Source organism: Cupressus sempervirens, chromosome 7, assembly GCF_028749045.1.
Source record: "Cupressus sempervirens isolate cs-2001-9-10 chromosome 7, ASM2874904v1, whole genome shotgun sequence".
In the NCBI taxonomy this organism is placed as follows: Eukaryota; Viridiplantae; Streptophyta; class Pinopsida; order Cupressales; family Cupressaceae; genus Cupressus; species Cupressus sempervirens.
Window position 1 is genome coordinate 639,086,634 of NC_143124.1, and position 72,089 is coordinate 639,158,722.

Genomic DNA, 72,089 nt, shown 5'->3' on the forward strand with positions numbered 1-72,089 from the left:
TTACTTATCAATGATAAGATCTTGGTAAAAATGAAGTCATTTGAGTGTCATGAACAAGGATGGAAACTTCATTCATGTGTGGATTATACTATAATCATCTACCATAGATTTAATCAACATGAACAATATCATAATCATGATAAATAAATATATCAGAGATATCCATGTTGGTAATTTCTCTCACAGTAGAATCCAATAGTTGTTGCCAACTGGCTAGCAACACCAGAATCATATTTAATTCTATCAATGCATATATTTTACAATCAATTACATGAGCACACTATATCATGGGCCAATAAAAAAATTACAATGATTTTTTAGCTAATGAGAAAATGACACTTGGTATAATGTGATTAACTTTGCTTGAATTGGAATTTTCTGATTGGAGAAGACAACTTGGTGCCACCTCATCATCCTTATCCTATAGGTCCATTTGAGAAGATGTGTTTTGAATGTTGGTTTTTGCAAAGTGGCTATTAAAACTATAAATATTTCTTTGTCAATTATTAGAAAGTAACTCTCAACATGTCTAACTTTGATTAGCTCTTCTGAAACTATCAAATTCTTAAGGATGAATGTGTTGGCCCATGTTCTCAAATTCCTCATCTTGCAAGTCTTCTCTATCTGTTGAGATCTTTCTCATGCCTTGACTTGAATTTGCATCTTGAACTTGTATCTCAATCTAATCTAAACTTGATTTTATTTTAAGATGTCTTTATGTGATTGTACATGGCTTCAACTTGAACCTAAATCACATTTGATGATGTATCTTCCTCTCATTTGGACGTCTTGAAACTTGAAGCACTCCTCATGTAGCTTTATCTCATTCAAAGTCATGGACTTGAGCTTGTAACATCATCTTCATCTTCCACCTCCTAGAACCTACATCTTTGACCTTGCAAAACAAGGAGGGAAAAGAATTGAGTGTATTGAATGATAAGATTTGGATGTTTTCATAAGACTACATTGAATTAGTATCAAAATAGGCCTTGGATCATGGATTGATTCAAGTTTTAAAGAAATGATCATTCCTCCTACAAATCTTGAAATGAACTACATATCAAGCCAAAATAGATTAATCATAGATTTCCTCCAAGTGGAGGTTGGTTTCCTTCATTTCTTGCAAGTCTTGAGACATTAAAATCTAGGAATAAGCAAGTCTTTTAGTTGAAACAAGTTATAGATTTAACTCTATTTATCCTTCCCATCAAAAATTGAAATAAAATTATTTATATTCAATCAGATTTCAATTTCCCTAAGATTTTGACCTCCCTCCAATTATCATCCATGGTGATAGCCCTTATTTTCACTAAGCTAAATTTTCAAAATTTATGGTGAGAATATTTTAAAAAGAGTGTTGTGTTGTTAGGGTTTATGTTTTATTTTATTTTTTTTCCAGAGAATGTCCCTAACATGGTATTTTTTTCGCAACCTAGTATTAAATTCTTTCTCTAGTGTGATAAAATAGTGCCCTAGGATTGTGTTTTCATCTTTCTCACAAAAAAGTTCATAAAAATTAACAATTTGGCCCTTACCCTAGGCTTTATTTCTAAGCGGGAGATTGTAATTTAAATCATCTCTTACAATCTTACAATCAAAGGGGTTGGCGAGTGATTGTAGGGTTAAAATATGAGTCTCTCGATCTTAAGATATGATGTGGTCATAGTATCACAAATGTAAAATTTGAGGTTCCCAATCTTATGATTCCCCTTGTGACGTGTCATCGTAAGTTTTGATGGGAAGGTGTTTAAACCATGGTGTGCAATGTTACGACAAAAAGGCAATCATGGGATTGTATAGGTAGGAAAAAAGGATCACAACCATGTTATAAGTAGTTTATCTTAGGATCGTAGAAGTGTGAAAATACAAGAAAGAAGTTAAAGAGTGTTGATCCTATGATAAAGGAGTGATCAAGGCATCATAACATTCTTTGTCAAGTTTTTTGATGCTATGTTAAGGCCTAGTTGTAGAAAATTTGAGGTGTTCGATGGCACGATAATGAGATGATCATAAGATTGTAGTGTTCGATGGAATGATAATGAGATGATCGTGAGATTGTAGGGATCAGTTGATAAAGCAAGGTGGCAGTTCAGTGTCAAAGAAATGACATGTGTTCTATCTTGATTGGTCAGAACTATAGTGCATGAAAGGTGGATGCCACGTCGGGCTGGTGGGACCAAAAATGTTTCTCCATAAATTTTATGGCAATATGATAGATCTTGTTCTCTAATCTTATGACAAATAGTGTTTCGTAAGATCTCGAGGGTAGCAATAAAGAGTTATGATGCTACAAAATAGTGTATCAGGAGATCATAAAGTTAAAATTTAATGTCAACGATGCTACAATGAAGAAAGGTAACTGTATCTCGTAACATCATAAGGGTGAGAAGGATGAATGCCGAAGTTACAAAATGGTCCAGTAAATTGCGATTGTAGGATCATGAGGCAAAGGAAGGTAAGATAAGATGTTACATTAGTAACTGTAAGTTACCTCTCAAAAGATCATAAAGAATTTCAAGGTAAGCCCTGATGTTGTGGTAACTAGTGTATCATGAGATCCTAAAATCTTTTCTCAAGGTTTATGACAATGCGATAAGGGTTTGATTTCAAAGGATCATAATATCATAGAGAAATTGTTCCCCACCTAAGATGTTATGAAGGGTTTGACTTCTAGGTCAATTGTAAGATCGTAAGCCCTAAGTTTGACATGAAAATTTGCTTTCCATTTTTTTGAGCTAGAAACAACAAAGGACTCTCGACCAATGAGGTTTGAGTAATATAAAAAAAGTGTAACACTAGATAGTAATGACGAAACTCCACCAAGGTGAAAAAAGAAACCAACTTTAAGGTGCCAGCATGTTGAAAATCAATGCAAAGGAACATTGATGTTGTACATTGAATTATAAAGACATTTTTTTGATCTGTTACAATTTACCATTCACAAAGAGAAGAAATTCCAAGCAGTTGTAGAGTTTCCAGTGCATATTGATTATTACTTTTAGTGCCTAAGTATAGTTTTTCCCAGTGTTTTCCAGCATTTTTAACAAGGAAGTTGAATAGATTCAGGTGGCAGACATGGAAATTACAGAGACCTCCTCTTCTAAGGGAGGAAAAATAAGACAAAAAAAAACTAATAGGTTTGTTGAGGAATAGATTAAGCTTTTCCTAGGATCCTCAAATGCTAATGCTATAGATGATCATGCTTTTGTAGACCCATATGCTCTATGCAAAGATGCTACCTATCCTGGAGTTATAGGTTATCAACTTTTCAAATACTTTTACCACAACAGAGAGAAGAAGATCCCTATGTACATCTCGTGGAAGAAGAATTTGGTGAAATTGATCTTTCCAAAGGTTTTCATTGATGTTGATTTGGTAAAGGCCCTAATCAAGTCATACAATCCAGCCACCAAATCATACCATGGGAGAGATGGAACTATTCTATGTACACTAGACCATGCCTCATTCATTGAAGCATTTAGATTGGATAGTGCCATGTGCCAGCCTGTAGACTTGGAGGATCTACAAAAGAAGTTTGAAAGAAACACAAAAGCCTACATAGGGAAGTTTATGATACAACATATTCTTATGGACTTAAAAAATGTGGGTGATTACCCTAAGAAGGTGGAGAAAATGATGTCTTTGGATAAATTTAAGAATTATTTTGTAAAAATAGTGTATGGTGTCCATAAGGTGGTTGGCAAGGATGGAGCATATATGGTGTATGGAGCATAATTTATCATAGCTAGGGATGTGTAAGACTGATACCATGGAGGGGAATATGAGTACATTGAGTATATTATGGAGGTGATGAAGGAAAACATTGCATTGGCTTAGAGTGGAGAGATGAAAGATTTCAAATTCCATCACTACTCATTGTTGATGCACCTGATCCTATACAAGAATGTGGTGTACATAAGACCTGATTTCATTGATCGCACCTCTAATGCAAATGGAAAGCTTCTAGTTCAGTTATGGACACGGGTATGGGATAGTTCATATCTTTTTTTCTAATTCTGTATTTTTTTTCAATAATTTTAGTGTTGTCATTATGAAAATGCTAGACCCAGGTTACTTTAGGGAACTTGAGATTTTGAAGAGTCTTTTAAGACTAGCCTTGCTCCTAGCGAGGAAAATATTAGACCACAATTGGGGGGATATCTTCCTATTTCCAACCCTTTCTTTAATGAGAGCATATGGTTGTCCCCAACCCCCACATATTTTTCCAAAATTCATCCCTCCCAGATTGGCCATTATTGAATTCATGTGGAAGTCTTTTATGGTGAATAGGGAGTACTTAGGGCCTAAGGTTCATAGGGGCACATTTTTGTGTAGATATTTTAGGGTGGGGGACTTTTCAATTGGAAAAAGACCCTAGATCATATTCATTCTTTCCTCCACCACTACGATCTGTCAACAGGTCCATATAGAATGTATGACCCTGATAATTGGATGACGATCACTATCAAAGAAATTAGGAACTATGTGTTGCTTAATACCAAGGAGCTACCCCATGAGGACCTCATTCCCAATATTTTTATAGAGGGGGAGGTTGTTGAAAAGTTGTCCAAACTTGATGATTTGCTGAGAGTAGAGAGGGAGATGAAGAGAGTAGATCCTAGTTTCAAGGGATTTTATATGGATATCCCCTATCCTCATAAGATTAGGAAGATGGTCATGGACCATGTTGAGATTATGGCTCAAATGCTAGAGGGACCCATAGGAGAAGAAGAGAGGGTATGTCTTGATAGCCTTGAACCTAATGTGACTCCAATAATAGAGGAAGAAGAGCCTGATGAGGCATCATGGGTCACCAAGGGGAATAAGAGACAAAAGGTTGTCTGCATCCCTACAGAGGTTAAACAAAGGACACTACAAATCCTACCTGGCAAAAGTCAGTACATTACTAACTTGAGACAGAGCTGCATCCATGATAGGGTTATTGCAGCTGATAATACACTCACTGACCTATAACTAACTACAACAAGGTTGGATGATAGGATCATACAAGCCCAATAGTTTATAGAAGATGACGAACTCATCAAATTAGCAGAGTTCAAAAGTTTCTTGTATAAGGTAAACCAAAGTGAGTTGGTGTTGAAGATGAAACTAGGAGAATCAGATGAACGAAAGCTAGAACTGGTTGAGAAATTACAAGCCTACGATCCTAAGAGTGAATTCATGACTTTTGAGGAGGAAAGAGACCTTGTGTAGAGGAGTGAGATGTTGTTGGTTCCCAGGTGGGATTTGGAGCAAGCATTTATGCTTGATTAGATTAGTAGATAGGAAAATGCAATCTCATATGAGGCATATGGTGCCAGTGGACTATAGAGAGGATCAAGATTCAACATTGACACCATGTCTCTAGGAGTACAGAGCATGAATCCTTCATCAAAAAAACTAAAGTTGATGGGTGTGCAGAGCATAAAACATGGCAATATGGTTGTATGGACTTCACAAGGTACTTTAGGTATAGAGATCTCAAAGGTCATGAAACATTTTTCATTCATGAATGAGGCCAAGGTAGAGGAGATGGAAATAAGACTTGCCAAGTCTATACATGATTACATTGATGTAAGGAAGCTCTATAAGGATGATCTTAGGAAGAGCCATGTCTACAAGGAGAGGATTAAGGAGCTTGAGGCCAAGGTCCAAGTGTTAGAGGTTGAGGTTGCATCTCTCAAAGAGAAACTAGAAAATGTAAAGCAGAAAAAAGAACATGATAGTCAAGAGCATCCATCCAAGGTCACAACAGAGACAACAACAATACAGATAGATGAGCTGGAGCAGGGGATGCAACAGAACCTAGGAGAATGAGCATTGATGCTCCACCAACTCAGCAAGGAGATGAGGTAAGGACATTTGTCCTTAGGTGTATGATTGGTCATAGGGTTGAGATTTTGGAAAGCACATCGCAACAGGCTCATACTTGGTATCCTTTTAAAAATTTGGCTTGAAATAGGATTTAGGTCACTGGTTTAGAATCATCCAACCATTAAAAATAATAGGGGTGCTTCCCCCAAATGACCATTCAATAATTTGGAGGAAAACTATAATGATAAAAGTGGGCTAAATTTAAACTCAAAGTTTGATAATTAATTAGGCTCCATTTAATAATAATAATAAAATCATCGTTTCTAGGTATGTGTACTTTTTTCAATGATTTTCATCAATAATGAAAGATTCGCCAGAATTTTATAGAATTTTCATATGATTGAAAAATGATTGCCAATAAAATTTTAAAAATTCCTACTTAAAAATAAAAATTTATTTATTTTCCTTGAACCAGTGTTCAATTCACCAAAATTTTATACTTTTTTCTAAAGGGGGTTTTCTTAAAGTTATCTCTGGACATACATTTTCACCAAAAAGGAAAGCTTAGAGTGATATGAATGTAGGATTTAGTGAGAATCAACATTGGTGAACCTTTGAAATTTGATTTCAACATGGAGAGATATAGTTTCAATAACTATCCATGAGAATTTACATAGATGTGAATACGAGTAAGAACCAAAAAGTTCAGATTGTACAATAGTACTTGAGGAGCTAAGAGATAAAAAAAATTGAATATAAAGTTGGGCTAACATGTTCTCCTCGAGTGAGCTCAAGTACTCCTCGTGGGCACAATGATTCGTAGAAGACCACTATGTTGTAATGAGATCTCCTTTGTGCCATGCTGACTGTAAACTTATTGTAGATGAATAATTAAATACCAAGGTGATGAGCTTGTTGATTAAAAATTATATAATAAGCATTATATATTGTACAATTAACAAATAGCATTATAAGCAAACAACTTTTCATTGATTCTAATATGGGTGAATTTGAGTGCAGTGACCAAGTTTTTTTTTCAAAACCATATGTACAAATATAAACATTAAGTACAACATGTCCAATATTTTTTTAGATATACACATTAATTAGAACAAATTTTTCTTTCAAAACCATATGTGCAGATATAAACATTAAGTAAAACACGTCCAATATTTTTGCAGAGATACACATTAATTACACCATATTTTTCTTTCAAAACCATATATGCAGATATAAAAATTAAGTACAACATGTCCAATAATTTTGCAAATATATTTTCTTGTGAAGAAAGAGGCTTTTAAATAGGACAAGGTTATTGACAATCAGTTGATTGACATCCAACTCATACTGCAAAAACTTGAGAAAGAAAGACAAAATCGAAAGGATTCTCTAAAAAGGAGAAATGAAATTGTTGTCCAGATAAAATAATTTTCCTATGAAGAAGTTGAGACTGAAGGGTTGTTTGAATCAATCAGTCCAAATGATAAAGCATTTGTAGATCTACTTGAAAAGAACGGACTTTTGAATGAAGAAATAAGAGGATTGAAAAGAGAACATGAAATCCAATCAGTAAGATTATGTGAAGTGTCTGAACAAAATAAGAAAGTTGAAGAAGATAGAACTATGATCGAGGAAGACAAAAGAGTAATGACTACAAGACTCGAAGAAAGGATATCAGATGTGCAAAAGCTCACAAACATTCAATTGGACATGATGAATCAACTGATGCTTGCAAATCTCAAATCATAGAGGAACATATTGAAGAATGAACTGAAAACTAAGAAAGAATCTATGGAAAGATTCAACAAACCTAAAGAGGCAATGAATTACTTTGAAGAAATTATGAAGTTGTCTAGATGTTCTGATGAGTCAGGACATTCATGCATTGAGAAAGCAGAATCATCTAGAAATGGAGAGCCAACAAATGCAAAGTCAAAGGATAAACCAACATGCTACAACTGTGGAAAACTTGGTCATATTGCAGACATTTGTCGAAGCAAACATGGTATGCATAATCCTAAACCTAATTTTATTGGTTACTATTTTTACTTGAAGAAACAAGGTCATCAAATACATGAGTGTATGTCAATAATGAGGAATGCATCTACTACACCTATAGTTAAAGGATATTGTTATAGCTATTAGAAGTATGGGCATAGAGCATATGAATGTAGATCAAAGACAAAACCTTACTAGAAAAATAAAAGGAAGAATCATGTACCTAACAATGCATGTTCCAAATGTCACAAGTTTGGACATCTAAGCAAGAGTTGCAGGACTCAAGTACATTCAGCAAATCAGACAAAAGACAAAGGTAAAGAAAAGTAGACATTGGACAAATTATGAACAAATTAGGAAGGAAATGAATAACAAACAAAAAAAGATAGCAGAAAATGGAAATAGTGAAACAAATGAAGTTGAGGTCACTCAATCCAATGGAGAAGGTGATCATGTCATCTCAAACTAAGCAAGAGAGTTATGTATGGAATTATAGATTCAATTGATATATCATACATCAATTAATTACATGATATGTTCCAAAATTCATATTTGCATATATGAAGATGCATAATCTTCAAACAGTTTTATGGAGGGTTGCTAAGTGTCAGTAAAAATATCTATGTTAACCGAGCATTGCAATATTGACTGAGCACTTCAAAAGAAAAGTGGTAGAGACCAAATAAAATAGTAGAGATCAAGTGAAATGGAAGAAATTGAGTTGTAGAGAAAAGACCTAGTTAAGAGGCAACATTAATATCGACTGAGACAATCGACTTCCACCTACCTGAGTACACAACATTTATGGAGACCCTAAATAGATCAAAAGAAGGTATATATTAAATTTTGAAGACATTATCTCATACCTCGCATACATATTTCAAGAGCACAAAGCAAATTGGTGATTTGAGAAACAAGTAAAAGATCTCAAGAGCAATTTGGATGAGAAGTTTGAACAAGTGAAGATCTGAGCTATGCTGAGTAATTCAAAGAAGAAAGGACTTCAAACCCTAGTAGTGAACATGGAATCTTCATCTACCACTAGAATGAGCCAAGAGCTTAGTAGAATTCAACTAGTGAAGAGTGACACTTGTCCTCCACCAAAGTTTCATGTTATTCTAGAAATTGTGGTGAAAGGAGATTCAATGGGTGTGCTATCCTTGATACTACCCAAAGTTATTATGATACATGATGATAGGAATTGTTACATGTGTAAAATCAGATAAGTAGGAGACTATGAGAACATAGAAGCATATGAGAAGTTATGTAATCAAAGGAATCTTGAAGGATGAATTCAAAGTTGTTGAAAGGAAAGTGTTAACTCATGCCCTAGAATTCCCAAGAATTTTCAAGATAGAATGGATTAAAGTTGTTTTGAGAAGAATCCATGATATGAAGTATTGGTTACTAAATGGACCTGTGGAGATCATGAATAAAATGATTCGTAGGGTTACATGCTATCCAACCCTAGACAAGAAGAAAAGAATGTGATGTTTGAGTCAAGAGGAAATCGAAACAAACACGAGCCAAGTGGAATGGAAGAGGTCTATCCATTGCAAACATTTTTGATCCACTAATCGAATTTGCAATGAGGGTTATAGCTCATAAATTCTACCAATCAAGCAGATTTACTAATGTGCCATGTATGGCAATGGATCAAGCATGGAAGTTAGTGATGAAAGATCATGAGTATGATCTTGCTAAGATGCAAAAACTACAACTAGCAGAGATCTATCATCTATAAGAAAAGTAGAGAATTCAATGTGTGAATTTGGATCCCTCATTTTATACATTTTATTTTATATCTAGAAGTATTTTCCTAGTATTGTGATGCTGTTTGGGAACAAGACAAACCAATGATTGGATAGATTAATGAATACATCACTCAATTAAGAAAATATTTTGAGAATATTATGGATGCTTATTTTGAGGAATTTAAGCAAAGAATGAAGATGAGGATACTTAAAGAGTTGGTCACAATGTATTATAGTGACATGTTTTCTTGTAAATTAAAATAACACATTTGTGTAGGAAGTGAAGCCGAGGAAGGCTTGATTATAAAATTTTGACTATGAAATTGATAGTGATTTAGTGAGTGTAAACATTGTTCCATCATTGAAGGAAGAAATTGACTCTAAGGTTGAACCTTTTGGGAAATATGAGGAAGCTAAAGAAACAATAATTATAAATATCAAGATAGCTTCTGTGGAATGGAAGAGGTCTATCCATTGCAAACATTTCTGATCCACTAATCGAATTTGCAGTGAGGGTTATAGCTCATAAATTCTACCAATCAAGCAAATTTACCAATGTTCCATGTATGGAAATGGATCAAGAATGGAAGTTAGTGATGACAGATCATGAGTATGATCTTGCTAAGCTGCAAAAACTACAACTAGCAGAGATCTATCATCTATAAGAAAAGTAGAGAATTCAATGTGTGAATTTGGATCCCTCATTGTATACATTTTATTTTATATCTAGAAGTATTTTCCTAGTATTGTGATGTTGTTTCGGAACAAGACAAACCAATGATTGGATGTCATGTCCCCTATTCAAATAATTAAAAAAAAAAAAAAACTTTGTTAAGGCAGGCAGGCTCCAAAAAGGTGAAATTTCGAAAAAAGGGGCTAATCTTTGGAAACCAATGGACTAATAAATAAAAATTATTATTAAATTATATTTTATTAACCCCTCTTGGATGTGAGTTAGGGTTATGCCCTCTTTAAAAGGGGTTTGGAGGCATTTTTGGGCTCATTCTACATCTTGATTCTTGCTAATTTTCTTGTTGTTCTTCAGAGGCTGCCAAACCTGTGGAGAAGGAGGCCCAAGAACGAGAGTTTGCAGGTTTCTAGGAAGGCTAAGGATGGGAGTTTGAAGCCATTCCATGTGCATGCTCATACAGAGTTTTCCTTTGTGCTGAATAGTGCCGATTTGGGTGTTTTCGGGGTTGTTTTTGGTTTGAGTTTGGGTTTTCAGTTGAGTGTTTCATATCAGTTTGGTTTGCTGCTGTATTTCAGACTTTATGATGTTAATATAGAGCTGAATATATGTATTGGGTCATGATTAAACCTCTGAGATAGTTTATGAGTGTTTTGTGGTGTTTCCGGGCATTTTTGTGTTAATTTCGGGAGCCCGATTGAGCATAGTTTTGCCCTACATTTGTGAGTTGTTGTGTAAAGGCTATACAAATCTGGAAATGTCATTTTGTAGGCTGTTATGCTGCTGAAAGTTCTGTAAAAATGTCCATTTTCAGATTTATTAATAATTTGTGAAGTTGTGAAGTTTTTGGCACTAATTTGGACATACCCGATTTGGGTTTTATTGGGAAATTGGCAGATCTTTGTAATATTGGTTGTTTGATTTTAAAGTTCTGATTTGAGGCTGGAAATATCATAAAAAATCAGTAAAGGGACATTACAGTGGTATCAGAGCCGTGATCTTGCCAGCCTGAGGGTTTGTAGAAGTTGCATGTCAGTTTTAACAACTACCCAGATCTTGCATGTCAAGTTTTGATAACTACCCAGATCTTGCATGTCATATTTTATGATTGCATGCAACTAAGTGAAAGAGAAAAAAGATATTTGCAGTGAGAAAAGAATAAAGAAATTTTGATCAAACCCCCAGTTGAAAGCAAAAGTACAAAATCCAAGGAAGAAAAAAGTATGGCTGATCCAGATGAGATGGCAAAGAAATTCTTCCAAGACATCCAAAATACTCAGAAGCAAACAGTGGATGGTTTGGCGAAAACTAGAGAGGCTTTGCGAATATTGACAAAAAAATTACAAGGAATTGCATCTATTAATGAAAAAGGGAGCACTTCAGAGGAGCCAAGAAATGGGAGATCCACACCATCTAAATCAACCAAATCTATTTTCTTGCCTGCAGATGAGCCACCAGTACCAAATCCAGCCATTAATCCAATGGAAGAGGTTACAGGTAATTTGATTACATTAAGAGCTACTTACAATGGCTTAGATGATGACTTTCGTAGTTCAGTTCCTTTTAGAGAATATGTGGATATGATGAACGCTTTGATGCCCAAGAAAGAGAACAGGAGGGAGCATGACACAAGTGGAAGAGAGCTCAAAAATAAAATAAGCAAGTTTACAGCACCTACTTTTGATGGAACAAATAAAATTTCAGCTAGAGCATGGCTACAAAAATTACAAACTTTCTTCACACTTAACCCCATGAAAGAGAGTGATGCTATTCAATTTGCAAGTCTACACTTGGAAGATGCAGCCTATGATTGGTGGTATCATGGAATGACTACTCAAGGTCACGATCAGGTAACTACATTTGAAGATTTCAGTCAAAGGGTGATAGATAGATTTGACCTCAAGGATGATGAAGAGTACTTTAGAGAATTGTCAAAGTTGAAGCAAACCAAATCAGTTAATGAGTATATAGAAGAATTTCAAAAAGTGGTTGTTATGGTACCTGATATGAGTGAAAAGAGGATCGTTTATCTTTTTCTTGATGGTTTAGAAGATTCTGTTAAGGGTTTGGTTGAGGCTTTCTCACCCTCAACCTTACAGGAAGCTATCAAAAGAAGCTTGCAACTTGAAACTTGCGTGCCTATGAAATCAATCACTAATCAAAAACCCCCAAATCTTTGGCAATTCAAGGGAAATTTTCAGAAAAAGACTTTCCCAACACTACCACCAAAAGATGTGACAAATGTGGCAAAAAAAGAAGGTAGATGAAGAGACTAGGAGTGAATTACGAAGGAAAAAGCTTTGTTTTACTTGTAGAGAACCATGGGTTCCAGGACACAGATGTTTGGGGAAAGGTCAAGTGCACTATATTGAAGTTGCTTCAGAATCTGATTCAGATGAGCATGAGGAATTTCATGATACTAAGGAGGAGGTAGAAGAAGAGAAAGTAAAAGAAATCAGCAAGGATGGCACTTTAGCAGCATTATCAGGAGTCCCAAGATACCATCCCTTCCGAATTCGAGGGGTACTAGCAGGGCAAAGGTTGACTGTTCTTCTTGATAGTGGGGCAACTCACAATTTTATTGATGAGGGATTTGTCATGAAAAGAGGGCTTAAAGCAGAAGATTTTGAGGGATTCAATGTTACTGTAGCTGATGGATTCACTATGCCTTGCACACGGGTGGTGAAACAACTCAAGATGACCTTAGGAGATTATGAGTTATGTGATGACTTCTATGTGGTTGGTATTGGGGAGACAGATCTTGTATTGGGTGTTCAATGGTTGCACTCTATCGGAGGCTATTACATGAACCATCAAACTATGGAGTTTAAATTTCATTCCAATGGGAAAGAAGTCATATTGAGAGGGTTATCTAATGGAGCACCTAAGGCGATCTCTGCAAAGAGGATGGAGAGGACTTTTCGAAGAGGACAAGTAACATGGGCAGAAGGAGTCATAATCCAACCAACAAGCTCTCCAAAGAATCAAGGTAATTTCCATTTTGAAATTCAAAATATTCTTGATAAGCATAGTATAGTTTTCAATGATTTGCCTCCAAGATTACCACCAGATAGAGGTTTTGAGCATGTTATAGAGTTAGAACAGGGTGCCAAACCAGTATAACAACCCCATACCGCCATCCAAGAGGTTATAAGGAAGAAATTGAAAAAACTATTAAAGAACTCCTAGACATGGGATTCATAAGGCCTAGCTCTAGTCCATTTGCATCATCTGTGGTACTTGTCAAGAAAAAGGATGGTACAATGAGAATGTGTATAGACTACAGAGCTCTAAACAAGAAGACCATAAAAAATAGGTATCCCATACCACACATAGATGAACTCATTGATGAGTTACATGGTGTTGTATACGTCTCAAAAATTGACTTAAGATCAGGCTACCATCAAATCCGAATGAGGAGTGAAGATGTGGAAAAGACTACTTTCAGATGTCACTATGGGCACTTTGAATTTCTTGTTATGCCATTTGGACTCACTAATGCACCTGCAACATTCCAATCTTGTATGAATAAGGTATTCAGTCAGCATCTTCGAAAATTTGTTTTGGTATTTTTTGATGATATCTTGATATACAGTAAAACATGGGAAGAGCATCTAAAGCACATAGACACTGTTTTGGGAATCTTGGAGCAGCAATCCTTCTATGCTAAGCTATCTAAATGTGAGTTTGGTTTGACAGAGATCCTATATTTGGGACATATTATAAGCTCTAAAGGAGTACAGGTTGATCAACAAAAAATCCAGGCAATTTTGGATTGGCCTCCACCCACTAATCTTACACAGTTGAGAGGTTTCTTCGGGTTGTGTAGCTACTATAGGAGATTTGCCAAGGTATTTTCTCAGCTTGCTGCCCCCTTGACTGATTTGACAAAGAAAGGAGCTTTTGTTTGGACAGAAGAGGCACAAAAAACATTTGATAAGCTTAAGGAGGTAATGAGTTCATGCCCTGTGCTTGCAATTTCAGATTTCTCTTTACCTTTTGTTGTTGAATGTGATACTTCGGGAGAAGGTATAGGGGCTGTCCTAACTCAAAGGGGACATCCAATAGCATTTGAGAGTCAAAAATTAAATCAATTAGAGAAAGGGTACTCCATCTATGATAAGGAAATGTTGGCAATCATGCATGCACTTCATAAGTTTAGACAATATTTGGTATGTGGGAGATTCATTGTAAAGACAGACCATAATAGCCTCAGGTTCTTCTTGAACCAAAGGGATTTAAATGATCGTCAACAAAAGTGGGTAAGAAAATTGCAAGCTTATGATTTTTATATTGAATACATGAAAGGAAAGAATAATGTGGTTGCTGATGCTCTCTCAAGAAAGCCCACTTTGTGTTCCTTATCATCTATCTCTGCTGATTGGAAAGTCTCCATAATTTTAGAGTATGCCAAAGATTCATTTTCCACCAAGATTTTGGATAAGTTAGTGGATGATAACAGGTACAAGGTTGTTGATGAATTGATTTATTACAAGAACAGGATCTTCTTAGTGCCAGGGTCAAAAACTAAGGAGAGGATATTGAGGGCCTTTCATGACACACCTTTGGCTGGTCACCAGGGATACTTCAAGACATACAGGCAAATTCGAGAGCGATTTTCATGGAAGGGTATGAAGGAGGATGTCCTTAAACACATTAAGGAATGTATGGTATGCCAACAAAGCAAGAGTGAGCAAAATTTTCCTGCAGGGTTGTTGCAGCCACTTCCTATTCCCGAACAAAAATGGGAAAGTATTTCCATGGATTTCATCACTGGGTTGCCCAAGGTTCAAGGTAAGGATTGCATATATGTGGTGGTAGATAGACTAACTAAGTATGCACACTTCTTTCCTATCACATCTGATTTTAAGGCATCACAAGTGGCCGAATTGTTCTTCAAGGAAATTTTTATATTACATGGTTTGCCTAGAAACATTGTTAGTGACCGGGACAGTAGATTCCTCAGCTCCTTTTGGAAGGACCTCTTTCATTTGGCAAGAACTGAACTCACTCCCAGTACTAGCTATCACCTTCAAACAGATGGACAAATAGAGATAGTTAATAAATGGATAGAAGGATATTTGAGGAACTATGTTTCAAATCAACAACATGCTTGGGTGAAATGGTTACACCTAGGGGAGTATTGTTACAATACATCTCATCACATGTCTATTGGTATGCCTCCTTTTCATGCTCTTTATGGTTATGATGCCCTTTCCTTTGTTGATCTAATACTTTCTGATAGTAGAGTACCCGCAGCAAGTGATTTCATCAAGCAAAGCCAAGACATAATAAGGTCCCTCAAGGATAATCTACAACATGCACAAAACCAACAAAAGATATATGCTGACAGGAAAAGGATTGAAAGATCTTTTGAGGTGGGAGATTTGGTATTTGTTAGGTTGCAGCCATATAAGCAAAGCACCTTGAAGAGAAGTGGGGCAGAGAAACTCAAGCCAAGGTTCTATGGGCCTTATAAAATCATCAAGAAGGTAGGAGAGGTAGCTTATGAATTGGAGCTCCCACCAAACAGCAAAATACATAATATTTTTCATGTATCTTGCTTAAAGAAGGTTCTAGGCCAGCAAACCATAGTATCTACAGAATTACCACCTCTTGATGATGAAGGGAAATTAGTTTTGATACCAGAAGAGATTTTGGATACAAGAGAGAAAAGATTGAGAAATAGGAGCATCATAGAGCATTTGGTCAAATGGAAAGGATTACCACTAGAGGATGCAACTTGGGAAGGAGCACATATTCTTGAGAATTCCAACCTTCATTGCTTGAGGACAAGTAATATTTGGGAGGGGAGGACTTGTCATGTCCCCTATTCAAATAATTAAAAAAAAAAAAAACTTTGTTAAGGCAGGCAGGCTCCAAAAAGGTGAAATTTCGGAAAAAGGGGCTAATCTTTGGAAACCAATGGACTAATAAATAAAAATTATTATTAAATTATATTTTATTAACCCCTCTTGGACGTGAGTTAGGGTTATGCCCTCTTTAAAAGGGGTTTGGAGGCATTTTTGGGCTCATTCTACATCTTGATTCTTGCTAATTTTCTTGTTGTTCTTCAGAGGCTGCCAAACCTGTGGAGAAGGAGACCCAAGAACGGGAGTTTGCAAGTTTCCAGGAAGGCTAAGGATGGGAGTTTGAAGCCATTCCATGTGCATGCTCATACAGAGTTTGCCTTTGTGCTGAATAGTGCCGATTTAGGTGTTTTCGAGGTTGTTTTTGGTTTGAGTTTGGATTTTCAGTTGAGTGTTTCATATCAGTTTGGTTTGCTGCTGTATTTCAGACTTTATGATGTTAATATAGAGCTGAATATATGTATTGGGTCATGATTAAACCTCTGAGATAGTTTATGAGTGTTTTGTGGTGTTTCCGGGCATTTTTGTGTTAATTTCGGGAGCCCGATTGAGCATAGTTTTGCCCTACATTTGTGAGTTGTTGTGTAAAGGCTATACAAATCTGGAAATGTCATTTTGTAGGCTGTTATGCTGCTGAAAGTTCTGTAAAAATGTCCATTTTCAGATTTATTAATAATTTGTGAAGTTGTGAAGTTTTTGGCACTAATTTGGACATACCCGATTTGGGTTTTATTGGGAAATTGGCAGATCTTTGTAATATTGGTTGTTTGATTTTAATGTTTTGATTTGAGGCTGGAAATATCATAAAAAATCAGTAAAGGGACATTACATTGGATAGATTAATGAATACATCTCTCAATTAGGAAAATATTTTGAGAATATTATGGATGCTTATTTTGAGGAATTTAAGCAAAGAATGAAGATGAGGATACCTAAAGAGTTGGTCACAGGGTATTATAGTGACATGTTTTCTTCTAAATACAAATAACACATTTGTGTAGGAAGTGAAGCCGAGGAAGGCTTGATTATAAAATTTTGACTATGAAATTGATAGTGATTTAGTGAGTGTAAACATTGTTGCACCATTGAAGGAAGAAATTGACTCTAAGGTTGAACCTTTTGGGAAATATGAGGAAGCTAAAGAAACAATAATTATAAATATCAAGATAGCTTATGAGGAGAAGAAAAGAAAAAGAATGATTGAAGACCTAGAAGAAAAACTAGGCACCCTAGGCAAGGGAATGGAACCACTACAATTAACACAAGGTCTTGGAGAGGATGAAGAAAAAGACAGTGGTGATGAGGAGGAGGAAGAAGCAGAAGGAAACAAGGATAAAGCCCTAGTTGTTTTTACTCCACCAAGGAAGAAGGCTCAAGGAACCAAGAAGAATCCAATAGTGACAATCCTCTCTCCTCCACCACCAAACAATCCAAGGACCAAGGCAGTTGCTATTGTCGAGCAGACTACAAAATAGAGAGTAGAAAAGACTACGGAGCCCAATGCCCCTAAAACTAAGAGAAGGAGATTGATTAGAGGACCACCCATAAGGCACACAAATTCCATTGAAGAGGTATTTGCAAATATAAGAAGATCTATAGGATTATCCAGTTTTAGATTTGTAAAATATGATACATTGGATAACAATGATAGAACCAAAGTTGAGGAGGCTATGATAGATAAGATTGTGAATCATAAGTTAGTTCCTAGTGAAATTGAGAAGAAGATACCCATATATTTATTTGAGAGACTAGAAAGTTCCTAGTGAAATTGAGAAGAAGATACCCATATATTTATTTGAGAGACTAGAAAGGAGATGGTAGAAAGAAGAAGAAGAAGACAAGAAAAAGATAAGGACTGACACATTAGTCAAAGTTATGTCTGATCTATTCCATGATCAACAGAACATATTTTTGGAGTAGTATAGGAGCAAATTTGTTCCTAAGTACAAAATGTTTTTAATCTTGCAAAATAAAATGGAAGTTGTAGAACATAATGATGAGTTTCTTTGGAGAATAATTTTTGGTTTATGCACCAAGGGAGCAAAGAAAGACATTGTAAAAATTGAAGATGATTACAACAGTGGAGAAAGTTAAGGTTACTAAGTCCGCAAGGTAGCATGTCACCAGTACATACTGACACCCCTAACACTCTAGAGGTCGATAAATCAAGGCTCATAGATATAAAGGCATGAATTGAGACAAAAGAAACAAGTGTAGATAGTAAGATCATTTCAACACCTCATGTTGAGGAAAACAAAGAAATAAGTAGAGTTGAACCAAATGCAACCATTATTGTCTCAAGCGCCAAAGCACAAACACGACCGATTGGTGAAACTCCTTCACCAACTCTCAAAGAAGTTTTGAGTAGTAGCACTCCTTCACCAAGAAAAAGGAGAACAGTAAAGGATACTTCACTAGATATTGAAGTCAGTCTAGATGAAATAATTGAGATGTCACAATTAGACTTGGCAAATCTCACCTTTGAGCAAACAATTTCGCTACAAGAAGTTTTAGCAAAGAAGAAACAACAAGAAGAGCTAAAGAGAGAGCTAAGGAAAAAGTAGGTACTTTATGATGTAATACATTTTTTGTTGATGCTTTTAAGATACAAAATATTGATCAAGAAGCTCCAATCATTACCCAACTTATAAATACAAATGAACAAGTCATTGCTAGTAATATGGAATCAAATGAGAAATGGATGGATTGGTTTGCAAGAAGATTCGAGAATAAGGTTGTGTTCAAAGTTTCCATAAGCATTGTTGAGTAGAAAGTGCAATTGCAAGAGCGAATACAAATTATGATAGAACTAATATAGAAGGCACAATATTTGTACAACATTTTGTAAGACGTGCCAAGATTCACAAGTGACCTGCAGGCACAAATGAGCTAGATTCAAGCTGATATGAAGAGATCCAACAATATTATTTCATAGTTAGCAAGATCTAGCATTGATCATTACAATAATCTACTGAATGCTCAAGGCACATAGGTCAAGCTTTAGTCAATTGACAATGCCATGAGATCTAAACTAATCTCTATTCAAGGAATGTTGATACCTCATTTCAAGGTCATGCAAAGGGAGTTGTAGTCACCCCATGATCTTATTAAAGAAGATCATAATATTTCAGTGGCTAACAACTTAATTGATCTAGTTGCAAGATTATAGTTACAGAATCACATTTTGGAAGCAACAAGAACTGCATGGGATTATGCACTATCCATGATCACCCAAGTTCACAAGGAATTCATTGACAAATATGGACCACTTCAACCCATTCAACCTCAACAACAGTGACATAAATGTTCAAAAACAAGGGGTTTGAAAGGGGGAAATAAATGTGACATATTCATTTTACATTTTTTATTCATTATTTTTGTTGGCATAAGTCATGAGACTTTGGGGAAGAGCTCATTATCAAATTGTATTGTAAAAATGTAAATATGAAAAAGTATTTTTTCCTTTAATGTCCAAGGGCGAGATTGTTGGTATCTCTAACTATTGTTGTCTATTAGTGTCAAACACTTAGTCATTTACAAGGCAGAGTCAGTCAGTCATCACCACACGAGAGTTACTCTTTATAAGCCAAGTCATGTACACAAGAAAGTATATATTGAGCTCTATAGGAGCCAAGTGAGTGTATGGTCATTGAGCATTTTCTATATGAGCTAAGCTCAACAATGACTGAGCAAGTTTCAAGCATACAAGTGTCGAGTTACATAGTATGTGCCAAGCACTATACATACCAAGCAACAACAATGTTGAGTGTCAAAAAATAGTGAAGATCGAGCAACATAGAGTTTACATAAAAGTCAGGAATGAAATTTTTTTGAGGTAAAAAAATTTTCAAGCCAACTTGGAAAGAACATTTAATATATGTAGAGGTTGTTACAGAGAGTTTTATAGGTGAATGATGTGGGTCACATATCTCTATGTGTTGTGATCAACGATTCAGATGAAGAAGCAAAATATGGAAGTATCTAGAAAACTCTTTATGTAACTCTTTATTGAGAAGATCTTAACCTAGATCGTGTCCTGTGGTATGGAACAAAGAAGAGAAGTGTATGCACACAAACAAGGAGTAATATGTGAATAGTGAAGTGAAGGATCGAGATCAGATTAGAAGCTGGTGAAAAGGTTTTGTTGTCACTTAACAAAGCAAGTGACCTAATCATAGTAGTGAAATGGAAGACAAGTATTATCATATCAGAGGAGAGGATCAGTTAGCAAGGACAAGACTCAAAATTAGCTTATAGAACATACCCAGAGTTAGATACTAAATTAGTTCTAACCAACTTGAACCAAGGTAAATCTCTTAACATATCTTTGTAAATATCCTAATAGGGTCCTTACTTCGTTGTAAGAATTAAATCCTCTAACAATGTGAGACCTAATAGTCTCTTAAGCTTTTAATAGGGCAAACCCCCCATAAGGTAGATCATATTTTATGATCAAATATTGTAACCATAACAGGTTAACTTTATTACTATAGTTGTGAAGATTCGTGAGTGTCATCCCCACCCCAATTTTACGTTCACCTTAAAAGGTTTCGGGGTAATAGACATTATGTATTGTGTTTATTTTCATGCATGTGATAGATCATATTTACATGATACATCAAGATTATTATTACAAGTTTTACATGCACAAGTTGACTGGTGAATGTGTGAATGAATTGGTGAAAACTAAAAGTGCTTAAGATTTTGCTTCACCTCCACCACCCCTCCCCTCCCCCTCTTAGTATCTTGTTATTCTGGTTATACCTCCATTAGTCAAGATCTTGCACATGTCATTGCTTGTTTGGAAGCTTTGTGAACATAAATCAACCAAGAATTCGATGTCATTCATGAAGAAAATGCACAACAACTAAACATCTACAAAATCATTCAGTTAATCCTTCTATGTGAAGGGGGCATGACAATGCACAACAACTGAACATCAACAATTTCATTCACTTACTCTTTCCATTTGAAGATTGCACCCCACCTTACTCATCGCCAATGGATCAACTCTCACCATGCAAACAACAAGGAGCCTCTCCAACCATTTTATCAACAAGAATTATTTGTGTGAGTCAATTTTATTATAAAAAAAAAAGATCCATAGATGATAACTACTATTAAATGGCTTATCTTTGAATACAAATCCCCAAACATATAATTTGAAACTTGTACTATGTAAATCATCATATTATGATTCCAATTTCTAAAAATAAACAACTTGAAAATCAAGACCTTTGAAAATTGAGATACGTTGATGGAAGATTAGTTTTACGATTATATAACAATTATTTTCAATATTGGCACACAAAGATTTGATAGAAAAAAGAGCATTGCACTATGGGAATAATTTATCTTTAAAAATAAAATAAATAAATATCCTCTTACACAATAGTCTTATTTATTTAACAAAAAGCTTGTATATAATGGCAGGTAGAAAGGTTCATTGTTAAAAGCTTTAAACATTGTTTAATGGTTGATGGAAATGATGGTATGTTGTTTAATTGTACCATATTCTTATCCTTATATTGGGTGACTAGATCCTCCATTCATTGTAGTTTAGTTGAAGGACAACTTCTATTTTAGTGCTAAAGAAGATAAGCATGTGTGAGTACTCTCTTGGTGATAGTAACATTGTTTAACAATCTATTTGTTTAATAAAAAGCTTGTAAAAAATAGTAGGTAGAAAATTTCACGAAGTATGATCCGAAACGTTGGCACAAAAAAATAGACACAATCAAATCCAAAAAAAGTTTTACATTCAAATGGATTGTGGATATCTAATAAGACTAAGAAAAATTTACTATTAAAAGCTTTGAAAATAGTTTAGTGGTTGATGACAATGATGGTATGTTGTTTAATTGTATCGTATTGTTATGTTATATTGAGTGATGAGATCCTCTATTCAATTTAGTTTAGTTGAAGGAGAACTTCTATTTTAACACTAAAGAAGATAAACATGTCATGTGAGTACTTTCTCTCCCTAAGAATATTGTTCTTTGACAATCTATGTATTTAATAAAAAGTTTGTACAAAATGATAGGTAGAGAGGTTCATTGTTAAAAGCTTTGAACATAGTTTAATGACTGATGACAATGATGGTATGTTGTTTAATTGTACCATATCCTTACGTTATATTGAGTGACTAGATCCTTTATTCATTGTAGTTTAGTTTAGTTGAAGGAGAACTTCTATTTTAGTGGTAAAGAAGACAATCATGTTATGCGAGTACTTTCTCTTAGTGAGAGTAGTGTTGTTTGACAATCTATTTATTTTAATAAAAAAATTGTACAAAAAGGTAGGTAGAAAAGTTCATTATTAAAAGTTTTGAACATAATTTAATGGTTGATGACAACGATGCTATGATGTTTAATTGTACCATATCCTTATGTTGTATTGAACAACTAGATCTTCTATTCCTTGTAGTTTAATTGAAGAACTCCTACTTCAGCGCTAAAGAAGATAAGCATGTACAAAGAATACTTTTCTTACAAAATAGTATTATTTGACAATCTATTTGTTAAAAATAAAATTAAAAGAACAAAATTTCATTGGGAAAAGAATTGCAATTGCTTGAAGGAGGTTCAAAAAGAATGATGATGATTTCTTACATTTTGTCATACCCCTTACATGATTTTGACTAGCTAATCTCCAATTCATGGTAGCTTGATTGACAGTGTTATTTCCTAGGCTTAAGGTCCCACTAGCTCTTTGTTACATCTACATGCTGATCGTCTTATACCTCCCAGATCAGATTCCCCCGGCCCTCCCAATTCCCTGCCTTCCATTTTCGTTGTTTGCGCCAACACCTTCTTCAGAATTTCTTGTCAGTTGTTACTGCGAAGCCATACCCACAAAGGATGGAATCGTCGAATCCTTCACAGGCTCTCCTTCTTCCCCAGAACCTCTCCAACCCTAGAACTATGAGTGTTTTGAAGCTCTGTTCCGTATGTGCTCTGGTAATCACTGCAGCCTTGGCTCTGGCCTCAAACGCCATAAAATCTCCCGACAGAACTATCCAGGCTGCTGCCGATGATCCGGATCATTACCACAAACTCTTCTTGAACTCGGCAAGCAACGATTCCATAGCAAAGCATCTGAAGAAGCTCACAGCGGAGCCCCATGTGGCCGGCACTCCAGAGAACTTCGCCACTGCAGACTACGTTTACTCTGTTTTCCAGAGCTCTGGATTGGACACCCACTTTGCAGACTATGAAGTTCTTCTGACATACCCTCTCTCAAGATCCCTCACCTTATCTCTTCCTCGGGGGGATACGCTTCATCTGAAGCTACAAGAGCAGCCGTTGGATCCTTACTCCAGCAACCCTAAGGTCATCCCCACCTTCCATGCCTACTCTCCATCAGGGGACGTTTCTTCAAATGTAGTCTTTGCTAACTATGGAAGAGAAGAGGACTATGATACCTTGAGAGAAATGGGTGTGGATCCAAAAGGGGCTATAGTGATTGCCAAGTATGGGGAGATTTATAGAGGGGACATAATCGAATTGGCTGCAAAGGCAGGGGCGGTTGCGGCGATTGTGTATTCAGATCCAGAGGACTATGGGGGAAACAGAACGGAGGGGTATTATCCGAATTCGAAATGGTTGCCCCCTTCTGGAGTTCAGCGCGGCTCGATTTTTTCCGACATTGGAGATCCCCTGACTCCCGGATGGCCCAGTGTTTCTGATGCAGAGCGCTTGTCTGTAGATGATCCTCAGATCAATCTGCCCTTAATTCCATCCATTCCAGTTTCTGCAGAGGATGCGACGCTCATTATGAAATCCCTAAATGGACCGCTTGCTCCTTCTGATTGGCATGGTGCTCTCGACCTGCCGGCTTATCACCTTGGCGGAGAATCGGCCATCCTGAATTTTCATTACAAGGTAACAAATCATTTGAGTTCCATTTCAAATCCCGCGGGATTCTAAGTTTGTTTGCTGTTTTGTGTATTTTACACAGTCGAATCATACCGTTACCCCGATTCGAAATGTGATCGGCCTGATCAAAGGCTCGGAGGAGCCTGATAGGTACTGAATCTCCTGCATGCGAAATCCATTTTTTGATTCGAAAAACTAATTTTCAGGAATTTGGGCATAAGTAGAGTCTATTTTTTCACGAAATTGGGAGTAAGTAGAGTCTGAATTCGACTAACTTTCACAAAATTAGGCATAAGTGGAGTCTAAATTTGACTAATTTTCACGATTTTTGGCATAAGTAAAGTCTGAATTCGACTAATTATCTCAAAATTGGGTATCAATTTGTACCAAACACAGGTATGTTTTGCTGGGCAATCACCGCGATGCATGGACTTTTGGGGCTGGGGATCCAAATGGAGGCACTGCAACCCTTCTTGAAGTAATTTTGATCACATTTGAATTGAACAAGATTTATTTTTAACCCTGAAATACTCTTTGCGACGAAAAAGTTGACTGGTATGCGATGTTTTTCTTTTGGTTGTTAGATAGCTGAGAGATTGGGGAAGCTGGTTAAGGCAGGGTGGAGGCCAAGGAGGAGCATAGTTTTGTGTAGTTGGGATGCAGAAGAATATGCTCTGGTAATAAAACTATTGCTGAAGCTTGGAATCAGAATTGCATGTTCAGTATTTACCCATTTACATTCTTATGCTACAGATTGGATCGACAGAGTGGGTAGAAGAGAACTATGATCTTCTATTTACTTCAGCGGTGGCGTATCTGAATGTTGATGTTGCAGTGATAGGCCCTGGCTTTACCGCCCAAGCGACACCCCAACTTGATGATCTTATTCAAGACATAGCTAAACAGGTTTGTTGATCATTTTTTCCCGGATTAGGACCTAAACTTATATATATATGGGGTAATTGCAGGTTAGAGTTTTAAAAAAAATAAATTATCAGTATATTTTTAAAATGAGCTAGTGTGGTTCTTCAAATGGATATCGATTAGCATACTTATATTTTATAATAGATTTCCTATAGAGGATATTGAAATATATATATTAAAGAAAAGGTATTCATAAAGAATATTAAAAAAAAATAATGGTGGTGTTAGTTACAATTTTCAATATACTAAATGGTTTTGTATTGTGGTACTAAAACATTTGTCCTTTAGAGCATTTGAGAACCTTGTAGGTTTCTATTTAATGAGTGTCGTCATAGAAGTTGTATTAGACTCTACAAAGGAACTAGCACTTAGTTGAAAGTTCTAAGGCAAGGGAAAAGTGAGCCATGCACTAATGTTTCAAGAGTAGATGGGTTTATCATCGTTCTCTTAGAATAGATCATATGGATATTCTTATCTTGGATCAATTGTAAGACAACCTATATACCAATTCTTTTTGTTAGGTCGTGAAGGGGCATGTCGATTCTTAAAAGTTGCTCTTCATATTCTAGGTATACTTGGTGATAGAAAATGGAAATAGGTTGTGGTAGAGCGAACTTCATCTACAATGGAATTAGAAATTTGTTTTCTTTTGGTATGAGTCATTAAATTTGCTATTTGATAAGTTGATTATTCAAACACAATCCATCTTTTAATTTATAAGTGAACAATGTGGGCCAACAATTAACCTTACAAAACATGATGATTTTGTACTACCTCCTTGACTTTCTCGAAACATTGTGCAACTACATATAAATGATGCGAATAAAAAAAATAGAGATAATTAGGTCTCTTGTCAATTATTCCCAAAAGACTCATGGACAAATCAGAAAGTTGATGGCATTTGGAGCATTTATTATTCCTTAATGTGGCTCTTATTATTGGAATATGCACTAGCATGTGAAAAATATGAGTGTCCTTGTGGACCTTGAGAATGTACTTGATGAGTATGTCATATGTATATATTGTAGAACGTAAAGATGTTGCATAACTTTCCACTCTTGGTAAACTTCAAGCAAGGTGCACAAATCGGTGAGCGTATGCTATGATTGGAAGCATCATTGTGTAAAAGAAAGGAAATCCTCCTAAAAGTTTCCTAATATGATCCATGTATAGGAAATAAAGAATATACCTTTTAAATCAAATATTCAAACTATTTGTAGGGTCTTTTGTCTCCTCTACCACATTTATTACAAGAGCTTGATCTTTTTAATGGCTCAGGCCAATGCCCATCCATTAGTTGATGTTGGAGCTTTATGATGGGTGAGCATGGCACCCTCAAACAAAAAACCTCACAGGTTAGTGCCAAAGAATTTTCATGAGGTATGTCTACCAACACCCCTGATATTGTGTTGTATGTTCGAGATTTTGATGATTTTTGTGAATGACTTGAAAAATACACCTTAATAGGTTATTTTGTGTAGAGGGCTCCATTTGAAAGTATGCTACTTGGTTGGGCTTTCAGGTCTTGGGCCCCTAATGAGATCAAACTAGATGGCTTTCAAGACCTGACTAACAATTTATTTCTTTTTTATTTTTCCAACCCTTTTTATGTTGAGGGTACCCTCAAACATAGGCCTTGGTTTGTTTAGTCATCCTTGGTTTTATTTCAACCATGGTCATGATACTTTGCCATCTTTTATGAATTTTTTTTAGGGAATCAATCTAGTTAGAGTTTAATGACTTTCTCTTTCCTTGCTGGTTCTTTTTACAAACTAATGCTCAAACCATTAGCAAATTATTTAGTGTTAAATTGGATAAGTTTTTCCATTTCCATCCCCAAAAGAGCGTGTGTGGAGGTTTATTTGTGTCGATACCTCAAGGAGACTCTTGAAATTCAAGTATGAGGTCAGTGCTACCCTCAACAAGTGCTTTATCTATTTTTTTCTAATAATTGTTATAGATGCTAGCACTTTGAGCATACGATTAAGCATTGTCTCCTAGCCACCTTAAGGGTGAAAATGTTAGGAATAACAATGCACCAAACACAACTGAGAGCAGGGGGAGTAAATCAGTTATGAGCATATTAGAACATTAAATGATCGAAAACATATAAAGAAAACCTAAGAAAATCACACAAGACATAACACTATTATTTTGATCTTGAGGAAAACCTGGCTAAGGGAAAAACTAATGGGGATCAAACCTACGAGATGATGTACTAGCACATATAAAACATTGTTAGATGGAAAATTGGGAATTCACATGCATTCAAGAACTCTCTTGGAGCTCATTTCTATAATGCAATAAGGACAGGAACCCTACTTGGAAAACAATCCAATTACAACAACAAAAATAACCCACATAGTGAACAATAATTCACTGTGGTCAATGATCCATTAACATGAATTGACTAAAAGCATCAATTATTCCAATATAGTTCCTTTGAAGCATAACATTAGGTTCCACTCATACCTCTTCTCAAACCAATATGATCTTTTCTCTAATCCAATACTTGCATCAACAACTACGCACGCACGCACGCGCGCGCTGAATTCACAGATGAATTTACTTACTTATACAACTCTCAAACACATCGTAGGTTGGATCAATATTATAGTTGATACAAAAATGAACTACATCAACCAATGTGATCCCATAAGTTTCATCTACAACACATGCATAATACCTTACAATAATAATCAACATGCTAACACTCAAATAGATAATCCCAATAATCCAAGAAACATGTTTCCTAATTGAATTGGCCAGTATATAAATTCTCGTTGTCTATCTAATGAAAAAATTAACTTCCTCACAAATAATCCTCAAGAAAATTTGTAGAAACATAAGAATATGTCTTCGTAAAATATCCTAAGTTATGGATCGCTAACCTGCTCCACCAAAGCTTTCAAAACCTAGAAGATGATGCAATAACACATATAAAACCTTATTAGATGTACAATGGGGAATTCATATGCATTCAAGCACTCTTTTGGAGCTCATTGTTTGAATACAACAAGGGCAACAACCCTACTTGGAAAAAATCCAATCACAGCAAGGGACACAACCCAAAGAGTGAACAATAATTCACTATGGACAATAATCCACTTACATGAACTAACTTAAAGTATTAACTATGCCAATATAGTTCATTTGAATCATATCATTAGATTCCAATCATACCTCTTCTCAAACCAATCAGGTCTTTACTCTGATCAAATACTCACATCAACAACTTCACATCATCATTATCTCATTAGTACACACACTGAATTTACAAATGAATTCAATTACTTATACAACTCTTAAATGCATAGTACGTTGGCTCAATATAATACCTGATACAAAAATGAATAACATCAACCAATGTAATCCCATAAGTGTCAACTAGAACAAATATATAATACTTTACAATAATAATCAATACACTAACACTCAAATAGGTGATCCCAGTAATCCAAGAAACATGTTTCCTAACTGAATCCGAGAGGATATAAATTCCCTTTATTTGTCTAATGAGAAAATTGACTTCCTAGCAAATAATCATCAATAAAATTCATAGAAACATAAGAATTTATGTCTCCATGAAGTATCTAGAATTGTAGATCGCTAACTTGCTCCATGAAAATTTCTAAACCAAAAACCAAATCACTGTCTAAGACAATTCACCAGTAAATACTAAAATACTAACAGTAACCAATGTGCATCAAATCCTCTATAACTTCAATGAAATGACTCACCAACACATGGAATGGAAAAACTAGCATTTAGACTCTTTGACCATTAATCCATAATGATCACAAGCACAAGTGAACCAAACTATGTCACCATTGAACCATTCTTTGTACTAAACAATGATAGATTCTCTGTCTGATAAGTATATGTGTTGACATCAATGAAAAAACATTAATGCCAAACATAACCAACGATAATTCTAGCAATCCAATAGTCTCAACAATGTCCCCAATAATCACAGTCTCTAACAAAACATTCCTCCTGATCATTTCACTAAATTTTATGTAATTTTTTAAAACTAATCCTAAAAATATTAGATTATTAAATAGAATAATTATTCATTAATTATGTCTATTTATATTTAAATATTGATTATTTTGTTTTATTTAAAATATTATTATTTTGAATGTCTATTTATGATAGGTTGAAGATCCAGACAATGCGGGAAAAACAATCTATGACTCACTAGTTGCTTTAGCCACTGATCCTCTAAATCTGGTATGTGTTATTCAAATTTCTTTTATCATAGAGTTGTTAAATAATAAATAAAATATGTTACTTCTTGTATTAGAAACTATTAATGTAAATGTATCTTTGCTGAAGTTTTTAATGGATTGACAAGCATTTGAACATTAGATTGGAAGATTAGGTGGAGGTGGATCTGATTTTGCTGCATTTGTACAACATAGTGGTATTCCAGCTGCTCAATTTAAGTTTGGAAAAGGTATGTGTTACTAATACTCTTAAATAACTTTATCCATTATTAGATTATCTCATAATAAATTTTAAGTATTATTCACCACATTTATATTTATATAATACTAATATGATATGATTTGTTATACAGGACAATTCCCTGTATATCACTCACTTTATGATGATTATGAGTGGATGGAAAAGTTTGGGGATCCTCTTTTTCATAGGCATACTTCAAGTAAGTATATTAGAACCATGTGAATTTTAAATTATAGGTGACCTTATTTTTCTTTATTTCAACATTTGTTCTAGTTGTTTCAGAAAATATTAAGGCCACACAACATAATATTCTAATTATTTTGTTCATGGATTTTACTTTACTTATTATTGTGATCATATGTATAGTGGCTACTATATGGGGAATGACAACATTGGAGCTTGTAGATGCAAATATTCTCCCTTTCAACTACTCAACATATGCTGATAATCTCCATGTAGGCTTCAAACTAAACTAATTGTAATATGATGTTATAAATATTAATTAGACATAAATCTTAAAAATATATTGTGGGTGTAATGATATGGCAGTCATATGTGAATGTTTTGGAAAAACAATTAGAAGTTGTGGGCGCTCCTTCTCAAGTAACTACAATTCCATTACATAATGCGATTTCAAAACTTGGAAATATTGCATTAAACATAACAAAGGAAAAAAAGGTTTGACATTGTTCCCATTTTCTAATAGTTTTATTCAAATTTGTATTATATTTAAGGTATATGCATTGTATGATATTATTTTTTATGTGTAGAAAATAGAGGGAAACTCAATGCTAAGAAGAAGTTCAAATGATCATCTAGCTCTTGCAGAGCGAGCTTTTATAGATTCCGATGGCCTTCCTGGAAATCCTTGGTATAAGCACTTGGTAATATTGAACCTTTACCTCATTTTTTTAAATTATATTTTTCTTAAGGCATAATGGTTTCAGAATTGATTAATGTATTAAATTTCCAAAATCCGTAATTACACTTCTCATGCTATATGTTTTAAATTATATGCACGCGCACACACGCGCACGCATGCACGCACGCACAATCAATGTTTTAGATCAATCGATATGATATGATCCTTAATCAATAGATGAGACAGATAAGCGAGAAGTACGATGAATCATAGAGTATGGGCTAAAACTTCAATACAAAAAAATTTCATAGTCTTATTTGTAATTTGTATTAATGGTTTTTTTGGCTTAAATGACATGGTGCACTTACATAATATGAGGTGATGTAATAGGTGTATGGACCAACCCAAACTAACAAGTATGGGACAACATCATTTCCTGGTATAAGTGACTCAATCGCAAGTGTATATAATGTCAATTCTAACAAAGTCAATGCAAACACTTGGGATGATGTGCAACATGAAATATGGAGGGTGGCTAGAGCAATCAATCGTGTGGCTCTTGTTCTTCATGGAGAATTCACTTAATCTTTTATATTAATAGGATATGAAATATCTCCTTCAACTTGTAAATGGACTTCTATGTTACAAGATCAATAAAAAAGGTATCTCAATAATATATGGACTTTTGTAACCATATCAACTTATGATAAAAATACATTAATTTATTAATTGTAACATGTTTCAATTAATTATAAGGCCTAATTTTAACTTTTTGAAATTATATTCTAAGACTTTTATTCAATTGTTTTTATACTATATCTATAATAACAAGATAAATATTATGAATGAGAAAGGAAAATGGAAATTTTATAAAGATTGTATAAATTGCATATTAGTGAGATATAATACGTGTTAATTATAATTCAATTAATAAATATAAAGATAAATTAAAAGAGGTTGTCAATTGAACACAATATGGATATATTAGGAATCCATCATGATATTATGTATGGTTTATCTCAAGAAAGATCTAATGTAAAGCTTGCAAAGTATATTCAAATCTAACCACCAAAATGAGTAGTTTGCAATGTATACAGTGTCAATTTAAACATTAACTTAGATTTTAACAATGTATACATCTAAGTTTATACAACATAATAAGGTATGCTCTAATGCAATGCATGCAAGGGGGTCTAGAAACCAAGTTATATTTTAGAATTTTATGAGACGGGTTGACCAAAAATGTATAATGGTAAAAGGGGATATAAGTAAATCACCTCCCTTCTAAACAATTACACATTAGGAAGGAAGAAGGTCCACTAGGTTTAAGTGGAGGCTCAAATGCTTAGTGGAAAATGATTCCTTCACTAATACATATGATTGTGTTAGCATGAATGCTGATGGTATTCCTTTGGGGGAGTATTGCCAGAGCATGTGGGAGATTGTTAAAATTATTGACATGCTGCATTCATGACTGTGTTTGTCATTGATGTCAACATAGCAATGTTTCTGTGAAGACTGGCAGAGTAGCAAATAGAGAACGAGGTCATACAGATGAAGCATTGATGATCAGGTGAAGCACAATTAAGGATTTGATCTACACAATGTCCTAATGAAGTGGTTAAGTGTGTATACAAAGATTCAAAGACATACAAAAGATATGTTTGATTTATAGATAACAGTATATAGACAAAGTACTTGAGAAATTATTTCTAATGTTTGGATTATATCTCCTAATAGAGGTAGAATTGTGATACATGCAATTAGACAGTAATAGTAGAAAGTCTGATGATAAAAATCGGTGATTGTGCAAGGTCTAAGGTCACACGCATGAGAAGTTGTAAAGACTATGAGTTGACAGTATTGTGTAATTTTAAATTAATTAATTATCTTGAAGAGGTCCTATTATAATTAATTGGGAAAGCCTCAAGGCCAACTCAAGGAATTATTTTGAGGACATGGTATAAAGGAAGGTTGTTTTCCTTTTGGTAAAGCATGAATTTAATGTGAGAAAAGTGTGATATGTGAAGTATTTGGTAAATGTGAGTAAGCAATCCAGGGATTATTGGATGAAAAGTTGGTGATCTGGTATCGATATCAATAGAGGAAGTTTGGTTGACAAGATAGAGGAAGTACAAGTAAAATTCATTTCTATTATTTTGCAAGGAATAATATAGAGATTAGTTGGACAATGAGTTCAATGATCTTACCCTTGAAGTTGTTTGGACAACGACTCCATTTTCCTTCTACAACTCCTAACATGATTGGAATCTCCTAACAAGGAGTCAAACTTTCCTAATGGGGATTGATATGTACTGAATGTATTTCATTCACTCCTAATAAATTCCATCCTCTAACAAGGAAGATTTATAGTAGTATATCATTTTGTGGATACCATCCCCGGGTTTCCCTAGTTAACATATCCAGTGTCATTATGTATGAGTATCTTGTTATGGTTGTTGATTATAGTGTCCACATGCTTAAAGGTTAATAAGGTTGATAAGTGTTTTAATAGTTGGATAACTAATTCACCCTCTCCACCCCCCCACCCCACCAGTTATATTGGTGGACTTTACTTTCTAACAATTGGTGTTAGAGCATCAGATCCTTGAAGAGAAAACTTAATAGCTTTGGGAGATCAATGGCAGGTCACTTCAAAAAAGAAAGTCCTAATATGATAAAGCTAATCATGTGATAAAGCTAATTTTGATATTCTGAAGATGGAATTCTTTGGTGAGATATCAAAATTATGTATAGAACAAAATTTTGAGTTTGTAGAAGTAGAATCTTTTTGTTGCATACAAAAGGATAAACCTACTAATAAAAGCACAAGTGAAGGTAGATCTAGATTTGAAGAAGATAAGAAGATCGAAGAAGATATTTCTCTTCTTATGAAAAGAGTTTTGGAAGGTATGATTTTTTTTTCGTTTGTTGGACATGTAAAGAATTTGGTCATTTTTCATCCAGGTTTCGTAAGAGAGTAAGAAAAACTAGAAAGAATTCACTTTATGATGATGATGAAAATTTAAAGAAAGTATGGAAAGATTCTTTAATGATAGTAATGATGAAGATAATGAGCTTGAATTGGTTGAGAAAGAGGAAGTATTAGAAGAAACAACTTTAGTAGCTATTATTGATGATGAAGAAGATAATCCTAGATCTATTAGAGAGAATGTTGAAGTTTTCTTTGAGACTAACAATGATTTGCAGAATGATGTACAAATTATTGAGCAAAGAGAAGAATAGAGATCTGAACCAAGAGAAGAGAGAAGAGTTGAGATAGCAACTCCTACACCTAATAGAAATTTGGCAAAGAATCACCCTGCTAAATAGATTATTGGAACTAAAGAAAAGGAGTGATGACAAGAAACAAAGTACATGAGGAATTATATTTGATTTCTCAAGTTGAACCTAAGAGTGCAGATAAGGCATGAAAAGATGATCATTGGATTCAAATAATGAAGGAAAAACTAGATCATATTGTGAAGGATTGGTTCCTAGACCTAAAGACAAGAATGTTATAGGAACTAAATCAGACTTCAGAAATAAGATGAATGAACAAGGAGAAGGTGTTAGGAATAAAGCTAGATTGGTATGCAAAGGATATTCACAACAAGAAGGTATAGACTATTAAGAAACTTTTGCTCTTATTTCCAAAATGGAAGCAATAAGAATGTTCTTGGCTTATGTAGCAAGTAAGAAGTTTAAAGTACATTAGATTGATATAAAGTCAACATTTCTGAATGGAGAACTTGAAGAAGAAGTCTACATTGAGCATTCTAAAGGATTTCCTTTGATAGAAGAAAATGATATGGTATGCAGATTGCAGAAAGCATTGTATGTCTAAAGAAAGCACCTAGAACTTGGTATGCAAAATTGGATAAATATTTGGCAAAAATTGGATTTGTTAAAGGTATGATAGATAGTACTTTTTATTTGAAAAAAATTGAGAATGAATTATTGAGCATTATGGTATTTGTTGATGACATAATCTTTGGAGGTAATGATGAAGAAAAAGATAAGTTTGATTAAATGAAGAATGAATTTGAGATGAGTATGATTGGTGAGATGAAGTTTTTCTTAGGTTTACAGATTGTGCAAAATAGAGATGGTATTTTCATATCACAAGCTTAGTATTTGAAAGACTTGTTGAAAATATATGGCTTGGAAAGTTGTAAGCCTATTGTTACACCTATGGTAACTAGTCACAAGTTATCTAGCAAAGATAAGACACCTATAGTTGAGAAGAAGTATAGATCTATGATTGGAGGTTTTCAATATCTGACTCACACCAAACCAGATATACCAAATGTAGTTGGGATAGTAACAAGATTTCAAGCTAAGCCTAAGGAATCTCATTATGTAGCAATAAAGAGGATATTCAGATATCTAAAGGGTACACCTAATTTTGGATTATGGTATGATAGATCAAGTGATTTCACTTTGTGTACATGTACTGATGCAAATTGGACAAATAGTATGGATGATAGAACGAGAACTAGTGGTGGAGCATTTTTCTTGGAGGAAGATTGGTCTCTTGGCTAAGCAAGAAACAAGATTGTATTTCATAGAGTACAACTCAAGAAAAGTATGTAGTAGTAGCAGCAAACAATTGTAATTAGATCATGTGGATGAAGTAGATGTTGACGGATATTGGAATAGAGTTTTCAACACCTGTTATCATACATTGTGATAATACAAGTATAGTGAGTATGTCTAAAAATCTTGTGTTGCATTCTAAGACTAAGCATTCATCTATTAAGTATCACATTTTGAGGGAGAAAGTTGTAGAGAAAGAAATTAGATTGGAGAATGTAAGTACTAAAGAGAAGATTGTAGATATCTTTACAAAGCTTTTATCTAAAGACACATTTGAGTATTTGCGAGGCATTCTTTGGGTTATGCCCTTGCCTACTTCTAAGTAGATGATACAAAGAGTGCATCAGTCTAGTGGTATAGAGCACTATTGTTTGAATGGATTGAATGTTGATGCTTCTTGTATGGGGAGTTTCTGAGAGGAGAAAATTCATCAAGGACTCCTAGTAGTTGGTTTAGAATAGTGTCTTTGGACACTTGAGCTGATTGAAGATTTGGAGAAGATGATTGACATAATGAAGCCATTTTTATTTATTTCAATGGTGGAGAGAAGTATGCATGAAAAATATCTCCTAGGAATGAATAGAGAAGTACCATGAATGGGGGAGAAGATTCTTTAATGGGGGAGAGATTGTATGGAATCTTCTATGTAAGTATGGGGGAGAAGTGTTCAATGAGAATGATTGATGTCAATGAGGAGAGACATTGAATTGGGAGAAGTTATGAACAATTGATTTCCATCCATGTAAAATTGTGAAATACAGATGAAGAACTTATTCTTGAGAGTCAGAGTGTGAACAAATGACATCAATCCTAAAGAAGGGAAGTAGGCAAAGCAATGTTCTAGAGGATTTAAGATTTTATTGATGAAGAGAATTTGAAAAGATGAGAACAACAACAATAGAGTTTGATTTCGTGTTCTTGGAACTTAGATGTTTTTCATCTATGTTTCCATCAATGCCAAAAGGGAAGATTGTTAGCATATATGATGATGGTATTCCTTTGGGTGAGTATTTCTAGAGCCTGTGGGAGATTGTTAGTGACATTGACATGTTGCATTCATAACTATGTTTTTCATTGATGTCAACATAGTAGTGTTTCTGTAAAGATTGACAGAGTAGCAAACAAAGAACAAAGTTGTACGGATGAAGTATTGATGGTCAGTTGAAGCACAATTAAGGCCATGATCTACACGATGTCCTGATGAAGTGGTTAAGTGTGCTTATAGAGAGTCAAAGACATGCAAAAGATATGTTTGATTTATAGAGGATAGTATACAGATAGACTATCGGAGAAGCAATTTTTCGTTGTTTGGATTATATCTAAACAAAGATAAAATTGTCATACACATAGTTAGATAGTAACAATAGGCAACCTGATTACTGAGATCACACACGTGAGAAGTTGTAAAGCCTATATGTGGATAGTGTTGTGTAATTGTAAAATAATTAATTATATCACGAAGAGGTCCTATTATAATTAATTGGGAAAGCCTCAAGGCTGACTCAAGGAATTGCTTTAAGGACATGGTATAAAGGAAGGTTGTTTTCCTTTTAGTAAAGTGTGAATTCAATGTGAGAAAAGTTTGATATGTGAAGTATTTGGTAAATACGAGTAAGTGATCCAAGAGATTATTGGATGCCAAGTTAGTGATATGGTATCAAGATCAAAAGAGGAAGTCCAGTTGATAGGATAAAGGACGTAAAAGTGCAACTATTTTCTATTATTCTACAAGGAATAATATGGAGATCAATTGGATAGTGAGTTCAGTGATCTCACCCCTTAAGCTATTTGGACAGTGGGTCCATCTGCCTTCTACAACTCCTAATAGGGTAGCAATCTCCTAACATGGATTCAAATTCTCCTAACAAAGACTGATATGTATTAAATGTATTTCGTTGAGTCCTAATAGAGTCCATCCTCTAATAAGGAACATTTATATTAGTACATCATTTTGTGGGTATGATCCTCATTGGGGTTTTCCCTCTGATCAAGGGTTTCCATAGTTAACATATCTTATTGTTACAAATGTTTAGAATAACTGAGTGGAGGGGTAAATCAATTACTCAAGGTCCATGAGTACCATTTGAACAATTAAACATCAAAATATTCACTATTTTTCTTATCCTTCTATTGCTTGGTTTCTAATGTTTTGATAAAAAAAATCATCGTCCTAATGATAACATACTCTGTTGAATGTAAATTTTATCAAATGTAAAACATACAAAAACATTCAACACAAATTTGATATTAAGATTTTACATGGAAACCCAATTTGGGAAAAACTACCAACAACATGTCACCACTTTTTCACTCTTTCAAAGTGAGCTCTATTAGGAGCCAACCCTATTAAAGGTTACAATGCACATTGTTAAATGTGATCTAGTTAGAGGATTAATCACCCTATTAGGAGTTGCCCTATCAAAGGACTTTGATCATTCTATTTTGAATGTCACCTTGCTAAAGGATTTACATAGACTATTAACTCCTTTGAATGACTCTTAGGTCAACCTCTATTCAAAGAATTTCAATACAAACTATTTACAATGATTAGAAAGAAAATATTAGGGTTTTGATTACAACTCACTTTTGTAGGTTCATATCATTGTTTGCTTCATGTGTTGATTCACTGATAAGATCCCCATTGTCATCTCTGTTCCTTAACTTTCTCAACAACTCTTCAAGCAATCACCCCCTTCACATTAAAACTTAAGCCTTTTGCTCAAATTCACTTATCAACATTAACAACATATGTGCAAGCAATTCCTTTTGCTTTTTCCTCACACTCACACTTGTGTTCACCTTTGTGTGTTTCTGTTCTTTGTGTGCATAATCTCTTTTCTTCTCACTAGTACATTTGAGGCCATCTTTTGACCAAAATTGGTCGAAATTATGACCCAATTTTTGACCAAAGTCCGACCAAATTCGGCCAACCCATTGGTCAAAGTTTTTCTTGTCAAAATTTTGACCAACCTACTAGTTGGTCAAAATTTCAACTAATGCGTTGGTCAAAAATTGTCAAACATGTTGGCCCAAGTTTTGCCAAGCACTGGTCGAAATTTTGACCAATGCTTGGTAGTTCTCGACCAAACATTAGTCAAAATTTTGACCAACACTTGGTAGTTCTGGACCAAACATTGGTCAAAATTTTGACCAATACTTGGTAGTTCTCGACCAAACATTGGTCAAGAACTGTCAAACATGTTGGCCCAAATTCTGCCAAGCATTGGTCAAAATTTTGACGAATGCTTGGATGTTCTCAACCAAACATTGGTCTAAATTTTGACCAATACTTGGTTGAAAACTCCAAGTATTGGTCAAAATTTCAACCAATGTTTGGTCGAGAACATCGAAGCATTGGTCAAAATTTTGACCAATGCTTGGTCAAATTTTTTTTTAGGCTCACACTTGTTGAGGTCCACTTTAGCAATGGCCCTTCCTATGAAATTGTTGTCTAAAACCTTTCTAATGAGATAATGTGTTATGAGCTCTTCATCAGTGGGATGAAACGTGAATCCAAGAGGCAGTTGTACATCACCCATATCATGACTATAACTAAAGTTAAGAGCCTCTATTATTGAATTCTCTTCCCTATCGCCCATATTCATTTCCTTTGCTATGGGAAATAAGGAAGAGAATTCAATAATAGAGGCTCTTAACTTTAGTTACAGTCATGATATGGGTGATGCACAAATGCCTGCTAGATTCACATTCCATCCCACTGATGAAGAGCTCATAACACATTATCTCATTAGAAAGGTTTTAGACAACAATTCCATAGGAACGACCATTGCTAAAGTGGACCTCCACAAGTGTGAGCCTTAGGGAGGGTTCAATTCCCTCCTTTATTATTCACTATGCGTATAATCCCACACACCCATTTGATCTCGAATGATGACGTACTAAATGTTGAGTATCTATGATGAGTGCTCCAAAACCATCCATTTTGTTGGTGTTTGAAACTACTAAGCAACAAAATGCTCAATATCACAGTGAAATTACTCACACAATCTAAGGATTATCCAATTCCTAGTAGCAATTACATGAATAAACCACTTTGACCCAACTTCAACAAAACCAAAAATGGTTTTCTACTCTTTAGGCTCTACTAAACCAAGGCGAGTATACCTAGGGATGATTCTAATGCAAACTGTGGTATGAAATTATCTTAGTTTCATTATGATTCTCATCTTTTACCCTCAAGCACATACACAGTTCATTAATTTTCTCTAAAAGCTTCTCAAATCTATATGCATCTCCTATAAGCAGATATGGTTATAAATCTCCTATTAGTTTACAAGTATTCCTGGAATTAGTGGCTATCTAAGACTCAGAAAACTATATGCAAACGAGTGATAGCCAACATTTGTAACTTTAAACAAAATGGAATGACATAATTTTGATTTTTAAAAAAAGATTTGATATGTAGCAGCAGAATTCACCCTTGCCCATTTCTGACTCATGTGACAAGTGCCTTATCCATTGGGCAGAAAATTGACTATTGGTGGGAGATCTAATTCAAATAACTTGCAAATGAATAAATCAATTATAATCACCCATTTCCCTTCTTATGAAATATCCCTTTTATAAGCTCACAAACCCTACTAATTCATTGAAGCATTTCCATAATTCCTTGAATTATAAGCAACAATAAAACCAGCATACAACCCATCTAGATTGCATTCAGCCAATTAAACCTTATTTAAGTGACTTCAAAGTAAAAAAACCCATAAAATGGAGACAGAAATTAGTGACACAAATATAGCGTTAATACCCCTTTATATTATCCTTTTGAATGACTAATACAATAACCAATAGAATTCAAAGAAAAGCCTAGAACATCTTGTTGATTCTATCATTTCAATATCACTAGGGAGTACAAGTGGAAGCAAACTCAAAACAACTACATACTATTGGACCAACTGTCTATACTTTTCTTGAAAAACACAAAAATTATACAAGTTTTCAGACCATCACATTGCCTTGAAAACTCATTTATATAGACATGAGTTGCAACAAGAAAAGGGCAATTGTGATTGGCAAGTGTCCTTCCAAACAAGAAACAAAACATCATAACAAGAGACAAAAATGAGCATAACAAAATGCCAAGCACATCAAAAACTCTTTGGGTAGGCCCGTTTTTGTTACTACTGCAAATCATCAACTTTTGATTTGTCCCATACTATTTCGGATCTTCAAAATACATGGCTACCAAACTAGCCAATGAAGGGTTATCTTGCGGTGCCTCCAAATCAATTTTTTTCCTGTGGATTTTCACTGCTTTCACCTTGAACAAGCAATATTACTTTTTCACCTTCTTCTTCTGTCAGATCTGGTGCTGATGTGTCAATGATTTGCACCTTACCTTTCAGTTCTTCATCATCATTTGTACCACCTTCTTTTAACTGCCATCAGGAGCAATATCTACCATCCAGGTGTTAAATTGTGCATCATCAGGCCAATTGAATCGCAAGATATCATCTTGCTTCTTTAATATATAGTTAGCCTCATTTTCAAAACCAACAAAATCTTGTCTCAAAGAATCAAAAAATAATTGAACTTTAACCAATTCCTTTGTCGTGATGGCCCACCAAGCATGCCCCTTTTCGTTTACAACTTTATTTATCCTTATGCAGAACAGGTCATCTAATTCTTTTCTACATTCATCCTTATTTTTCAATTTATTCTTTCTATCCAAGGCACAAGGAAATAATTCAAATTTTTTATTCTTATACTTTCTTAAATAAGAAACAATTTTTAGTTGCAAAGCAATTCTCCTGTTATCAAAATCTGACAGGTCATTAGCAACATCATACACTTTTTCAATATGGTCATGGGAAGACCTTATAACTGAATAACATAAAAGGGTGATTTCTTTCTCCCTTTTTCCCCACTTATTAATAGTAGGCTTGAGGGTTTCATCATGAGTTTTCAGTTCCTCCCATACACTTGTCACTCTTGCCAACTGATCATAAAAAAAAGGGCCATTCAATTTTATCTACTAAATACATTAGAGCCTTTCTAAGCTTATCCTCATATTGCATATTTAGCTCTATATGTAAGGCCCATAGCTTGCTTTTCTCTTCTTCAAAATCCTCAGCTATGTAATATTCTAGCCTTTGAGGTGTGTCTGGTATTTCTATAAGGGGGGTGGATTTAAAAGGTTCCACTGGAGGACGGGGGTATGTTATTCTTGGCTTGGTGGACTTTTCCATTAGCTTGTCTTCAAGCTCAATTCTTCTTTTTACCTCTTTATTATAGGCCTCAAGAATTGTCTCATATTTATTCTACAACTCAAACATAGCTTGTTCTTCCTTCCTAGCAGTGGCCAAAAGAAATTTGGATGAATCCACATTCCAGTGTGCTACCTGCACATGTGTGGTATCAGAAACCCTTCTTACAATTATGTTTCCCATCAATCCAGACTCATCTGACTTTGATGGTGTGGCTATAGATCCTCTTGTTAACGACCAACTAACCAATGCAGCTTGATCCTCAACAAATGCAGCGCCCCTGAAATCCTTTTTATTGTGGTCTTGCAAATTCAATTTATTTGAAATAGAACTGAAAACTAAAGCATTAGCAATATCCCAATTTGGTAATAATAAAATGTTAGAGGACTTTACCATTTGCCTCCCCTCCTCAGGGCTTATATTCTGAAATTCTTTCATCATTTCCTCTTTTATTTTCTTTTGGATGGAAGTTTCATCCATTTTTTGATTCTCTGTTTTTAGGCTTTTGCATCTCTCTTCAAAAATATCCATGTTTGCCCTGCATGCAAACTGCTGGAAAGCCCTAGTGTAATGCCCCGCCAAGGGATCCAAAGAATTAATCTAAAATTTTACTAAGTTTTCCAAACAATTTTTTTTTTTTTTAACAATAAAGATAAACCATTTACAATTTATACTTAATAACGGAAGCAATAGCAACAATTCGTATAAAAGTAAACATAACATACATAACAGGTTACATTCTTTAGGATCCCTTAACGTTGAATCACATCTAACATAACTAATTATGTTCCATCTAATACTACATCCACATAAAATAATAATGAAAAGTCCAATGTTCTTAAATTACATTTCTGATTGCTCAATCATCCACTGCACATGCCACAGAGTATGAAAAGCTTAAAAGAATATACATCCGTGTAAATAAAGTACATCATCATCCAATATTAATCCATGATGCAATTAAAGTAAATGAAACCACATGTCATACATGATACATCATCATAAAAGATATAAACATCCATCATAAAAGATAACCATAAATCATAAAACACATCTAATCTAAATGCACGGTTCCTCCCAACTGTTAGTAGCATCATTAGACCATCGTGGGCCCTAGCCATCCCTCTGTGCATAACATTCCAAATCATCGAAGAGATCATCGGTATTAACATAGTAGGAATGTCACTCCTAAAACATCCTACATCATATGCAGAAAGAAATCTAACATGCAAGTAAAGCATAAGATAACATCACCTAACATATGCAAATCATCAATATAAGGATACATATCCACCATCATAAAGGACGCATCAGCCACGATGTCTCAAACAGATCTCAAATGATAAGAGTGGAAATTCACTACCACCTGACCATGTGGAACCTAAATGGTCCACTCCCACCATGTTGAGGAGATAATCTCAAGTCCCAAACAGGCTATCCAAATCACATAGCATAAATCTCTATAAGTCCAAGAATCCTAAAAGTATACTAACTCAAAGGTTCCAATCACAAAATCGACATCTAATTCCCAGAGGCACACAATGACATGTAGGAAACCTACTATGCAAGCGAGAAAGTGTCATCGCATATATCATGTAGAAGTTACCCTGGCAGTTAGCTAAACTCCACGGCTCCCTACTGATCCTCATGTGGCTGTGTACACTAATATGTTAGCAAGAAACACTAATCTATTTAGAAACAAAAGCATTAACTAAAAAAACTAGTATAAACTTTAGATGAGACAAAGTGAGGTCCTCAAATGAGAATATGAGCCATGGATAGGCTCTCTCAATGAGGATGATCACTTGATTAGTAGATGTGTCCTTTGATATGGATTTGGGATGTATGCTCAAGCTTCAAAATGCTTCAATGGAGATGGATTTGAGATTTTTGGTGTGGATATGTGAAAATGGTATGAACTTGGCTTCTCAAACTGACATGGTAACTTTAGTTAAGGATTGTGTTAAAATGGCTTGGGAGAGGATCTAATTTATAGGCTAAGAGCTTGAGGGATGGAGGGGTAGGATGCAAGGATGGCAAGATGGTGAGGGAGGGCTAGGATGCACTCAAAGGGGAGCACATGGATTGTGCTTGTTTAGCACCAATAGGGAAGTGACAATTGTCACAAGGAGTGTGAGTGTGAGAGGATAGGAAATGGGTTGGTCAAGGGCTTGATGAGGGTGGTTGAGTATGTAAGAGTCATGAGTGAGGATGTAAGAGCCATTTATGGCTTTGTAAGAGCATTCATGGCTTGGTGGTTGGGATATTTTAAGGAGAGACTTTGGTTTGGTTTAGGAAAGTCTTAAGCTTGCTTAGGAATGTGCAAATGATTAGGGGATGGGTTAGGCTTGGGTTAGAATTAGATTAGGGATGTTAGAGATGTGCAAGTGGATGGCATTCATGAGGGTGGGTGAGTTAGTGGCTAAGCTTAGTTAGTATGGGTGGATGGGGTGGATTAGGCTAAATGGAGGATTTAGGATAGTTTTAGGGGCTATTAGTTTTGAGGGCTTTATTTATCAAATAGATTTATTTAATAAATGAGGGTTTTGGAATTAGATAGGAGAATATGATTAATTGACAAATAGTGGGTTATTTGATTTATCAATTAGGACTATAGATGATTAATTAAATTAATCAACTAGGGGACGGCAAAGGATTTAATTAAATAGGAATTTAATTAATGATGCCTTTAGAGATAGCTAAATAGGATTATCAAAGCGATGTAATCCAATTTAGGTATCTACAGCGGCCACGAGTATCCTCTCATACTGACAAGGCATACTATGGAATGCAAGGTCGCAACCAAGTGTTCTCTCTACTCCCATCCTAGTTTGTACAAGCACTCGAGGCATGGGCGAGAATCAAAACAAGTATCTTTTTAGGTTCATTTAATCTCCATTTAGTGTAAATGTTTTCACTTATTAACAAAACTTACAATGACTTACCCTGGCAGCCACTTAGGGCCCCGACCCCCATTGCAAGCCACTTCCCGACACTACAAGTAGATAACCTACCCAAAGCTCATGGAATCATAAAATCACCCCAGTTCTATACAAGCGACTGGAAAGAAATACCAAAAGATAATCAACAATTAGAATCATCAAATATCCACAATAAAAGCATCAAATCTCCATGAGCATCTGAAAAGCATCCATAGATAATCATGACCACAACAGTTCTCTATTGGCAACTAAAGATATCACTGATAATCAAAAGTATCCATTGGTTCTCAATAACCAAAATATATCACAAATCATACTGATCGAAGACTCCAAAATGGTTGAGTCAAAAAATGTCACAACATGACATCATCAAGAAATAAATCAACATTTCAGTCCCATCATGGCGACTGGAAAATAATCCAAGGATAACTGATCGATGACTCAAAAATGGTTAAGTCAAGTGTCTCAGATACACATAACTCAGCTTCACTTAAGAAGACTGATGAGCAATAACAATCAATAAATAAAAACATCTCATAGAGCATTCCATCACATAACCATGGTTGGGTTTAGAAAGATCGAGACCAAATAAGATCAACATGCCATCACATCTCATAACCCCCGAGCCTCTGGTAACAACCTAAGACTGGTCAACACTAGTCAACCCATAAACCCAAAACAAGAAGCGTATAGAATACACAATGTAAACACATGTTTTGGTTTACTAAAATCACATAGTTGAATTAAGTGTAGCGGTCTTCAGTTTTTTGTTTGCAAGTATACTTCAAGTGTATAAGAGTAATCATTTGACCTACAAGTCAACCCGTTTGTTTCCCCAATAGTATTATCCTTCCATTATATAATATTCTAAGAATAGCTTAAGGGTAAATACTTTACTCATTAAACTGATCATCATTGACCCTTAATTAACTTGTTCTCTTTATTTAACTAAGATCCATATTCTAATTGATTAACTCTCCTTTAATGTTACATCAACTTCTCAACATAATCAAAGGATCATTATTCGTTAAACTATAAGAAAGCCAGTTATCAATCTTTAAATAAGAAGATTATAACTTTATTAAAATGATCAATTAACATAGGTACACAATCCATTCTAATAATACTTAATTAAAACTTAATTAAATATTACTAAAATTTAAGCCTTTTAATATTAATCGCTATAATAATTAAATCTTGACTAACAACCATTAAAATATCTAAAGTCATTATTCAAATCATTAGAATAAGACTTATCAACCTCGATGTAAATCCTTTACAACTTCATTAAAAGAATCAATATTAGCATATCAATTAAAACTCTATTACATAACCTAATTATTAATTTAATTTAATTAACTCTAGTTAATTAATTTAATTAATAATCACATATCCATATCAACGACCCAATTAATAACTAGCCATAATATGTAAGTTATAAGTCAACTACTATTTTCAAATTTAAAGTATTTTCTAGGTAGAAGAGATTCCTGATTCCACCCATTTTTATATTTAAATGATAGGTGCAATTACTCGTAGTAATTGATTATTTTAAACTATCAAGATAATACTTATCACTTTTCAATTAATCAATCCATTGTGTAACTTAATTAATTAATTAAACTGATAACTCAATGATTATTATCAAGCAAGAAGACTTCCTTTAACCCTATAGTTATCTCGTTTAAATAGTATAATCCTCGTAATGTTTTGAAATCAACCTTTCTAAACTCAACTAAGGGTAAATGTTTGAATCATTATAATTAATGTTCTCTCAAGAGATGATTCTGATTTAATCATTATCATAATAGAATGAATTTCGTTTCCTCTATCTCGACCAATTAGTCTCGTTAAAACTATTTATACCATCATTCATTAATAATCTTATCCATTAAATAATGATCTCATTAATTCTAAAAAAATTATATATCTAAAAACTTATTCATATATGGAATTTCCCCTATAATAGTTTTTTTCCTGAAATCAATTTCCTTAAAACATTCTAGGATAATAATCTTTATAGATTTAATAAGATAACCGTCAACTCTATCAATTTCATTAATAATAATGCAACCCCATTAATTAATCTTAATTAAATTATATTTAATTAAGTTAATTAACAATTATATACTAATGTTCAATCATCATCTATTAAATTTAATCAATATTAACATCTTTTTTCTTTTAAATCGACCTCATTTAAAAATCCATTTACTTAAATTAATAATTAATTACACTTCTTCTACTATTAACTAATCTTAATTAAATTTAATCTAATTAGATTAGTTAATAAATCATATAAAGCTAATGCATAGTAATAAGATTCTATTCAAACCTGCTGCAGTGGCAGAACAGAAAACTTATGCGACAGAAAGTCTAGTTGCGACAGGAAGATCGCATATAGAACTATAAATCCAGAATTGCATTGCGATAGGAAGTCTAGTGGTGATAAGAAGATAACATACAGAACTATAAATCCAGAATTGCATTACAATAGGAAGTTTAGTGGCGATAGGAAGATAACATACATAATTATAAATCCAAAATTGCATTGCGACAGAAAGTCTAGCGGCGACCGAAAAATAGCATACAGAATTATAAATCCAGAATTGCATCGCAACAGGAAGTGTAGCGGCGACAGGAAAATAGCATGTTGAATTATAAAGATTCACACACACACACACACACACACACACACATATTTATGCAAATTAGTATTTTCAAAGAGAACATATATTTACTTTTACACAAGAAGGGCTTTTCATTTTGAAGAATTAAGGCCGGTAATTATTCTCTAAATTTATCCATTAATTTCTCTAATAGGTTTGACTGTAGATTTAGAAACCCTTTTCAAATCTATTTATCAATTTGATTCTAACTTGAACCCAAACCCGATTTAGATCTAATTCTTTCTCATTTGGAACTAGGGTTTTCTATTGTTTTCTTTGCAACCAAATAAATACATATCTAGATTCCAATTCAAATTGTAGATTCAATCACAGAGAGTATTCAGACATATATAACAGACACGATGAAGACAGGAAGAGAAAGAGTGCAAATAGAATAAGTAAAAATCTCAAGTGCACCTGGACACTGATGACACTGATGCTAATTTTCCATGCCTCAGAAGTCTATGAAAAAATCCCTCCCTTTTCCAACATTCGCAATTCCTCCAAGATCCAAGCCAACCAAAATTCCCACATGACTAGAAGTGCTTGAAGAAGCATAAGAGCATGTAGAAACATATGAGCATGTAGAAGCATATGAGCTTCTCAAATGCATGTAAGCTTTGAAGCTTGTTTAAATACACTAGGAGAGCCTCTATTTAAAGGCCTCTAAGATGCATCTAGAATGTGTCTAGAAAGAACTACAAGATAAGCATGACAACTAAGTATGAGTCTTCTCCAACCTTCTAGATGAGTCATAAGGTTGTAGACACCATGTGCTCAAATAATATGCTAACTCCTAAGTGTAGACAACTTGTGCATACTTAAAGTGCAAACTCCTGTGTTGTCTACATGACAACTCTCGAGAATTTGCAAACTCCTATGTGAGAAAATATTAAAATAATGCACATTATTTAATATAAAATTTACTTTACTCGTTTCAATTTGATTTATTTATTAAATTTTAAATCTCATGCACTGACTTTAATAACTCCACTTATTTAACCTTAATATATTTATATTTTAATCACATGAAATCTAGAATCTTTTAATAATTTTAAATATATTTTCCACTTTTACATTTATTTTCAAAACTTAATTGATAAATATTTATTTATTTAAATATATATTATCACATTCCAACTTTAAAATTATAACTTTTATCTTCAAATTTAATTATTTTATTTAATTAATTTCCCAATTAATAAAATAAAATAAATATTAAAATACCATATTAATTTTCCATTAAATTAAATCATTAATTAAATCTTTTAATTAGGCTTAATTAATAGAAAATACTCCAAAGACTCACAAGGTAAAATACGAAAACCCATCATAGCAAAACACATACAAAATCAAACCAAAAGGGTTAATATCATGAATTACGTCATCTGACGCATTCAGAGGGTACTCAACTCAGATACTTGTACCAATTTTCAATTAGGACAAATGGCTTAAAGGGTTGGGATTTGGGCTTGAGAATTTATCTCCCCTCTCTTACCATTGAGATAATGCGATAGGGTATGCTCATCTTGGCAATTCAGGGAAGTCGATACCCGGTACCTGCAACCTGCATAAAAACCATGCATGTACAAGCACAATATATACTAAGCTAAATAGGCAATGGCAAGAAGTGGTGCATCGTGTAGATCTCGACTAGCAGGTGACTACGACTCCCTTCCTTAACCACATCAGAAATGCCATCCAAGAACAAACACACACACCATACACATGCAAGTATGGGGTAAGTATCCATAAGAAAACACATATAATAATAATACATCTAACTAATCATCATCAATAACTGAAAGAAATGTAATAATCATCATGCATACATGAAATGTAGAGTCTAAGTGTTCTTATCACATATCAACTAAATCCATAACACAATATCTTAAAGTCTCAAAAAAATGTTGCTAATCATCAACATAAAACTAACCCTAAAAGTGTTTGACAATGATAACAAAAATGCAACCTAGGGGCAGGCACTACACCTAGATCTCACGAAGTTGTCATCAACCAAAAATTGATGACTTGCCTGTTCTAACATAGGGTCCAACTGCCTGCCTCTATAGTTTGCTATTGTTAGATCCAAACTTGGTACGGGAGGTTCTGGAGGGTTGCCCTCATCTAATTCCACTTGAGTAATAAAGATACCTCCCTGTGATCCCATCTGTTCAATCTACTTGCCAGTGAGTTGTTCTTCTCCAATCCTCAAAGGGGATTGAGTGGGTGAATATTCCTCAACTTGAGGCTTCTCTTCTTTCATTACCTTCTGCCTCTTGGGACTAGGTTCATCAAGTCTCTCCTCTTGGGTTGTACTAGTGGATCCCATTATTTGCTTTCCCTTATCTATAGGAGCCCTTTTATTTTGAATGATAATATAACCAAGCTTCTTTTGTACAACTATTTGACCAGCTCCTAAATTAGGAGTGAAAGCCAACCTCCTCATGACCTCTCTGGCCTTATCAAGATAAGAATCAATAAAAAATTGTTTCTTCTCATTCATAGCTTCCATTACTTTAGGGAAGTTATTCATGAGCTTATTTATTCTGTCAGCCTCTGTATTAACATTATCTAAAGGACTATATTTTTTATCAAAACAATGAATGAATTCTAGGACCCAGGAGTAAACTCTCCATTTTTCCTTTTTAGTTTCCTGCTCCTGCAATGAGAATGCATTCCTTATAATGTCCTCTAGATAATATGAATCATGTTTGACATGTCCTAGCTTAATTCTATGCCTTAAAGTTTGATTAAAAAATCCCTCAGAATCACAAAAATGGGGATGGGAGACAACCATCATATATTGATCCAAAACCTTATGCAAAAAGAGCTAACCCCCTTTGGTAATCACAAATTGATGGGCCACTATATAGGTAGGGAAAATTGACCCTAGTTTCCTTTTCAACAGAAACATTTCTTCTACTCCTCCTAATTGCCACAAAACTTCAGCCATTCCTACCTTGAAAGGTACTTGGTAAGGCAAGACATGAGGACTTCCTTTAAAACCACAGATTCTAAAAACTGTAGAAACATGGTAAGGAATGATATCTCCCCAATTATGTGAAACTTTCAAGTTATGGGGTTTGTCCATAGGTCTGAGGAGGTCCATTAATACCTTAGGATTGTCTCTTAATATGAGGCATCTCAATTTAGAAGCAAAATACCTATCAAATCTGACAAAATTGGCATTATTTGCATCCGAGGTCATATCCTCACTCCACAACTAGACTAGAAGTGCTTCCCCATTCTCTTCTCTGTTCAATTCCATCTCATTACCAAAATATGTCACCCCCTTGAACAAGAACATATGCATCAATAGAGAATAATGGCCAAAAGTTTTCTCCACTTTTCCCTTCGCAATTCCAACTAAACCAATATGAATTTCCTCAGCCAAAAAGGAGGCAAAATAAAAGATAACATCTACACAAAAAGAAGCAATCTAAACCATCATATACGTAAGGCCAATGGGCATGAAATCTTGCTCATCCTCACCAAAAACACGGCACAGGGTTTTGTATATTTCTACAGCTCAGGAAGTGAAAAGATTCTTCTTAAAAGGTTCCCTAGAGGTTGCAATAATTATCGAAAAAGTTCCTATTGTACCAATGTGTGCCCTTAGTGCACCTCCCCTAATTACATCCTTCTTTGCTTTGTATTCATTTTCTAGTTTTGGCTGATTTATTGGCACATGGTAATATGACAATGGTTCTAGGTGAAAAACCTCTCTAATTTCTTTAGGACTAATCGAGATCAAAGGCACACCATCATTTCTTCTTACCACCCTAATAGCTTGGTCATAATTCTTGGCAATGGCTTCAAGAAAATCATAATCCATGAAAACACTTGGGACTACTAGCTTTCCCAAATCAAAATTCCAAATGTTAGCATGTGGGGCAAACAAATTCCTCTCTAAAAACTACTTTTTAAACAAGACAAGACCAGTTTGCGTAATTGTTGCATCGCTAACCCGGTTCCCCTTGTCATATAGGCCATCAACAATCTTAAGCCTAGGGTTTAAGGAAATTAACCTTTTGACTTGTGCAGGCTCGATGGTGGATTATAGGAGTAATTCTAGCAAATCATCATGGACATTTCTATCCATATAATTAATTTTCCTAGAAAATGCTTTCTTAGGAGGCATCTTGATCGTAATAATAGGAATTGGAATGCTACAGAGGTTGTATGTGAATACTTACTTGAATTTCCATACTTGTTCTTCTCTGAACCTCTGCAATTGCTCTCAAACAAATGAGGAATCGCTTCACATCTTTACCAGGCTTAACACAATACAATCAACAGGCTCTTGTGCTCAGAAAATGTGAAATCTTTGTTTGAGTGAGACTGGAAGTGATGAAATCTCCTGTATTATACTTTTTTTTTCTCACACATGAAGCTTTCATTCATCATAAATGCACAAAATAGAGAAATAGAGTGGCACCATACTTCCCTTTAAATTTCTCTCATCGATCTTCAAAAACTCCTACGATCATGGAATGAAAATTGGGCTGACTCACATTTCCTCTTAACACACTAGCAGTCAACCCAATAAAATAACTCCATTTGTACCTTTCATCTAATGCTGGTGTTTCAAACTGGGCCCACATATGACTAAGGACACATGTCATAAACTCGCTACTTCACTATACATAACTTTTGCACATCTTTCCATAGTGTGTTAGTGAGTATCACCAATTTATGCTTGATTTAACAATTTAGAATCATTTACATGTTCTATGCATGGGATTGGGTCCAAGATACTGTTGTCGCTGAGCTGGCTTAACATGCTAGCACGCATATATATTATTTAATTTCTAATGACATCATTTTTCCTTGACTCTGTTGTGTTTTTCATTTTCAGGTATGTCGCTACCTCACTACCAATGAAAAACACAAACTTCCCAGTAGCAACATAGCGAGCTCTGGCAAAGTCAAAACTTTCGGCCTATAAATGCTAAGTAGGATGCCACCATGTCATTTAATCTACACAATTCATTTCTAACGAATCACTTGTTCGAGGCCCATCTCTTTTAAAATTTCCACTACATTACAACCCTCTGACTAATCGCTACCTTGCTACTGGTGAAAACACCAACTTCCCAACTAGCGAGATAGCAACTTTCGATGGAGTCAAAACTCTGGCGACGAAGAACAAAAACACATTGATTGAAAATTCGTCAATTAATACTGGTGTCAAAGAAGGTGGTCACGCATATTTATGAACTTGCATGGGAATTTCCACGATCACATTAGTTTTTAAAAAAATTAGCGAGTCGCCAGAGAAACTTCAATTCTGGTGACACCGCTTGCAAATTCCTCCTCATGCATCCTTTCTAACACTGACAATCCTGGAAGATAGCATGTGACCATAATGCCTTCATATTAATACAGTTTTATCAGTGTCAGACTTCACTTTCAGCACCAGGACATAGTTCTTCGATGGTCGCTACATTGCTATAGGAAACAACCTCACAACTTTTTATAGCAAGTACATGACATCCGTTGATTCTAACAAGATCCAATGGCGAGATAAGATTTTTCAAAAGGACTCAACAATGACCTTGACGTAGGCGGGAAAGAATATTCAGCTGCTGTTAAAACTTTCGTGCCAAAATAATATTTAAAAGGCAAGACCTAGGGTTTTACATAGATTTTAAAAGATATCAAAATATAAGACCAAAACCTAAAACCCTAGGACCTAACAAAAGAACTCACATCTGATTTTTTCACCATGATTCTAAGAAAAATTAATATGTAAAAAATCAGACCAACACATTTCATGCCTTCATCTATACACAATGTCTTTCTAGTTTCTTTCTACTCGCACGCCCATTTCATTTCATATGATCATCTGAAAATTGTGTCACTCTAAGCTCTCAATTGTTTCCTCTTGATTGATCATCTCATCACTATTGAATGAGAGCTTTGGGAGAAGCTATAGACATCCATCAAAGCATAAAGGATTTTTTTAGACAGTGTAGATGAAGTAGTAGTATTTTCCTTGGGAGACATGCTTGCAAAATGGAAGCATAGATAAGTCATGTGAACTATTTGATAGGATGCCTAAATGTAATGTGGTCATCAAAAGCCATGGTTTTTGGATATGCACAAAATAGATATATTGAGAGAATATATTTGTTTAAGTTGCAACTGCCCTGGTAGACATGCATGCAAAATGTGGAATCCTAGATGAATTGTTCAATTGAATCCTCCTCTTGGAGGAAGGCTACAACAAATACATAGTTCAATTGAATGGTTTATAGATACCATTAGGATAAATCACAACTATGGATAAATCATCATATTAGAGAATCACAACTATGGATAAATTGTCATTTAGAACTATTTTCACTAGTAGCTAAGATATCAATTTTCATCATACATGGAAGAAGTTGAAGAGCAGTCAATACACATCAACATCATGAGAAGAAGTGATTTGGTTAATGAACCGATTACTAAATCAATATGGACTAATACATAATAGCAAATGAGGAATCCGTAATGGGTGTTCTGGTTCCCAAGTGCTGATAAGTATGATAGCTACTATGAAGACCAAAAACCAAGTGATAATTGATCAATGATCATATGTATATCCAATGATGGTCCATGATTACTATGTAACATGATGATACACAAATCAGGAGAAGTTGTATCAATAAACTTAAATAATCAAGAGGACATCAATCAACATATGACTAAGCAATAATAAGCATACAACACTCATAATCAATACCGATATGGAGGAACGTCAATATGTTATGATAATGATTAAGTGAAAAAATGACAAACTTTGAGATTTATTGAACCAATGAACCATATTATTATACTAGCTCATGCACACTGACTAGTGAGATTATTACTATTGGCATCCAATAAGGAGAATATTATAATAAATAACTAAAGGCTAATTAATTATTGAATGAAAGGATGCAAATCTAACAAGGAAAAGGTGCATCTAGAAATGATCATGAAGGGATAAAATCTTAATTATTAAAAAATGTTATACTAACTGATCTTATTGTTAGAAGACTTGTAATAGAAAGGTGCGATTAGCAAAGGAAATGAAGGGACATGAGACATGTCCCATACAATGGCACTCCTCACTCACGGATGCAGATATAAGAAAGATTTTCCATTGATCATTCAAATATACAATACAAATTATTCAAAACACAAAACAATTTAACACAAATTTCTTATATTCATTTAAAGAGGTTCTTCAAAATCTATTTCTTCTTTCAATCATTTTATCTTTATTATTCCTAGCTAAAAGAAATGAATATTTCTAAGTCTTGAACAGTACACAACTTTTATTCAATAGAGGTATGAAGAATACTCATGATAGATAGTCGTTGTCAGTACGCTCCAGAATACTATCAGCTGGCTTGTTCTCGTATGTTTTGATTGTCTCCAAGTAACGAGCACACTCTTCCACACTACAATCTCCAAACAACAATCCTAATTAAAGACAAAAAAAATCTCCCATTTAAAAGAAAATAAAATAGTTTTTCATGCATGTTTGACCCTATGTTCTGAGTGTTCCTTGGTGGGGTAGTACAAAGGATCTGTGGTGTCTTCCTAAGCAAGTCTGCAAGAGGTTGGAGCACAACAAATTAGAAGCAAATCCCAGTAACAAATGTATAATGTATAGTAATATTAAAACCTGGAAGGATTGCTACCGAAGAAGCAAAATTGATGCTAAACATAACAATTTGATTTTGGAAGGTGAAGTAAAAGTAATTGCAATAGATGATCTAGTACTCAATTATGAAGTATTTGCCAAGACTTCAAAAATTGTGGCAAAACATTCATGTGAGCCAGTATTTTAAGAAAGAAGCCTCATTTTATACATTTGTGAATTTGTATATTAAAAGTGTTACTCAACATTTTGACTTTTACTAGCTTTGAGGATGAGTCTCTTTAAGGACAAGGGTATGTTGTGTGCCTAGACACAAAATAACATTATACTTGTGTTGGTATGATTTTTTGCATGACAAAATTTCCTTTGTCCAGGTATAAAAAGTAGGTTGGAATCCATTAGTGATGACTAGGGTTTCTAATTTAATCATCCATTTGTTAGCCTTTGAATTTTTTTGTTAAAACCCTCTATCTCAGTCCTTTTAAAAATTTTGGGCGCGAAATCTTTTGAAAAGGGAACTTGGGTGAATATTCTGTTTTCCTTTTATTTCGCACCCCCCGGGTAGCCTTTTCTCTCATGTTTCCCACCGTACGATTTGGAAAGATCCACAGTTATTGCTATCTCACTATAAAAAGATGTGCACTTTTTATGCATAGTGAAGTAGCGAGCACCGAAAATTCTAAAAGAATGGGACCGTAAAATAAAGGGACGACTGTCAAGGATTTGTGTTGCAGCTGAAAATTTAGTCACATGCATCATGTTAGTACTGTCAGGTAGGAAAAGGGACCCAATAAAAGATAGCCAAAAAATGACACTAGAACAAAAGTTTTCCGATGCCTCGCTACCTCGCTATCGAAAAAAATAGCATTCCACCATTAGCAAAGTAGCGAGCAGTCATGAAATCAAAGAGCACGGTGACCTTCAAGTTTCTCGATAACCATACTTTGTCCAAGTGGCATGATGAGTAATAAATGCTATTGTTAGAAGCAATTAATAAAGGCGATGGTGATTTGATTGGTTTTTATTCTTTTGACGTCAAGTTTTGTTGAAATCATCGGAGCTCGCTACCTCGCTATCAAAAATTTTTGGCATCTAACCGTTAGCGACATAGCAAGACATTGTGAAATGAACACAATTTCAAGCAACGTGGAAAGGTGACTAAGATTTAAGAAAGGTTTGGCTTGTTGCCAGCAGTGCAAATTTTCCTACGTCACCAGTGCCTCAGACCCATGCCCCATTCATAAAGCATATAAGGGATTCTGATCGTCAGATCAAGCTAGAATCAACAATCCTTGCTATCTCGCTATGGAAAGTTGCAAGTTGTTTACTCTATGTGACATAGCAAGTATGAGACCCACCACTCTTCAAGGTACTTTATGCAATTTCTCTACCTTTGATTTGGTCTCAGATCAATGGTCATCATTATCTCACCATGAAGAATAGCTTGGAGGATATGTATAACGAGGTAGCAAATAAGGGCCCACCACTGTTCTTCAAAGCAATGTAGTAATATGTCATCCACAAGATCAAGATCGAATCAATGGCTGTCACTGCTTTACTATGGCAAGGTACTCATTCTTTATGTATAGCAAAGTAGCGACCTATTGACATGTGTCCTCAATCACCAGTGGGTCCAGACAAAAATTCCATCAAGCATGGAGCTATGTACGTGGTCAGTTTTCATTGGATTGACTAGCCAACTTGTCAAGTGGAACGCCAAGTTATCTTTTTTTGCATCTCTTGATCATAGGATTTTCAAAGATTGATGACACATATTTAAATGCAGAAGGTGGTGCCACTTTGTGTATTAATTAGACATGAAAGCTTCGCGTGTGAGGAAAAATAGAGTATAATACAGAAGATTTTCTCATTTCCACCTTACGTGAACAAACATTTTGAGCCTTTATGAGTAGAAGTAATTACTAAGAAGACTGTGCTGAAATTGGCAAGATTGTGAAACAATTGGTTCACGTAGAAATTGTAGAAATACAAAGAGAATGAGAGTTGAATTCAAGTAAGTAGTTACACTGTCATCTTTGTAAGTTTTTTCAGTACTGCAAAGCATAATCCAAGATGCCTCCAAAGAAGGGATTTTTAGGTCAAGAAAATTATTTGGATAGAAATATACATGATGATCTACTTGAGTTACTTCCTAAGTCTACTATTAAAATAGTAGAAGTTAAGAAGTTGACCTCATTAAACCCTAAGTTGAGGATAGCAGATGGATTGTTCGAGAAGGGTAATTGGGTCTTGGATGCTCATACCTCGCAAACTGGTTTAAATTTGTTTAAGAAATGGTTTCCAGAGAGAAAACTGTTTGCTCCACATGCCAATATATGGAATTTTGACCTAGGAAAGCTAGTGGTCCCCAGTGTTTTTATGGATTATGATCTCCTTGAGGCCGTGGCAAAGAATTATGATCAAGCCACTAGGGTAGTGAGAAGAGTAGATGGTGAAATTCTAATCACCATCAGTCCATAAGAGATTAGGGGAGTTTTTCATTTGGGACCTCTTATTAGGTATCATGTGCCCATTAATTTGACAAATTTAGAAAAAGAGTATATGTCTAAGAAGGATATAGTTAGACAACCCTACCAGCAATAACATCATCCTCTAAAGAAACTTTCAAGAAAACATGCTTCAATGCTAGGGTAGTAGAGATATACAAGACCCTGTGTAGAGTTTTTGGAGAGGGTGAAGAAGATTTTATCCCTGTGAGTTTCATGTATATGATTACTCAAATCTCCTCTTTTGGTGTAGAAATAATTTTTGATTTTGTTTCTTACTTGGCTGATGAGATTCATAGTGGATTGGTTGGGATTGCTAAGGGCAAGGTGGAAAAGGCTTGGGGCCATTACTCTCTGCTGATGCACATGTTTTTGTTTAAGGGGGTTACGTGCTTTGGTAAAGAAATGGTTTTAAACAAAGAACAAGAAGGAGAAGCATTGTCAGTTTAGTTATGGAGTGTAGATATGACTGGGGAAGTAGAAAATTCTTGTTTTGTTAGATTTGACAAGTACTTCACCTCCAAACTGAGGTGCCTTGTATTGAGTGACAATCCCAGGATCCCTAAGGCACTAATGCACCTTGTTAGGCCTATGGATAAACCCCATAATTTGAAGGTTTCACATAATTGGGGAGATGTCATTCCATATTCAGTTTCAATTGTTATCAGAATTTATGGATTCAAAGGGACAACCCATGTACTACCTTACCAAGTGCCCCTAAAGGTAGGAGTAGCAATTCTTGTGGCAGTTGGGAGGAGTAGAAGAATCTTTTTTGCACAAAAGAGGGACAGGATCAATTTTTCTCACTTGCACAGTAGCCCACCAGTTTGTGATAACCAAGGAAGGATGGGTTTCTCTTTACAAATTTTTGGACCAGTATAAGATGGCTATATCTCACCCTCATTTTTGTGATGTAGAGGATTTCTTTAATCTGGCTCTTAGGCATATGATCAAGCTTCATCCAGTTGAGCATGAGTTTTATTTCCCTGAATATGTAATAAGGAATGAGTACTCTCTACAGGAGCAAGAGACAAAGAAAGAAAAATGGAGAATCTATTCAAATTTTTTGAATTTTATTAATTGTTTTGATGAAGATTATAGTTATCTTAGTAATGTTGTAACTACTACAGATAAAGTTAATAAGCTTATGAATACATTCCCTGAAATAATGGAGGTAATGAATGAGAAAAAGAAATATTTCATTAATTCTTTTCCAGATAAAGCCAAAGAAATAATGAGGAGATTGGGCTTCACTCCTAATATAGGGATAGGTCCATTAATTATTCAAAGGAAGCCAAGATATACTATCATTCATAATCAAAGGCCCATTGTGGATAAAGGAAAATAGATAGTTGCATCTACTGGTGTTGTTTTTGAGGAAAGGGCTCTTGAACCTTCTCCTAAGAGGAGAAGGATAATAAGGGAAGAGGAATCTCAAGATGAGGGTTACTCACCTTCCCAAACCCCTATGAGAATTGAGGAGGAGCGGCTCATTGATGAGCAGATTGAACAAATTGGATCACAAGGGGGAGTTTTTGTTACCCAAGCAGAGATTGATGAAGGGAACCCCCAAGAGCCTCCTATGCCAAGTTTTGAGTTGACTGTAGCAGATTTCAAGGGAAGGATATTGGATCCTATTTTTGAACAAGCCAAACAATAATTTTTGTCTGATGACAATTTTGTAAAGTCTAGGGCTTTCCATCAGTTTGCTTGCAGGGCAAACATGCACAATGTTGAGGAAAGATGTAAGAATATGAAAACAGAGCATCTAGAAATGGATGAAGCCTCCATTCAAAATCAAACAAAGGAAAAAATGATTCAAGAGTTCTAGAATATAACCCTTGAATAAGGGAGACAGATGGTAAAGGCTGCAAATATTTTATTATTGCCCAAATCGGACATTGTTGATGCCTTGATTTTCAATTCTATGTCAAATAATTTGGGATTGCAGGATCCAAATAAAAAAGAATTCTTGGGAACTGCATTTAGTAATGACCAAGCTGCTCTTGTCATGTGGTCATTGAGAAGAGGATCCAAGGCTGCTCCATCACAACCTGATGATTTAGGACTAACAGGGAGTATCATTGTGAGGAGTGTTGCCGATACCTCACATGTCCAGGAAGCTCACATGCATGTATATTACTCTCAATTTTCCTTGGCTACTACAGAGAGGGAGGAAAATGAAATGATTGATGTCATGTCCCCAATTTTTAGGTGACAGTTCGATTTAATTAATTTAATTAATGGTTGTCCAAGGACGACTAATTAATTATTTTAATTAAATAAATAGTTATTAAAAGATAACTTTATATTTAATAAAGTGACTTGGAAAATATTTAATAAAGTCACTTGAGGGATAAGATCAAAAATGTTCTAGAAGTCTCTGGAGAAGGTGGAGAGAAAAGAATAAAAAGGCACCCCGGGGCTCCATTCGAATAAGCAGTTGTTTTATCTCTTTTGATTCCAAATTGTGATTTAATCACAGGAGCATTGTGGAACTTAGGGTTTCTGCAATTAGTTGGCCATTGAGAACGATAACTCTCAATTGGTATGCAATTTTGAGGGTGTGAAATATCATCTGAATTATTGCAGATTGGAGGTGACAATCAGTCATTTCATCAGGAGCAGAATATGTGGCTTGAGGCCAAATCTGAGGACCATTGATTATTGGAAGAATTTATATAATCCAGTCAGCATTAATAATTGGGACGCATCATCCCTGGAGCAAGGCTGTGGGAGCTAGCTGAAACAGCAAGGTCAAGAATATATGCAAGTTTGGCTACCAATTTGGAGCCCTTACTACAAGTAGACGGAATCCTATATGGTTCCGCGAACTCCCTAGTTTAGCGTCCGCCAGCAGATCTTAATATTCTATCATCAATTGATACATGATCAACGACATTTGTATTGCGCAGGCATTAGGAACGAATTGCAATAATAGCAGTAAAAAAATCCCTCTTTTCAAGCAACGCTATTGAAGTGTATATATCCCTCGATTTACAGCAATAGATGAGACGCATCACCTTTGAGCAAAGTCAGAAGAGCTAGCGGATACAGTGCGTGATAAGGGTCGAAATATATGAGTTTGAAGTCAATATTACAACAGGTGGAGGGACGCTAAGGCAGTTCCCAATATCATCAACGTGGATAAAGGGAGACGGAGGTGATTGGACACGGGTCGGAGTATATATACAAGGTTTGCTTCCCGATTTGTCTGGATATCAGCCTCTTTCCGTTGTAGTAAAAACAACCAACAGTCGAACAAACCGTCAGCGGCATTCCAGGGGCAGAGTACAATCTGCATCAAGCTTGGAGAACAGATGCCGTTTTATATATATTGAAGCATGGCGATTCTAATCAGACAACCGCGGCCATTACTGCTGTTTGCAAGAGTCTAGAAATCATCGGAAGAAATCGCAGGGGAAAAGTAGCGGCGGATTCATTAATTAAAGTCGGGGGTAGAGATCAGTTGAAGCAGCTTCAGCTCTAGGGCCGGTCTAAGGGTTTTCAGTATAATTTTGAGAATCAATTATTTCCAAGGGGAAACCAGTTTACCTACGGCAAAGAATACTGACTCATCAGAATTTCAGCATCGACTTGGTATTCGCTTCCATCTTTTCAACTGAAGATCTAATTGTTCATTCGCAGCAGCAATACCAGGTTCTTGATGTTATTCATTTCAATTGGATCATTATATTCAAATTTGTAATAGATCCGTTCTTGAAATAGATTCTCTTGAATACTGTTGGCACTACCATTGTCACATTGCAGTCAGCTCATTTGGTGAATTATTTGAGACATTACACTCTTAATCTTTTATTAGAGCCTGTTTGCAAACTATTTGACGAATTGCCATAGTACAATGTTGGGATTTGATTCTAATCAGACAACCGCGGCCATTACTGCTGTTTGCAAGAGTCTGGAAATCATCGGAAGAAATCGCAGGGGAAAAGTAGCGGCGGATTCATTAATTAAAGTCAGGGGTAGAGATCAGTTGAAGCAGCTTCAGCTCTAGGGCCGATCTAAGGGTTTTCAGTATAATTTTGAGAATCAATTATTTCCAAGGGGAAACCAGTTTACCTACGGCAAAGAATACTGACTCATCAGAATTTCAGCATTGACTTGGTATTCGCTTCCATCTTTTCAACTGAAGATCTAATTGTTCATTCGCAGCAGCAATACCAAGTTCTTGATGTTATTCATTTTAATTGGATCATTATATTCAAATTTGTAATAGATCCATTCTTGAAATAGATTCTCTTGAATACTGTTGGCACTACCATTGTCACATTGCAGTCAGCTCATTTGGTGAATTATTTGAGACATTACACTCTTAATCTTTTATCAGAGCCTGTTTGCAAACTATTTGACGAATTGCCATAGTACAATGTTGGGATTTAGTGACCTTTATAGCTAGGGTCATCTCAGTGGTATCAGAGCCAAAGTATTAAGAGTTTTTTTGGTGCTGGAAAAAGAAATAACCTGTCAGGGTTATTACAGTGGTATCAGAGCCGAAGTATTAAGAGTTTTTTTGGTGCTGGAAAAAGCAATAACCTGTCAGGGTTATTACAGTGGTATCAGAGCGGTTTTCTTGCCATCCTGTGGGGTGAGAACCGACTTACATGAGTGATCAGCACTCTACTTCAACCAAGATGGACAGGTACAGCACAAAGTCTCCAATGACAAAATCTCGGACAAGTAATAGATGTAGTATTCAGAGTCGGAAGTGTGGAAAGGAGGACTATTCAGACATAAAGGATGAGCTCAGAAAAATCAAACATAACATGTCTGAACTGTTGGTTAAGCACTGCCATATGATTGACAGGCTATCCGTCCCAGCTAAGGTGAATAAATCAACTGGATTTTGTTTTGAAAAATCTTCTCACAAAGCGTTGACTGATACAATGAGAGATGCTACTAGGAACCTTAATGAGGAATTCGAGGAACAAGTGTGCAACCGGTCAGAGGTTTCAGTTCAGTCACAGGAAGAAGTGGTGAAGGATATTACGCGGATGGATAGTAACTGTCAACTTGACACTCAAGTTGAGACAATTGAATACAAGCTTTCCCAGGGTGATGTCTCAGCTCAAGGTAGTTTGGTTCCGACAAGCAATGATTTCAGTGAAGTGAGTTCAGATGACGATGAAGATGTCATTGTGCATGATGATGAGATACCTGGTGGGAATGAGCAGACATTGAGCATTCATGATTTTGCTGAGAGAGAGTACCAGGCTCAGTTAGATGCTTCATCACATGAGGATGAGAATGGCAGTACTTCACAAGATTTGTCCAGCCAGCTGAAGGTAAGCAAAGATAGTATTGTGGCTTCTTTATCTCATCATGACAGGATGCGGGAGATGTTAGAAGTGCACATCCAGATGATTCAGTTACGAGGAAGATATAAGGGAGTTCAGGCAAATTCTTCCTGCTGTGACTTACATGCAATTGGTGAAGGAATGGGAACGATGAAGTTGAGCTATTTACATCTTCTATCAGATCGTGACCATCTTCTAAGCCTTGCCAAAGACTATTCAGATGCCTTAAGGAGGAAGGAGGAGGAAGTTGTCAAGATTTCTTGCGAGCTTGAGGACACTCGAGCAACTTTGGCATTACAGGACTGGGAGAGGCATAGAAATGAGCATGGCGTGGAGCTGGGCTTAGTTTCATCTTACATGCCTGACATTCAACTCCCTGCAGCAGACGGATCATATATGGTAGCTGATAATGTTACGAGTTCATCTTGCATTCACATCCAGGATACAAGGACCATGGCAGACAGGTATGTGAAGTTAGCTGGTATTGGTCACATTACTCAGGTAAGTAGTTTGCTTGAGTTACCAGTTGTTTCTTGCATATGGATTCGGGAATGTTTCAGCAGCATTTGGGATTCAGTCAACCGAAGATCTTTAGCACTTTATGATAGCCATGATTGTTTGAGTACTATCATGGATTTGATTAGCAGAATATACGGTGTTATCTTTCCTTGTGCCAGCAGAACATCCGATGTTGGTATTAGTTTTTATGCACTGTTGTTGGGTTTGGTTCATATTTCCAGTCGACCATCCTTGCTGAAAGGTGTTGAAGGTTTTTCATATTTGGAAGCATGTACAGATGAGTCCCAAGATCGTTTTGACCTTGATGACATCCAAGAGAATGAAGTGAACAGTTTTGAAGATTCAGCTTCCTTGACAGTTTCTTTAGGTATAGAAGAGCTTGACAGCAGAACTACAGATTTTGACACTCTGGATGTTGATATGAGTTTTGAAGTTGATTCAAAAAATATGGATGGTAATAATCCAGAGACCAGTATCTTTGAAGATACTCCTTTAGGCAATGCGTCAGAGGGAGTTTATAGAAGACAGTCTAGCCAGAGCCATCATGTGATTAGCCAATTGAAAGTTAGTGAGCGAGACATTGCTATCGCTTGTGAGCATTTTGATACTGCTCGTCAGTTGTTGGCTGTTACTGGTTGGGGTTCTTCTATGACAGATGAGTCCAGCGGTGGTTACTTTTCTTTGGCAGAGATTCATGCCTTGCGTGAAGCTGTTCAGATTTTGAAGCAAGATTATTTACGATTGGTAGCCGACCGTGATCACTTGGTTGAGTGGGGGAGTACAGCATATGAGGCCCTCTTGGATCGTGAAGAGGAGGTGAGTGAGCTTTCCCAAGAGCTCATAGCGACTACTGAGGCGTTAGAGGACACACAGCGGGATCTCGAGGAAGGGTTTGTTGAGCAGAATGCACGGGATCCTATCCAACCTACAGTCACTCGGAGTCAGAGATTGGAGCCATATATTGATTACCAGTTCAGTGATGATGAGCTAGCAGCAGAATTTGGAGGTTCTTACCAGCATTATACGGTAGGGTACGCTCATCATTTCTCTTTTGACACAGAGGTAGAAGATTTTATTTCACGCAGATGTAGATTGGCTCCAGTTTCTTACCATCCATTAGGGGATAGATTGGCACCATCTTTTGAAAATAAAATTGGTAGTAGCAAGTTACTCAGCCTGCAGCATCGACACACCCGGAGTAGTTTTTCAGAGATTGGATTTGATGGCAGTGATTCAGGTACCTATGGCTGTTGTCATATCTATAGTGCAGTTGGGTGCAGGTGTCATTCTGACAGGGGCTTGAATTCCGATGGAGTTGATGTTTCAGTTGGGTTGAGATCTACAGAAAGGTTTCTTCTATCATCATCTACAGTTGGTTTTCGGATAATTTCATCAGAGTTGTCAAGTTGTTTGGTATTGAGTACAGTTTCTCAGTTGTTGATATTGATGATTTCTCCACGGGAGTATGGTGAGGATTGGGATGATACACAAATTTACATTTGGGATCTAGGAAGACTGATTGGTTCATGGTTTAGCCATTGCTTGGGGACAAGCAATTTCAGGAAGGGCGGACTGTCATGTCCCCAATTTTTAGGTGACAGTTCGATTTAATTAATTTAATTAATGGTTGTCCAAGGATGACTAATTAATTATTTTAATTAAATAAATAGTTATTAAAAGATAACTTTATATTTAATAAAGTGACTTGGAAAATATTTAATAAAGTCACTTGAGGGATAAGATCAAAAATGTTCTAGAAGTCTCTGGAGAAGGTGGAGAGAAAAGAATAAAAAGGCACCCCGGGGCTCCATTCGAATAAGCAGTTGTTTTATCTCTTTTGATTCCAGATTGTGATTTAATCACAGGAGCATTGTGGAACTTAGGGTTTCTGCAATTAGTTGGCCATTGAGAACGATAACTCTCAATCGGTACGCAATTTTGAGGGTGTGAAATATCATCTGAATTATTGTAGATTGGAGGTGACAATCAGTCATTTCATCAGGAGCAGAATATGTGGCTTGAGGCCAAATCTGAGGACCATTGATTATTGGAAGAATTTATATAATCCAGTTAGCATTAATAATTGGGACTCATCATCCCTGGAGCAAGGCTGTGGGAGCTAGCTGAAACAACAAGGTCAAGAATATATGCAAGTTTGGCTACCGATTTGGAGCCCTTACTACAAGTAGACGGAATCCTATATGGTTCCGCGAACTCCCTAGTTTAGCGTCCGCCAGCAGATCTTAATATTCTATCATCAATTGATACATGATCAATGACATCTGTATTGCGCAGGCATTAGGAACGAATCGCAATAACAGCAGTAAAAAAATCCCTCTTTTCAAGCAACGGTATTGAAGTGTATATATCCCTCGATTTACAGCAATAGATGAGACGCATCACCTTTGAGCAAAGTCAGAAGAGCTAGCGGATACAATGCGTGATAAGGGTTAGAATATATGAGTTCGAAGTCAATATTACAATAGGTGGAGGGACGCTAAGGCAGTTCCCAATATCATCAACGTGGATAAAGGGAGACGGAGGTGATTGGACACGGGTCAGAGTATATATACAAGGTTTGCTTCCCGATTTGTCTGGATATCAGCCTCTTTCCGTTGTAGTAAAAACAACCAACAGTCGAACAAACCGTCAGCAGCATTCCAGGGGCGGAGTACAATCTGCATCAAGCTTGGAGAACAAATGCCATTTTATATATATTGAAGCATGGCGATTCTAATCAGACAACCGTGGCCATTACTGCTGTTTGCAAGAGTCTGGAAATCATCGGAAGAAATCGCAGGGGAAAAGTAGCGGCGGATTCATTAATTAAAGTCGGGGGTAGAGATCAGTTGAAGCGGCTTCAGCTCTAGGGCCGGTCTAAGGGTTTTCAGTATAATTTTGAGAATCAATTATTTCCAAGGGGAAACCAGTTTACCTACGACAAAGAATACTGACTCATCAGAATTTCAGCATCGACTTGGTATTCGCTTCCATCTTTTCAACTGAAGATCTAATTGTTCATTCGCAGCAGCAATACCAAGTTCTTGATGTTATTCATTTCAATTGGATCATTATATTCAAATTTTTAATAGATCCATTCTTGAAATAGATTCTCTTGAATACTGTTGGCACTACCATTGTCACATTGCAGTCAGCTCATTTGGTGAATTATTTGAGACATTGCACTCTTAATCTTTTATCAGAGCCTGTTTGCAGACTATTTGATGAATTTCCATAGTACAATGTTGGGATTTAGTGACCTTTATAGCTAGGGTCATCTCAGTGGTATCAGAGCCGAAGTATTAAGAGTTTTTTTGGTGCTGGAAAAAGCAATAACCTGTCAGGGTTATTACAATTGAGCTGCAAAGCAAGTATGAGGTAGTTGTGGATGCCTATAATAAAGAGGTAAAGAGGATAATTGAGCTTGAGAATAAGCTAATGGGGAGGTCCACAAGACCAAGAATAACATACCCTCACCCCCCAGTTGAATCTTTTAAATCTACTCCCTTCATAGATGTACCAGATACACCCCAAAGGCTAGAATATTATACTATTGAGGACTTTGAAGAAGAAAAGAATAAATTATGGGCCTTGAATGTGGAATTAAATGTGAAATATGAAGAAAGATTAAGAAAGGCTCTTACATATTTGGGGGATAAAATTGAATGGACACTATTTTTGATCAGTTAGCTAGGGTGATCAGTATCTGGGATGAAATGAAAGCAAGTGATGAGGCTTTGAAGCCTATTGTAAATAAGTGGGTAAGAAGGAGGAAAGAGGTGACATTTTTGTGTTATTCTATTATAAAAGTTTCTTGTGATCAAATCGAGAAAACTTTTGATATTATTTCTGATCTTACTGACTTTGACAATAAGAGAATTCATTTGCAAAGAATAATAGTTGGCTACTTAGACAAGTATAAGAGCCAAAAGTTTAGTTTGTTTCCTTGTGCCCTAGATAAGAAAAATAATTTGAAAAGAAAAGATAAATGGGCTAAGAAGCTTGACGATTTATTTTGTTTAAGAATGAATCAAGTTATCAATGAAACAGGGCATGCATAGTGGTCCACAACAACTAAAGAAATAGTGAAAGCCCAAATATTCTTTGATTGTTTGAAACAAAATTTTGTTACCATTGATAATGAGGCTAAGTATGTGCTCAAGAGGTAGAGTGATATTTTGCAATTCAATTGGCTAGATGACACACTGTTTGACAAGTGGATGACAGAAATAGCTCCTGGTGAACAATTTGAGGAAATAGAATCAGATAGTGATGAGGTGCAGGGTGATAAGATCCAAATCATTGACACCATTACTACACAAGACCAACAAGGAGAAGAAGACAAGAATGATCAGTCACTTTTAGTTGTAGACTCGAGCCCAAAGGACAGTGATACAACCAAAGAAGAGGGAAAAGTAGAAGTTATTCCCACCATGCAGGATAAAGATGGTGAAAACCCACAGGTGGAGACTAACTTGCAATCATCAGAACAAACTTCATTGTTAGTTAGCTTGGCAGTTGCATACAAAGAGGGATCAGAATAGTTACCAAATCAACAATAATAGAGAATGTAATAGAAGCAGACCCACTAAAAGGAATGTTTGATCTAGGCATATTCTGTTATCCATATTTCTGTCATTTTGTGATAAGTGTATGTAATTATCTCCTAGGAAGGACACCAGTAAGTTTCTCTTAGCCTATAGCTTGTTGCATCTCACATTATATAAGTGAGATTCCAAGGCTAGAGAAGGGTCCAATTTTCTAATGCTTAAATTTTGGATCTGTTCTTTATATTTTTCCATTTTGGTAATGACTATTATAGAGAATGGATAGAGGAGAGAATTCAATTAGCCTCTAGCCTTCCTAAAGTTCCTTGGATTCTTGATGGGTCAGAGACATGGAATTTGTTAACCTATAAAGTTCCTAAAGTTCCTTGGATTCTTGATGGGCCAGAGACATGGAATTTGTTAACGTATAAAATTCCTAAAGTTCCTTGGATTCTGGTGAGAAAATCAATATGATAGGAAAATAAAGATACATCTTGTTGTAATAGAATACACTTACTTTTTAGACTAAAATGAAAAGGGTCCTTAGCTTGTCTGACCCTCTTGAACATAATGAAAAAGGGTCCTTAGCTTGAGCTTCACTTGGTTTAAAGAATACTATAATATTCTCTACTTAACAAGGCCAACCATGTGAAGGTGGAAGCTCATCTGGCCTCACCCCCCTCCCCCTAACATCAATCTAAAGTACCCATTATCATCTAATTACATACTTCATTAATTCATCCATTTATGAACTATAACATTCAATCAATACAATCACATAACATTCATTAATACGATATAAAATTCATTAATACACAATACTAATCAAGACTTCATTAACACATAACAATATTCACTAACATAAAATAAAAATTTGTATTAATACGCATCATCCATACATAATTACTTAAAACAAAGTTCTTTCATTATCCAACAAGGTTTATCAAAGAAGATTTTTAAAACATCATTTCTTTTTTTTGTTTTTTTGAGCTCTCTTAAGAAAAGTGCTCATAGGAGCATCCATATCTGCATCATTCTCCTCCTCTTCTAGCACGTGTAATGTCAAATTATGATGGCTCCTTCTCTTTGGAGGAGCAGGAGGCTGCTGCACTAAAGGGGGCTCTATTGCAAGAACAAGTGAATGGGATAAATTGGCATACTCTTTTTTATTTTCTAACTGTTACAAGTCTATAATTAAGTACGAATAAAACATAACATGCATTTTTCTTACTTGACAATGCCACATCATGTACATTAACATTTTGATCCGCCACCACATCAACATGTTGAACACTTGGAACATGGTCCACTCCTTCAGCATGATGTTCAACATGCTTTGAAATATTCAAAAAAATGATATACGTCAAATTGCAATTGAAGATGTTAAATTGTATTCATAATTGCATAATTAATTTCCAACAGCAAATTAATACCTCCACCACTATAATGCACATCATGGCCTTCATCACGAGCAAGTTCTATGGTAGGATATGAAGGTTGCACTAAAATGTTATGCACATTGTTATGTAGTCAATTTATGTTTAAAACTAATACCAAAAAAGAATCTTCTCAACTATTCAATTTCATTTACTTTTCATTTGACCAATTTACTTGTGAGATATCATTTGGTGTACTAGATTCTTGGGCAAGGCTTATAGATTCTTTGCATAGGCGTGTGGCCACAACTTTATAGCCTTCCTTCAAGGCAATTTTTCTATCTTCATCTGTGACCTCCAGATTGAATTTTATGCCCTATATTTTTTGCTTGATAACGTCAGTTTTCCATGTATGGTTTCATTAAACAAAATTGTTTGCAACATTATATTTTTAAAAAAATGAAATGTCATTGCTCTACTTACAAGTCGAGACTGGAGATTCATATAGCCACCAGAGCCAAGTTTGTGTTGGTCAACCTTTTCTACTCGCTTTTGTAGCCATGGATGTGTCCTGCAATCTATGAACAATTTCAAACATCTTAAATTATATATTTACAAATATCAATAATTAGTGCATGATTACAATGTACTCAATACTATAATGACATACCTCTTTTTGCCCTGCGCTGCTTCATTATCTCTATCTTCACATAGCCTTTTCTCCTTTGCATCTTCCATTATTTCATTCCACTCCATCGGTGGAATCATAGGAGGATGGTCATACTTTGGTTTATCCTTAAGAGCCCTTCTATATTGATCCCTCACAATCTTTATATGCTTTTTTGCTCTTTTCAAAAGTAGGCCAGTGTCAAAAATGTTTTTCCCAAATTTCTCCTCAAAAGATGCAATCAACTAATTTTTTAATTCCATAGCTTGTACATTCCACCTTTTTAAAAACAAATAGATTGTTAGATCAATAACTTTAATATATTACAATAAATGGAAGAAAAGAAAAATTATGTAGCAATGATATGAAACTACATACCTTTTACGTATGGTGGGTCCAAATAGTCTCAATGTCATATGAAAAAAATGTTCAAAGAAAGCATTATTACCTACAAAAACATCAAGGATTTATCAGTCCAAAATGAGTAATGTAAAAGTAAACTAAATTTACACTTTAAATAATAACAATTTTAAAGCACCTAGAAGCTTTTGTTCTTTTAATGGAAACATAGTTTTCTTATTCAGCAATAATGTCTTCATACGAACTAGTACTAATCTCACGAACTGCTCCAAGAAATGGATAAGCTTCAGTAGTACTACTCTCTGTTGGTCTATCAACTAAAACATCATGACAATTAAATGACAATTCTAATACTACTCTCTGTTGGTCTACCTCCTTGCCTATCTCCATGTCTCTCTATGTGTGGGTATATATATATATATATGTCTGTATGTATGTATGTGTGGTGTTTGTATGCATGTGTTTGTGTGTATACAAGCTTCTATAGATATCATTTAAGCACTGATATGCTACTTCGTTGTTCATCAACTTGTAGAAATACATTACAAATAGCACATTACAAAATATAGAAAAACAAGGTTTTACCAGTTCTAGTGGGCATAGATGAGGATGTTTGCATGGTCCTTGTTGCCAACAATGCACCAGGCAATACTGGACCGCCAACCTAAGGAGGAGTTTGCACTTCATCATGAGCTGAAGAATAAAATATTGTTAACAAAGACATTTGCAATGGATAAAGATCAAATGGGATACTAGTGAGAAACATCCACAAAAAAAGGTAAGTTTTATAATGTTGATCAAAACAAACAAAAGTCTTACTTACACTAAGGTTGTGCGCAACAACCCTCACCATGTTCACCATGTGATGTCGCAACTGGCACATATGTCTATACAAGAACACATAAAATTAGATATCATGATCAATAAGATACTATAAAATATTAATATCTATTGAACTTCTATTATTGCTTTAGTCGAATTACTGCTTACCTTAAAAGATTGGATTCTACGGTCCAATTCTATTCTCAGTGCCTCTTTCTCCTCACTTCTGTCACCCTCAATGATAATGTTAACAAGTTCATCAATGTATCTTTGCTTAATTTGTTGGGTGATGAATACAAGGTCAGTACTAAGGGCAATATCATGTAGATATGACATCATATTTCAGATCAGATTTGATCAGCGATCATTCTAGTTTTTTCCTATCATTTGTGACATCAAATATCGATATAATTTCATCAAAATAACTCCAAAGCCATAAAGAAAAGAACATAATAATATGACATTTGTTTCTATATTAACATTAAAATTTACAATAATTAATGTTTACCTCTATTGAAGGTGTCTGAGATGGTGCATCCATATCGCCCTATGAAAAAATTTAGTAAGTCTTAGAAATCAGCAGCGAAATTAAAGTAATAGACTTATCAAAAAAAAAATTAATAATAGAGTAGATTGTATATATAAATCATTTGTCTTAAGTTAAAAATTTAGTGTAACTAATGTTTATATCTAAAAAAATATTTTACATGTTCTACTTAATATTTATATGTGCACATATGGTTTGGAAAGAAAAATTTGGTCATACAAGACCCCATCATAGTTGACATTGATCCTACCTGGACATTTCATTGATCATCATGATCTTCATCCATGTCATCACCATCATCATCATCATCATCATCACCATCATCATACTTGTCACTTTGATTATCGTTGTCACCACCACCATCTTCATCACCATCATCATCATCTTGATCACTATCATTATCATAACCATCATCGCCATGATCATCACCATCTTCATCACCATGATCATGATTGTCATCAGCATCATCATCATCATCATCACCATTATCATTAGCATGACCAAAATCATCACCATCTTCTTCTTCTTCATCATTGGGTAACTATCATTCCTGATAATCATTTACTTCCTATTGTGCTTCTTCAATATCTTCTTCTTCAATCACATTATACTTTATCGGCCTTCCTCTTGGGTCATGTCTAACAACAAATGACCAACTTGGTTTATGTGGAACACCAAAGTAAAACACTTGCTCGCATTGTCTTGGAAGAACATAGGGCTCATCTCTGACTAGCTCAAATGACCTTGTATTAATCATAGTAAATCCACTATCGTGTTCAATAACAGTCCTATCGGGATCATTTCGATTCAATCATAACTTGAACCATTTGACAAAAAATAGAACTATTTTGAATGAATTAAAGTTGCACTAAAGTATATCATCCAAAATGCCATAGTATCAATTTTCAGATTGTTGAGGATGTATATAAGTTCTAGATGAAATATTGGTAACCGTGAAGACAACACTTATCCTGGAATCACATGTTTTCTTCATTTCATCTAACTTTTTTGTGCAGAATTTATAGCCATGGTAGTACATAGCTTTGTGGTGTTTGACTTATAGTTATTCAAACATGTCAAGAATCTTCTCATT

The 72,089-nt window shown here is 35.2% G+C and overlaps 1 protein-coding gene across 2 annotated transcripts; it reads left to right on the forward strand.

Annotated features, from left to right (window-relative positions):
* Positions 1-22,871: 22,871 nt before the first annotated feature.
* Positions 22,872-30,933, forward strand: LOC149548304 (putative glutamate carboxypeptidase LAMP1). Of its 2 annotated transcripts, XM_089792399.1 has the most exons (12): positions 22,872-24,007; positions 24,084-24,151; positions 24,398-24,479; positions 24,586-24,678; positions 24,755-24,907; positions 29,084-29,158; positions 29,297-29,384; positions 29,508-29,594; positions 29,762-29,850; positions 29,945-30,073; positions 30,166-30,279; positions 30,648-30,933. In XM_089792399.1, exons 1-12 carry the CDS (start codon positions 22,985-22,987, stop codon positions 30,840-30,842), a joined length of 2,196 nt encoding a protein of 731 aa, XP_089648525.1. In that variant the 5' UTR covers positions 22,872-22,984; the 3' UTR covers positions 30,843-30,933. The 2 variants fall into 2 exon arrangements, with proteins under 2 accessions (XP_089648525.1, XP_089648526.1); XM_089792400.1 differs by lacking the exon at positions 29,945-30,073.
* The last annotated feature ends 41,156 nt before the right edge of the window (positions 30,934-72,089 follow it).

Coding starts and splice junctions, on each gene's coding strand:
- LOC149548304 (XM_089792399.1), top strand. CDS start 22,985: ATGGAATCGTCGAATCCTTCACAGGCTCTCCTTCTTCCCCAGAACCTC. Junction 24,008..24,083: donor TCCTGAATTTTCATTACAAG/GTAACAAATCAT, acceptor TATTTTACACAG/TCGAATCATACCGTTACCCC. Junction 30,074..30,165: donor ACATAACAAAGGAAAAAAAG/GTTTGACATTGT, acceptor TTTTATGTGTAG/AAAATAGAGGGAAACTCAAT.